This window comes from Acomys minous (assembly GCF_964271855.1).
Source record: "Acomys minous genome assembly, chromosome: 1".
In the NCBI taxonomy this organism is placed as follows: domain Eukaryota; kingdom Metazoa; phylum Chordata; class Mammalia; order Rodentia; family Muridae; genus Acomys; species Acomys minous.
Genome location: NC_140483.1, coordinates 69707 through 141795, shown reverse-complemented (window position 1 = coordinate 141795; position 72089 = coordinate 69707). Strand labels below are relative to the sequence as shown.

Sequence of the window (72089 nt, the reverse complement as noted above, 5' to 3'; positions counted from 1 at the left end):
TTGTATTTCTTCAGTGTCTGTTGTTATGTCTCCCTTTTCATTTCTGATTTTGTTGATTTCAATACTGTCTCTCTGCCTTTTAGTTAGTTTGGCTAACGGTCTGTCTATCTTGTTGATTTTCTTAAAGAACCAGCTCTTGGTTTTGTTGATTCTTTAGACTGATTTCTTAGTTTCTAATTTGTTAATTTCAGCCCTGAGTTTGATTATTTCCAGACGTCTACTCCTTTTGGGTGTTTTTCCTTCTTTTTTTTTTTCCCTAGGGCTTCCAGTTGTGTGGTTAAGATCCTTATGTGCAATGTTTCCAATTGCTTTTTAAAAGGCACTTAGTGCTATGAATTTTCCTATTGGCACTGCTTTCAATGTATCCCACAAGTTTGGGTATGTTGTTTCTTCATTTTCATTGAATTTCAGAAACTCCTTGATTTCTTTCTTTATTTCTTCCCTGACCCAGGTGTCATTTAGCAGAGAGTTGTTTAGTTTCCATGCTTGTTATTTCTGTTGTTGAATTACAGCCTAAGAACATGGTGATCTGATGGGATACAAGGTAATATTTCAATCCTCTTGAATCTGTTGAGGCCTGCTTTGTGACCTACGATGTGATCAATTTTGGAGAAGGTTCCATGGGGTACAGAGAAGAAAATATATTCTTTCTTGTTTGGGTGAAAGGTTCTATAGATATCTGTTAGATCCATTTGACCCATGGCATTGGTTAATGATGTTATTTCTCGGCTTAGTTTCTGTTTCAATGACTTATCCTTCAGTGAGAGTGGGGTGTTGAAGTCACCCACTATTATTGTGTGGGGATCGATGTGTGGTTTATGCTTTTTTAGCAGATCTTTTACAAATATGGATGCCCTTGTATTGGGAGCATAGATGTTCAGAATTGTGATGTCTTCTTGGTTGACTTTACCTTTGATGAGTATGAAGTGTCCTTCTGTATCCCTTTTGATTAATCTTGGTTGAAAGTCTATTTTGTTCGATATTAAAATGGCTATGCCTGCTTGCTTCTTGTGACCATTTGCTAGGAATATTTTTTCCAAACTTTTACCCTGAGGTAATGCCTATCATTATGGGTGGGATGTGTTTCTTGAATGCAGAAGAATGTTGGATCCTGTTTATGCACCCATTCAGTTAGTCTGTGTTTTTTTAGCGGAGAGTTGAGACCATTGATGTTGAGAGATATTAATGAACAGTGAATGTTAAGAGTCTTAATTTTGATGTTGGTTCCAGTCGAGAATTTGTGTAGTTGTGTTTTTGCCATGGTACAGTTATGTATTTCCTGAGTAGTTTTGGTTGTAGCTTGACCCTTTGGGATGGAGTTTCCCTTCTAATACTTTCTGTAAAGCTGGATTTGTGGATAGGTACTATTTGAAATTGTTTTTGTCACGGAATATTTTGTTTTCTCCATCAACGGTTATTGATAGTTTTGCTGGGTAAAGTAGTCTGGCCTGGCATCTGTGGTCTCTTAGGGTTTGCAGGATCTCTGTCCAGGCCCTTTTGGCTTTGATGGTCTCTGTTGAGAAGTCAGGTATAATTCTGATAGGTTTGCCATTAAATGTTATTTGGCCCTTTTCCCTTGCAGCTTTTAATATTTTTTCTTTGTTCTTTATGTTTTGTGTTTTGATTATTATGTGATGGGCAGTTTTTCTTTTCTGGTCCATTCTATTTGTTGCTCTGTAGGCCTCTTGTATGTTTATAGGCATCTCTTTCTTTAGATTGGGGGAATTTTCTTCTATGATTTTGTTGAGAATAGTTTCTGGGCCTTGTCGTCTGATATCTTCTTGTTCTTCAATGCCTATTATCCTCAGATTTCTTCTTTTCATGGTGTCCTTGATTTCTTAGATGTTTTGTGTCAGGAGTTTTCCAGATTTGGCATTTTCTTTAATGGTTGCTTCAAGATCTGTGATTGTATCTTCTAGACCTGAGATTCGTTCTTCCATCTCTTGGATTCTGTTAGAAAAGCTCACTTCTGTGTTGCTCACCTTCTTCTCTGAGGTCTCACATTCTCGTTTTTCTTCTGTCTGTGTGTTTATCATTGAATCCATTTTCATCTTCATATCTTGAACAGATTCTTTTTTATTTCTTTCATCTGGTTGTTTACATTTTCCTGAAAAATTTCCAGTTCCACTCTATGTGCTTCTTTTATGTCTCGCACCTGCTTGGCTGCATCTTCCTGCACCTGATTTAGAATTTTATTTGTTTCCTCCATTATCATCCTCATTACCAAGGATTTGAGGTCATTTTCTTGTGTTTCCGTTGTATTTGAGTTCTCTGGGTTGTTTCCTTTGGGATAGCTGGAAACTGGAGATGCCATATTGTTTTGGGGTTTTTTGCATATGCTTTTATGCTGTCCTTTAGACATCTTGCCATCTCTGTTTTTGTTGGGTAACTTCCAGAGTTGGGTGGAGGGAGTCTGATGATAGATTCACTTGTTTTCTCACAATTTCCGTAGGCTGTAAGCCCTGATACTTCACTGGTGTGGATGGCAGGAGGTTAGCCCTGTCGGTTTGGGCTCTGACAGCCAGTGATCCTCAGCTCCCCTTTGCTGTGGGTCCTGCAATCCTTCTGCATCTCTGAATGAGCGTTGGATCAGGCCAAGGTATCCACAGCCTTTTGGGTCCCCTGCCAAGTCCAGCCAGGGATACTTGGCCCAAACCACGCGTCGAGCTCAGCTAGATTCTCAGGGCCTGAACCGTCTGCCACAACAGAAGAACTGTGACTTCACTGAGCAAGTGCCTAGGGTGGAACTGAGCACTCCGCCCAGCTTGTGTCACAGCAGGAAAACTGCAGCTGCGCTGAGCTGTTGCCTAGGGTGGAAGTGAGCGCTCCACCCAGCCTGCGTCACAGCAGGAGAACTGCGACTGCGCTGAGCAAATGCCTAGGGTGGAAGTGAGCGCTCCACCCAGCCTGCATCACAGCAGAACTGCAACTGCGCTGAGCAATCGCCTAGGGTGGAACTGAGCGATCCGCCCAGCTTGTGTCACAGCAGGAAAACTGGGGCTGCGCTGAGCTGGAGCCTAGGGTGGAAGTGAGCACTCGGCCCAGCCTGTGTCACAGCAGGGGAGCTGTGCCTCAGGCAGAATTGCTTGCTGAGCTGAGCCAGCTTCTTCACAGCACAGCTCACTGAGCAAACCCAGGACTCTGGGGCTGAACTGTCTGCTGAGTCCAGTTTGGGTCTCAAGGCACGACGTGACCCAAATCCTGTCCAGACTCCCCTCTCCCACAGCAACTCCCACCGTCCACCACACCAATCGCCTCCACTGGAAGGCTCTGAGCTGCAAACCTCAGCCACCACCACTGGTGCCGCTGGAGCCTCTGGTGCCACTGGTAACACTGTTGTCTCTGCCGCTGCTGCTCTGATCCGAGAAAGTCTGCGCTTCTCCCGTATGCAGGGGCAAGCAGGTCCTCCGCACCCTGGTCCCTCTGAACCGTGGAGCACTTCTGCTGCCGTGTTGTGGGGACCTTGGTGTTCCTGGCTCACAAATCTGTGCAGTTCCCTGAATTGTTCACTGGAGCTTTCAAACACAGTCCACACTGCTTGCCGCCATCTTGGATCGCCCCTCCTTTTGATTTCTTATTGCTCTGGCTAGAACTTCAAGAACTATATTGAAGAGATACAGAGAAAGTGGGCAGTCTTGCCTGGTCCCTGATTTTAGAGGAATTTCCTTGAGTATCTCTCCATTTAATTTGATGTTGGCTATTGGCTTGCTGTATATATCCTTTATTGTATTTATGTATGTGCCTTGTATCACTGATCTCTCCAAAACTTTAAACATGAATGGGTGTCAGATTTTGACAAGTGCCTTTTCTGCATCTATAGAGATGATCATGTAGTTTTTTTTCCTTTCAGTTTGTTCATATGGTGGATTACATTGATGGATTTCTGCATATTGAGAAATCCCTGCATGTCTGGAATGAAACCTACCTGGTCATGATGAATGATATCTTTTATATACTCTTGTATTTGATTTGCAAGTATTTTTAAAACATTTTTATAACTTTTATTGAATGTCTATGATTTACACATCATGCACCAAAATCCCTCTCCTCAACCCAGTAAAATAAAACAAACAAAAAATCTTGTCTCAGAAGCTGTAGTGTATCATGCAGTATAGCTTTTTGTCCACATGTGTTTACCTTCAAATGTTCATTGCTATGAGTCATGGGTCTGGTTTGAGGCCTACACTATCATTACTGGATCCTCACTGGGACTGTTGTCAGTTATCCTGTTGTTGCTGTGTGTCAAGGAGATTCTTAATCTTTGATCTGTTGGTCTGTCCCCTTCATGTGTTTCAGCAGGTTATACATAGGGTGGATGTTGGGATGAGGTCCACTCAGAGCCCTGAATCAGGGCCAGTTCCCCTATCCTCAGGAAGGGTCCACTCTTCTGCTCCCATGTCATCATGGTAGGGCCAGGTCTCCTGCTTCCATGTCCTCAGGGAAGTGCCAGCTCACCCATCACAGCAGTGCTGGTTCAGCAGCTCTTGTGCCCTCAGGGCCATCTCTTCTGCTCCCATTCAATTCACCAGATTGTTGCTGGCCATCAAGGCTTGGATGGCCTCCTACTGCTGTGGGTATTGGATCTTGTGAGGGCATCAAGCAAATGGCAAGTGGAGGTCCCTCAAAGTCTTCATTGAGTTGCTCACAGAAACCATTGATGTTGGCCCAGCTCAGCTTCTTGTCCCAGGGAACTTGTGGCCCTGTTGATTCATGCCTCCTTAACCTCTGGTTCCACTACATGTTCCATCCACCATGGGTCCCCACCTCAGTGCTGCTCCTAGTATCCACCTCTGTATGATCCAGCTCTTGGCACTGAGCATGACCTCAGCCCATAAAAAAAGGATCATGAGGCCTGTGGTGTGGGCAGTGCAGTCCTCACTCAGGCTTGACTCAAACAGCATGCCATCCTCAAATGCCATCTCCTTGGCTCACAGTGCACAAGGCCACAACCTGTAAAGCAGCGGTGGCAGCAGTGGCAGCAGTGGCAGCGGCTTGGGGTCTGTGGGTGCATGGACATTCCACATGACAGGATTTCCTTCTTTCTGGAAAACACCAGCAGTGTGCTTAGGAGCTCTCAGTATGGACCTTTGGTGGTGGGGTAGTCACTGCTGTTCCACAGAGCAGATACAGTGTGCGATAGACGCCATCTTGGATAATCTCAGCTTAGGTATTTCTACTACATTGTGCTAAGCATTTCCTCCCAATTAGGCCACTCTCATGGGTGAATATTTCTGTTTAGCTCTGGGCCACAATCATCCTCAGAATGCATTGAGGACCTCATCTTTTGAACCCCATGGACCCATGCCCACCATGTGACCCATGTCCAACCCCAGTTTGCAAGTATTTTATTGAGTAGTTTTGCATAAATGTTCATAAGAGAAATTGGACTAACATTTTCTTTCTTTGTTGGGTCTTTGTGAGGTTTAGGTATCAAAGTGACTGTGGCCTCATAGAACAAGTTTGGTAATATCCCATTCATTTGTATCTTTTGGAGTAGCTTGAAGAATATTGGTGTTAGCTCTTCTTTGAAGGTGTGCTACAATTTGGTGCTGAAACCATTTGGCCCTGGGCTTTATTTGGATGGAATCTTTTAATGACTGCTTTATTTCTGTAGGAGAAATAGGACTACTTAATTTGTTTATCTGTTCTTGAATAAATTTTGGCCAGTGGAATCGATCAAGAAAACTGTTCATTTCCCTTAGATTTTCAAATTTTGTGGCATATTTGCCTTTGAAGTAAGATCTTATAATTCTTTGAGTTATTCAGTATCTGTTGTTATGTCTCCCTTTCGATTTTTGATTTTGTTAATTTGGGTAGTGTCTCTCTGCCTTTCAGTTTGTTTGGCTAATGGATTGTCTATCTTGTTGATTTTTGTCAAAGAACCAGCTCCTGGTTTTGTTGATTATTTGAATTGTTCTTTTTGTTTCTAATTTGTTGATTTCAGCCCTGAGTCTGATTATTTCCAAATGTCTTTTCCTTTTGGGTATTTCTGCTTCTTTTTTTCTAGGGCTTCAAGATGTGTCATTAAGTTGCTTATATGGGAGATTTCCAATTTCTTTAGGAAGGCACTTAGTGCTATGAATTTTCCTCTGAGCACTGCTTTCAGTGTGTTCCATAAATTTGTGAGTGTGTTCCATAAATTTAGGTACATTGTTCCTTCATTTTCATTGAATTTCAGGAAGTCCTTATTTTCTTCATTTCTTCCTGACCCAGGTGTCATTAAGTAGAGAGTCATTTGGTTTCCATGTGTGTATAGGCTTTTTGTTATTTCTGCTGTTGTTGAAGTCCAGCTTTAGACCATGGTGATTTGATAGAATACAAGGTATTATTTCAATCTTCTTGTATCTGTTGAGGCTTCTTTTATGACCTACTATATGATCAATTTTGGAGAAGGTTCCATGAGGTGCTGAGGAAAAGGTATTATTCTTTGTGTTTGGGTGAAAAGTTCTGTAAATATCTGTTATGTCTATTTGATTCATGACATTGGTTAGTGTCATTATTTCCTGATGTAGTTTGGTGAAAGTGGTGTGTAGAAGTCTCCCACTATTAATGTATGGGGATCAATGTGTGGTTTAAACTTTATTAATAGTACTTTTATAAATGTGGGTGCCCTTGTAGTGGGAGCACAGATGTTCAGAACTGTGATTTCATTTTGGTTGAATTTACCTTTGATGATTATGAAGTGTCCTTCCTAATATCTTTTTATTAAATTTGGTTGAAAGTCTATTTTATTAGATATTAAAATGGATACACCATCTTGCTTCTTTTGTCCGTTTGCTTTGAATACCATTTTACAGCCTTTTCCACTAGGTAATGTCTATCCTTGTCGCTGAGATGTGTTTTTGAATGCAGAAGAATGTTGGATCTTGTTTATGCATCGATTCAAATAGTCTGTGTCTTTTTACTGGAAAGTTGAGACCATTGATGTTGAGAAATATTAATGACCAGTGACTGTTAAGTCCCTTGATTTTGATGTTGGTTGTAGTAGAGTGCTTGTGTGGTTAGGTTTTTGTGATGGTGTAGTTATCTATTTCCCATGTAATTTTGGTTGTAGCTTGTCACTTTGGGCTCAAGTTTTCCTTCTAGTAAATTTTGCAAGGCCAGATTTGTGGATAGGTACTGTTTGAATTTGTTTTTATCATGGAATAACTTGATTTCTCCATCAATGGTTATAGAAAGTTTCTGGCCCGGCATCTGTGGTCTCTTAGGTTTTGCAGGACCTCTGTCCAGGCTCTTTTGGCTTTTGTGGTCTCTGCTGAGAAGATGGCTGTAATTTTGATAGGTTTGCCATCATATGGTAGTTGGCCCCTTTCCCTCTCTGCTTTTAATATTTTTCTTTGATCTGTATAATTTATGTTTTGATTATTATGTAGCGGGATGATTTTCTTTTCTTGTCTATTTTTTGATCTCCTGTAGGCCTCTTGTATGTTTATATGCATCTCCTTCTTTTAATTGGGGATTTTTCTTCTATGATTCTGTTGAAAATATTTTCTGGGCCTTGGAATCTGGCATCTTCTCATTCCTCAATGCCTATTATCCTCAGATTTCCTCTATTCATGGTGTCCTTGATGTCTTGGGTGTTTTGTGTCAGGAAAATTTCAGATTTACCATTTTTGATGGTTGTTTCAAGTTTTACTATTGTATCTTCTACTCCCAAGTTTTGTTCCTCCAACTCTTGAATTCTGTTAGAGAAGCTTACCTCAACATTGCTTGCTTTCTTCTCTAAGTACTCTCACTCCCATATTCCTTCTGTCTGTGCCTTTATCATTGTATATATTTTCATCTTCAGATCTTGAACTGTTTTATTGATTTGCCTCATCTGATTGTTTGTAATTTTTTAAATTGCTTCCAATTTCTCTTCATAGGCCTCTTTTATGTTTTCAGTCTGCTTGGCTATATCTTCCTGCATTTGTTTATGGATTTTATTCATTTCTTCCATTATTATCTTCATTACTAAGGATTTGAGGTCATTTTCTTGTATTTTAATTGTGTCTGAGTTCTAATGGTTGCTTTCTTTAGGGTAGCTAGGAGACTGTATATGTCATATTGTTTTGGTTTTTGTTATTTGCATTTTTATGATTGCCTTTAGTCATCTTGCTGTCTCTATTATTGGGAGGAAGCTTCTGGTGTCCTTCACTGGTCATTGAGAGTGGATTGTTGGTGAGTGATTATAGATCTAGGGTCCTTGTTTATGGTGACCAGAGAAATCTTCCTTGAAACAGGCAGGTGACATGGTTTCAACTCTACCTGGGTTCCTCATGGTATCAGCAGAGTTAGGTGTTTATGCTCTGCAGCTCTAGGATCAGTTAGGGGTAGGGTATGTTGAGCAGACTATCTTATCTTTGGCTGAGCTTTGAATACCCTGCACTTTGGCCTTGCTGTTTTGGGTCCTAGGCTCAGATCACCCTAGAGTGCCTGAACCCCTGCTGGCTTCTAGAAATTGTTTAGGTTTCTACCTGATCAAGCCAAGCAGTGGGGCCTAGGTTCCACCCACCATGGAGAAAGCAGCTACTGCCTCTGACTATTGTTGGTTGGCTAGATTTCTGCCCTATCCCATTCCAAGAGCATGGGAGGCCTTGCTGTGTTGTGGAGCCTGGCTAGGCCAGGTCAGTTCTACCCAATTGTACAAAAACAGTCTGCTGGCGCTAGTAGCTAGGTTTCTAACTGGTTAGTTTCAGAATGTGCAGCTGTGGCTGCTCAGTCCCCTCTTATTGCACATGAACTCCCTCTGTGTTGGGGTAGCTGGGTTGTTTTCTGCCTTATGTCTTCAGGCCTACCCAGCCTCTCCCAAGAGCATGAGAGGCTTTGCTGGGTTGTGGAACCTGGCTAGGCTAGTTCAGTTCTGCCCAATTGTCCAAGAGGTCCACTGAAGCAGTTCTCTAGGTTTCTGCCTGGTCCTGTTCAGATGCGCAAAAGTGGTGGCTCAGTTCTGCAGGGTTGGGAAGGCTCGTTAGTTTTTTGTCCTATCCCCTCAGGACTGCCCTGCCTGTCACAAGAGTGTGCCCTGGTGCCTTGGTGTGCTGTGGAGCCTGGGTAGGCTGGGTCAGTTCTGCCCAGTTGTACAGGACCAGCATGCTGGGTCAGATCACTAGGATTCTGGCCATTCCTCTTCAGACCATGCAGCTGTGGCTGGATAACTTGTCCATTGCTACTTGGGCCCCCATGTGACACCTGGGCTTTCTGTGGACTGGCACAGGTTGGCGTGGCATGGGTCTGAGGACAGATGCACTGGTTTTCCTCAGTTTTCCCAGGCCAGGAGCTCTAGTGCTTCAATGCCCAGAGTTCAGTTCCAGATATGGAGTTCCTGCAATAGAGTGCTGACGCAGATTGCAGGAAGGTCATGGTCCACACTTGGGGCACTGGGCCCCCATGCTCTGTTGGCCATTGGATGACTTGAGGCCAGACCTGCCTGTGGTCTGCACTGTGTGGACCACTCTCACCTAGTATTCTCCATGTCTTGTGGATCATGGCTCTGAGTCGGGTCCCTAGTCTCCTTCCTGTAGATCAGATACAGAGCATGTTTGACACCACCATCTTAGAATCTCTATTAATTATATTTGAAAGTGGGGTCGAAGCTTCTTGGTGTTGGAAGATTGTAATTCTAGGTGCTGATACCTGGTCTTGTTTTTGTTGTGTGGGTGTTTTATTCCTTGACTTACATTGCTCTCTGTGATTGTTAGGCGCCTGTGGTGGCTATGTTTTACCTGGTAAGAAATTCTTCTGGGAGTCTGATAGGTGTGGCTATTAGGGGTTTTGGGTAAAATGTGATTTTAAGTTTTTGGGTTGCAACATAGAAATGGGGATTGTATAGGAGGGCAGGGCAGAGAGGGTTCACCAGAAGTAGGAAAACTGGCTATTCTACCATGTCCATCATCATAGTCCCTGAGGAATATGGGCAGAGAGTGAGATGAGGCCCTCAACAGGTAGACTGATACCTGTAAGTAAGGCAGGGGGTTGGATATGAAAGAGAGCTGGGAGAGTGAGCATCTGAGCTCACCGACCTGCTTCACTGGCCTATTTTCTTCTCAGTCAGGCTTGGGAGGCTAGTTCTCAGGGAGAGCCATCTGGACTTGGGTCTGGGATAAGAGGATACATGTGGAGGGTTAGAGGAGATCTGTATTATCTTACATAAATGTGGGTAGAAAGGAGGTGGAGGCCTCAGTAGCTGATCTGTTACAGAGGTGGAAGTGAGATTGGGGCATTGGGTTTGGTGAAAAGGAGGGATCCCTGAGCATCCACAGTTAGACTATACTTTTGAGGCTGAGGGTTCACAGGCAATGCTGGCTGATGTTGGAGCCTGGGATAGTATAATGAATTGGAGGAAGAAAGGGTGGAAGTCTTAATAATATGTTTGAGTTGGTGGTCAGACTGCTGTATGTGTTCTGATATGGACCTGGGGAAGAGACTAGAGCATTGGACTTGGAAGAAGGCAGAGAGAAACAAATATATGTAGTAAGCCCATCTTCCTCCTTGGCCTGAGTGGCCTGTGGGCTACCAAACATTAATACATTAATATTATTTTAGAAACTGTCATGGAAAGTCTTGAAAATATTTCTCATGGTTTCCTTAATATTTTTAAAGCAAATAGTCTCAAATCTTAACAGTTCAGTGTATTGGAATGTTTGTACACTCTTGGTATAATAATTCACAAGGAATTCAAACACTTCCAGTAAATTGGACTATTTAATAAAAATGGAGATATAGACTGAAAGAAGACCCATTTTACAGTTACTATAGAATGAAGAGTTGTGTGAGACATGTCTCAATAAAGATCATAAGTCATAGGTAAACCAGAAGCTATAATTTCCAATTTGGCAATTTATATTGTCATGCTAGACTAAAACTAAATGGAAACACTGACAATATTGGGCCTTTTACTTGCATTCCTTAGTGATTGACAGACAGATTTGGGCCTAGGATCCCAGTCAAACAATGGCACCAGCCAAGGACAATACAGTCGGTAAATTTCAAACACCTACCCAGATCTAGCCAATGGTAAGAACATTCTCCACAGTTGAGGGGAGAGTGGGATATTACTTTCTCATGTACTCTGGTGCCTCACATTTGACCATGTCCCCTGAAGGGGGAGACCGGGTAGCACTCAGAGGAAGGACAGCAGGTTACCACGAAGAGACTTGATACCCTATGAGAATATACAGGGGGAGGTAATCCCCCTCAGGAACAGTCATAGGAGAAAGGAGAAAGGGAAAAATGGGAGGGAGGGAAGAATGGGAGGATACAAGGGATGGGAAAACCATTGAGATGTAACAAGAATAAATTAATAAAAAAATTAGCAATTACAAAACAATACAAAGTAGAGACATACCTTCAAAATTATGGAGATACTCAATATAACACAAAAGAACGTACCGGTTTTTATTTGTTAACTTGGGCTCTTTATGCATTATTATTAGCTATCAACTCTTCAGGGTTCTGTTACCTATTCATTTTCAGAACATCGCCCAGTCCCAGAGTTCTTCTCAGTGCTGCTTTTACTTCCTTGTTCCGTAAACTGTAGATGATGGGGTTCAGCATTGATGTCACTGCTGTATAGAAGAGGGCCAAGAGTTTGTCCATTCCTGGTGAGTGGCTAGACTTGGGCCTCAGGTAGGTAATAGATCCTGAGCCATAGAAGAGTGTAACTACAAGTAGGTGGGAGGAACAGGTGGAGAGAGCTTTATGGCGTCCCTCACGTGAAGGCATCACCAGCACTGCAACCAGAATTCTGACATAGGAAGAAATGATCAGTAAAAATGGGCTGGATATGCAGAGGACTGCTACCACAAATACTGCAACTTCGTTATGGTATGTATTTCCACAGGCAAGTGCCAGGACAGGTGGAAGGTCACAGAAGAAATGATCTATTTCACAGGGTCCACAGAAGTCCAGAGAGAAAATAAAATTGGTCTGTCCCAACCCCACTATGCATCCTATTCCCCATGAAACAATTGCCAAATGAGCACATACACCACGACTCATTCGGGTTGCATAGTGTAGTGGGGCACATATGGCCATGTAGCGGTCAAAGGCCATGGCTGCCAACAGGCAGCACTCAGTTATAGCAAATAATGTGAAGAAAAACATCTGTGTAGCACAACCCTCCCGAGAGATCTCCCGGGCTTCAGTCACAAGGCTTTGCAGCATCTTGGGTATGACAGAACAAGTGTAGCCCATCTCCAGGAGAGACAAGTTGGCTAGGAAGAAGTACATGGGGGAATGCAGGGATGGACTGGTGCAGATAGCAAGGGCTATGAGTGCATTTCCTTTCAGGGACACTAAGAACATGAGGAGGATGAGGGTGAACAGGAGGAAGCATTCTCCAGGGACCTCAGAGAACTTGGCAAATGCAAAGCGTTTGACAGACAAGCTGTTCTCCTGCCACAGAGAGCAATTGACACTCATGTCCTGGAAGAGAGAACAGCAAGTCATTAGAAGGATCCTTGAAGATGAGGGATATTAATCATTTTAATACTTTGAGAGGCTCAGTTAAGTTGAAAGAAAATCTTTACCTGTAGTCATAAAATCAAAGCTTAGAAACAAGGAGTAATCCTCACAGATTATCATATCTTATCTTTTCTCTGTTTACCACAACAGATGAATTTTCAAGTTGTACTGATCACTGTACCAAATGTACATGGATTTAAGCAAGAGTTGTATTTGTAGTACTTGCACTAACTAAGCTGAGGCAGAAGGTTTACTGTAGCCCCGAGTTCAGGCTCACATATAGAGTAAGATTCATCCGAGTAAAAGGAGAACATTAATTGTTTTCTAGTTCTTTCAACATTCTTATTGTTACCTAGTTATAAATGTAACATAGAAAAACTTATCTCTTACCTACTCATCTCTGTGCTTTCCTGTTTCCACTGATACTCTTCACCTATCCTCAGTGTATTGGGCCCAGAGTATTCTCTGATTGCTATTGTTAGAACTCAGATCCAGGTATTAAAGGATCATTTCCTCAGGTAAGATTTGTATTTTTTGTGAAAGGAAAATAAAACCAAATAACCATTAAATAAATAAATGATTACTGTAATACATAGAATTAAAGGCAAGGCACATCTTGATGTCTAGGGTGTAATGTGGTAATCAGAGAAGCTTCTTAAAATTCACAAGCTAAGACATTAGAAAGAAATAGGGTCACAGTACCATGACTTCTCCTTCCTCAACCCTCAACATGACAGGGGACATGAGATGGTCAGGTGCTGAACTCTTATTGGCTACACAGGGCATGAACATATGTGTATGTCTGCTCACAGGCACTTTACATTTACATTTGTAGACACTCTATTTTGGTGAAATTCACACCACCATCCAGTCTTTATTCCCATTCATTAATTTATCTCTAAACTATTTCTTAATATAGGTAATGGAAAAGCAAAAAAAATCATACATATATAAAAATGGTGCTGGAATCTTCTATCCCTGGGTGGGGGTGGTGGCATTTAGTTGTGTTTAATAAATTACTGCATCTATTATATTGGATGTGCACTTATTCATGCAGAAGTTCTAAAAATCTAAGAATAGAGAACAGGTGGGTTGACTTAAAGCTTTAATGAGCATGCAGCAGGAGGTTTGCCATGAATATGTGGACTCAACTCTTGTAAAAAATGTGCTGAAACACTGAATATTTGTGTTGATGCATCATACACTTATTTAAAGGTTTGAAAGCATTTCCCTTTACTACATTAAATTCAAATATCTATAGTCTCATGTGTTGTGTGTTACTGTGGAAAACAAAAGAAAACAAATATTCTCAACATAAATACCACACACCAAAAAACACAGACATGGGTATTTTTTAAACTGAAATGTTTTCTTAAACACCCTGTTTTTTTTAACACCTTGGTTTTTTAATATCCTGGTTTTTAGTAGTAATTTCTTTATTTATACGAACAGCTCTCCATTTAGAGAGTATGGTTTTGTCTCTCAGTTAAATTTTCAGAAACTCGGTTTTGAACACATACCCATAATGTTATATTTTCATCTCAAGATGTGGAATGAGAATGATTTTCTCAGAAAGAGTACCAAGATTCTTGAGAGAAAGAAACAAGTGTCAGAACACACTGATGTAGATAACCCATCTGCCCCTCACTTATTATATTTTATTGACCTAAATTTTGCATTGACTGTTTCCTTTTAAGCACTGCCTGGTGTCATCCTCCACATCACTCTGGCTGAGCTGTTTGAAATGGTTTCTTACCAATAACAAACTCTATTTTATACACAGACTTTTAGTGTTATAAAAGTCAAGTGTGAACTAAGCACTGACAAGGTTCTGAAGGTTCATATCACAAGGTATGTTTTTATTGGCGACTGTATATATCCAAGAGATGGTGCATGAGATGAGAGGACTTTAAAATCTTACTGTTTTCGCTTTGCATGAAACCTTACACAGCCTGGAGACCCAAGTCCAGCGTACCTCCTTGGCTCTGAATTGTGAATGCTGCAGGTGAAAATGTCCTTTTCCCTTGTGTCATGTGGTTAGAAATGTTCATTGTTGGGTTCAGTACTTTATCTGATCATTTAAGGCCACAGCACACTGTTGAACTATGTTTCTGAAACATTGCAGTGTCTGTGTGTGGAAACTCTCAGAGACTGTTCATCTTCACTATTATATGGTAATTGTTTCTATTATAACAATACACAGAATTTGTGTAGACTGATCAGGAAAAAATTATTAAGAGGCTCACCCATGACTTCCAGTTTCCCCACATTCACTTACCTATGAACACATATGCAGCTGATGGGAAATTTAGTTCAACCCATCAGAAACTGTGGGATCTCTTGACTAGAGTACAATGTATCACAGAGTATTACAGTGATAAGTGAATTCTGATTTACTAAGAAACAAGTGATTAACAACAACACAAAGATGTTTTCTGAGAAATAGTCTGCTTAAACTTTAATAGCCTCACAGTAGGAGATAGTCACTAATTAGAATAAAAGTAAGAATGGAAAATGTTTTGAGTATTTTGAGGCACCTACCTGCAATCACAGCACTTGAAGAGATAATTAGGTGGTTTTTACTTCTGATTATCCACTCCTGGCATTTTCTTTCTTACAACAAAAGTTGACACATACCATCATTATCCTCATTTTAAAATTGTACTGGAAAGCTTTTGTTACAGTCAGGAATCATGCCTGATGTCAAGAAGATGATGTGTGTCAGGAGAGAGCATCATGTCCTTCAAGGCAGTGTCCCAATCTCTCTCTCTCTCTCTCTCTCTCTCTCTCTCTCTCTCTCTCTCTCTCTCGTGCTCTCTTTCTGTCTCTGTCTCTCTCTCTCTCTGTGTCTTGTGTCTGTCTCTGTCTGTCTGTCTGTCTGTCTGTCTCTCTCTCTTTCTCTCTCTCTCTCTCTCTCTCTCTCTCTCTCTCTCTCTCTCTCTCTCTCTCTCTCTCTCTCACACACACACACACACACACACACACACACACACACACACACACTTTCTATACTATACCGAGGGCACATCTGCACTTTATCCTTTCCTGGGAAACAATGAGATATAAACCTATTATACTAAAGTTCTATGTGTTTTGTGTCTTTTTCTTCTTACCACCACCCCAGGAGACTCACACTCTCTTCTCACTGGTGAGTTTCAGGAGGCATCTCAGTGCACCCCAGAGAGTTCTTATGGATAGGACAATAGCTCTGTGCAGAGGAGCCACACTCTTCAGCAGCCTTTTCTCTTGAGAAATAGTTCTATCACAGAACACCTGAATAGTTCTATCCACAGGGAGTGCCCCAATAATGATTTTTCTTCTACATCAAAATTGTCACATTGAACGAAAGGTACAACATGTTGTCTCATAGAAAATAAGGCCTATAGAGCAGAGTATATGTTCATACCTAAGCACTGAGTTTTGAGTTAAGGTGCCAAATATTTATTTCCTTATCTTATTAGCAAAAGCTGAGTAAAGTTTTCAGTCTCATCATAGTGTGTTAACTGTGGATTTGATGTAGATGGTGTTTATTTACCTCTGTTACTAAGTTATTGGGTGTTTTGAAAAAATCATGAAAATATTTTGGATTGCATGAAATGAAATTTTCAACATCTGTAATAATTGTATGCTATTGATATCAGACACCTGTTGATAACTGAGAAAAATCAAGTAGTGTTTAAGTTGTTTTACTATTCTGCTCAACTCAGTCCCTAGTACCGTGTGGTACGTGATTGTGGTTGTTGTTACTTTGTCTTTGCTATCTTGGATGTTGGTTCAAGTTTTATTCTCATGCAATATCTGTTTGGCTTTACCAAAGGAGATAATGTTGACTTGAACTGAGTGACAGAAAGAGGGGATGTGGTCCATGTTCTGCTATCTTTTGGAAGAGTTTCAGGGTTACTGTTTATCCTTTATTAAATGATTGGCAGAATCCATGAATAAACTCACCTGTTGAAGAACTTTATTTCTGTGGTGAATGAGCACTGATTTAGTCCATGTAGGTGTTTTTGGTAAATTCAGACCTTTTCTCTACATTTAAATGGTTTAGTATCTTTTATTTCTCAGACTTAGTGCATTTTAAGACATATGGGAATTATTTGAAAACACAAAATAATGAAATAAAATTCTTTTATTATATCATAATAACACTAGAAATCAGTAGAAGGAGGGTTCTGAAATTACAAAACCATCTGGAATTGAAGAAGACAATTTGAAAGACTAGTGAATCATCAAAGGGATCAGGGAGGAAATTTGAAAGTTCCTAGAATCAAAATCAAATGAACACACAACTTTCAGAGCCTTTGGGATATAGCAAAGGTGGTTCTGAGAGGACATTCTGAGATGGACATTGCATAGGGAGAACTGATTTTGAATCAATCAGGGTCTTCTGCTGGGCTGGTAGGGAAGTGCTCCCCCACTGTGGTCCTAGTGGAGAAAATGTAAGAACAGTATCTTGCCAGTGGCTGGTTTGCCACATTTGAAGCCATCTCCACATGAGGTTCTTTGATGCTCATCATCTTCTCTGAGGTTGGCTGGCTGTTGCTAGGAGTTAACAGGACTTGTTGTTAAATAATCTTTAAAAAAATCTTTAAATGCCATATTGTGTAGGTGTCTGAAACCTTTGGAGAGACCTCTTCAAACAATTTTACCATATCTTCCTATGGAATTATATCTATCTGTTAAACCTATCATAAATGTCATTTTTTCTGTGACAGACAGATTTCTGCCTAAAAACGGGCAGGATTTGGGTCACGAGGTGCCTTGAGACTCAAACTGGCCTCGGCGGACAGTTCAGCCCCAGAGTCCCAGTGCTTACTTCCACCTGAGGTGCTAGCTCAGCTCAGTGAGCAGTTCTGCCCAAGACACTAGCTCAACTCAGCTTGCAGTTCTGGGGCACTGATGCAGGCTGAGGTCAGCATGCAGATTCGGCCCAGAGTCCCTAGCAGGACTTGCCGGGCAGATTCGGCCCAAAGGCTCTAGCTGAGCTTTGTACACAGGCTTGGCAGCCCTAAGACTCTGGCTGGACTCTATACAATTTAGGCCCAGAATCCCAGGCTGAATTCAGCGTGCAGTGTGGGTTCAGATTCCATGGCTGAGCTTGGTTCATAATTCTACCCCGGAGACTCAGGTGGAGATTGGCGTGCAGTTTGGGGCCAGAGTCCCTAACTGTGCTTGGCACATAGATTGGGCCCAGAAACTCTAGCTGCACTTTTGGCATGGTCCTGGCTCCAAGACTCTGGTAGGACTCAGTGCGCAGTTTGAATCCAGAATTCCGGGCTGAGCTTGATGTACAGTCCCAGCCTAAAAATTCTGGCTGGACTCTGCATTCATTTGGGGGCCAGAGTCCCTAGGGGAGCTCAGTGTGTGGGTTGGGCCCAGAGTCCCTAGCAGAGCTCAGCAGATGGTTCGGGCCCTGAGAATTTAGCTGAGCTTGGCGCGTGGTTTGGACCCAGTGTCCCTGGCTGGACTTGGCAGGGGACCCAGAAGGCTGTGGATACCTTGGCCTGACCCAATGCTCATTCAGAGACCCAGAATGATTGCAGGGGAGCTGAGGATCACTGGCTGTGAGAGTCCAAAACAACAGGGCTAGCCTCCTGACATCTACACCAGTGAAGCATCAGAGTTTCCAGCCTAGGGAATTCGTGAGAAAACAAGTGAATCTATCATCAGACTCCCTCTACCCAACTCTGGAAACTACCAAACAAAAACAAAGACGGCAAGATGTCTAAAGGACAGCGTAAAAGCATACGCAAAAAAAACCCAAAAAAAAAGGGTTTCTCCAGTTTCCATCTATCCCACAGAAAACGACCCAGAGAATTCAAACATAATGGAAATACAAGAAAATGACCTCAAAACCTTAGTAATGAGGATGATAATGGAGGAAACAAATAAAATCCATAATCAAATGCAGGAAGATGCAGCCAAACAGATGAGAGACATACAGGAAACACATAGGAATGAACTGGAAAATTTTCAGGAAAATGCAAATAACCAGATGAAAGAAATCAAGAAAACGGTTCAAGCTCTGAAGACCTATAGAGAGGCAATGGAAGAAACTCAGGAATATACAAACAATCAGATTTAAGAAATAAAAATTCAGTCCAAGATGTGACGATGATTATGGAATCAATGATAAACACACAGACAGAAGAAAAACGAGAATGTGAGACCTCAGAGAAGAAGGTGAGCAACACAGAAGTGAGCTTTTCTAATAGAATCCAAGAGATGGAAGAACAAATCTCAGGTCTAGAAGATACAATCACAGGTCTTGAAGCAACCATTAAAGAAAATGCCAAATCTGGAAAACTCCTGACACAAAACATTCAAGAAATCAAGGACACCATGAAAAGAAGAAATCTGAGGATAATAGGCATTGAATAACAAGAAGATATCAGACGACAAGGCCCAGAAACTATTCTCAACAAAATCATAGAAGAAAATTCCCCCAATCTAAAGAAAGAGATGCCTATAAACATACAAGAGGCCTACAGAGCAACAAATAGAATGGACCAGAAAAGAAAAACTGCCCATCACATAATAATCAAAACACAAAACATAAAGAACAAAGAAAAAATATTAAAAGCTGCAAGGGAAAAGGGCCAAATAACATTTAATGGCAAACCTATCAGAATTATACCTGACTTCTCAACAGAGACCATCAAAGCCAAAAGGGCCTGGACAGAGATCCTGCAAACCCTAAGAGACCACAGATGCCAGGCCAGACTACTTTACCCAGCAAAACTATCAATAACCGTTGATGGAGAAAACAAAATATTCCGTGACAAAAACAATTTCAAACAGTACCTATCCACAAATCCAGCTTTACAGAAAGTATTAGAAGGGAAACTCCATCCCAAAGGGTCAAGCTACAACCAAAACTACTCAGGAAATACATAACTGTACCATGGCAAAAACACAACTACACAAATTCTCGACTGGAACCAACATCAAAATTAAGACTCTTAACATTCACTGTTCATTAATATCTCTCAACATCAATGGTCTCAACTCTCCACTAAAAAAACACAGACTAACTGAATGGGTGCATAAACAGGATCCAACATTCTTCTGCATTCAAGAAACACATCCCACCCATAATGATAGGCATTACCTCAGGGTAAAAGTTTGGAAAAAATATTCCTAGCAAATGGTCACAAGAAGCAAGCAGGCATAGCCATTTTAATATCGAACAAAATAGACTTTCAACCAAGATTAATCAAAAGGGATACAGAAGGACACTTCATACTCATCAAAGGTAAAGTCAACCAAGAAGACATCACAATTCTGAACATCTATGCTCCCAATACAAGGGCATCCATATTTGTAAAAGATCTGCTAAAAAAGCATAAACCACACATCGATCCCCACACAATAATAGTGGGTGACTTCAACACCCCACTCTCACTGAAGGATAAGTCATTGAAACAGAAACTAAGCCGAGAAATAACATCATTAACCAATGCCATGGGTCAAATGGATCTAACAGATATCTATAGAACCTTTCACCCAAACAAGAAAGAATATATTTTCTTCTCTGTACCCCATGGAACCTTCTCCAAAATTGATCACATCGTAGGTCACAAAGCAGGCCTCAACAGATTCAAGAGGATTGAAATATTACCTTGTATCCCATCAGATCACCATGTTCTTAGGCTGTAATTCAACAACAGAAATAACAAGCATGGAAACTAAACAACTCTCTGCTAAATGACACCTGGGTCAGGGAAGAAATAAAGAAAGAAATCAAGGAGTTTCTGAAATTCAATGAAAATGAAGAAACAACATACCCAAACTTGTGGGATACATTGAAAGCAGTGCCAATAGGAAAATTCATAGCACTAAGTGCCTTTTAAAAAGCAATTGGAAACATTGCACATAAGGATCTTAACCACACAACTGGAAGCCCTAGGGAAAAAAAAAAAGAAGGAAAAACACCCAAAAGGAGTAGACGTCTGGAAATAATCAAACTCAGGGCTGAAATTAACAAATTAGAAACTAAGAAATCAGTCTAAAGAATCAACAAAACCAAGAGCTGGTTCTTTAAGAAAATCAACAAGATAGACAGACCGTTAGCCAAACTAACTAAAAGGCAGAGAGACAGTATTGAAATCAACAAAATCAGAAATGAAAAGGGAGACATAACAACAGACACTGAAGAAATACAAAGAATCATAAGATCCTACTTTGAAGGCATATATGCCACAAAATTTGAAAATCTAAGGGAAATGGAAGATTTTCTTGATCAATTTCACTTGCCAGAGTTGAGGGAAGAACAGATAAACAAGCTAAATAATCCCATTTCCCCTACAGAAATTGAAGCAATCATTGATAGTCTCCCAACCAAAAAAAGCCCAGGGCCAGATGGTTTCAGTGCAGAATTCTACCAGACCTTCAAGGGCGAGCTAATACCGATACTCTTCAAGCTACTCCAAAAGATAGAAATGAATGGCCCATCACCAAATTCATTCTATGAGGCCATAGTCACATTGATACCTAAACCTCACAAAGACTCAACAAAGAAAGAGAATTTCAGACCATTTTCTCTTAGGAACATCGATGCCAAAATACTAAATAAAATACTTGCAAAATGAATACAGGAACACATCAAAGATATCATTTATCATGACCAAGTAGGCTTCATTCCAGGCATGCAGGGATGGTTTAATATATGGAAATCCATCAAAGTAATCCAACATATAAACAACCTGAAGATAAAAAAAAACCACATGATCATCTCTTTAGATGCAGAGAAAGCATTAGATAAAATCTAACACCCATTCATGTTTAATGTTTTAGAGAGATCGGGGATACAAGGCACTTACCACAACATAATAAAGGCTATATACAGCAAGCCAATAGCCAAAATCAAAGTAAATGGTGAGATACTCAAGGAAATTCTTCTAAAATCGGGAACAAGGCAAGGCAGCCCACTCTCTCCATATCTCTTCAAAATAGTACTCGAAGTTCTAGCCAGAGCAAAAAGACAACAAAAGGAGATCAAGGGTATCCAAACGGGAAAGGAGAAAGTCAAGTTATCCCTATTTGCAGATGATATGATAGTGAACATAAGTGACCCTCAAAATTCCACCAGAGAACTCCTACAGCTGATAAACACCTTCAGCAAATTGGCTGGATACAAAATTAACTCAAAAAAGTCTGTAGCCTTCCTATACACAAATGACAAGCTTGCAGAGGAAGAAATTAGGAAAACCATACCCTTCACATTAGCCACAAGCAATATAAAATATTTAGGAGTTACTCTAAGCAAGTGAAGGACTTGTTTGAAAAAAATTTCAAAACTTTGAAGAAAGAGATTGAAGATGACATGAGAAGATGGAATGATCTTCCTTGCTCATGGATTGGGAGAATTAACATAGTAAAAATGGCCATCCTAACAAAAGCAATCTACAGATTCAATGCAATCCCTATCAAAATACCTATCCAATTTTTAAGGACATTGAAAGATCAATTCTCACCTTCATATGGAAAAACAAAAAAACCCGAATAGCTAAAACAATCTTGTACAATAAAAGGTGCTCCGGAGGAATCTCTATACCTGATCTCAAACTGTACTATACAGCAATAGTAATTAAAACAGCATGGTACTGGCACAGCAACAGGCCGGTTGATCAGTGGAATAGAATCAAAGACCCAGATATGAATCCACACACATACGGTCACTTGATTTTGACAAAGAAGCCAAATCCATTCAATGCAAAAAGAATAGCATCTTCAACAAATGTTGCTGGTCTAACTGTATGTCCATGTGTAAAAAAATGCAACTGGACCCATATTTGTCACCTTGTACAAAACTCAAATCCAAGTGGATTAAAGACCTCAAAATAAAACCAGAGACCCTAACTGACCTGAAAAAAGAAGTGGGGAAGAGCCTGGAACATATTGGCACAGGAGACAACTTCCTGAACAGAACAACAACAGCCCAGGCCTTAATGTCAACAATTAATAAATGGGACCTCATGAGGCTGAGAAGCTTCTATAAGTCAGGAGACACTGTCAAGAGAACAAAGCAACAGCCTACAGACTGGGAAAAGATCTTCACCAACCCTACATATGACAAAGGTCTAATATCCAAAATATATAAAGAGCTCAAGAAATTAAACACCACCAAACCAAATAACCCAATTGAGAAATGGGGCTTAGAAATAAACAGAGAATTCTCAACAGAGGAATATTAAATGGCTGAGAAACACTTAAAGAAATGCTCAACCTCCTTAGTCATCAGGGAAATGCAAATCAAAACAACTCTGAGATTCCATCTTACACCCATCAGAATGGCTAAGATCAAACATTCAAGTGACACCACATGCTGGCGAGGATGTGGGGAGAGAGGAATACTCCTTCATTGCTGGTGGGAATGCAAAATATAACCACTTTGGAAATCTATCTGGTGCTATCTCAGAAAACTGGTAGTAGGGCTTCTTCAAGACCCAGCTATTCCACTCCTTGGAATATACCCAGAAGATGCTCCAGCACACCACAAGAAAATTTGCTCAACCATGTTCATAGCAGCCTTACTCATAATAGCCAGAACCTGGAAACAGCCTAAGTGTCCCTCAGTAGAAGAATGGATAAAGACACTGTGGTACATATACACTATGGAATACTATTCAGCTATTAAAAACAAGGAATTCCCAAAATTTGTAGAGAAATGGATTGAACTAGAAATTATCATAATGAGTGAGTTAACCCAGAAGCAGAAAGACTCAAATGGTATATACTCACTTATATCTGCATATTAGCCCAAGAGGCATGTCCCATGAAAGGCTTCACTTACCAGGAAACTGAGACAGAGGGAAGGGCATCCTATTGGGACTCTAGATGAGAGAAGCATGGGAGAATAGCAAGGTAGAAGGATCCAGAGGGTCCTAGAAACATACAAGTAGAACATTATGATAGGCAGATTTGGGCGCAGGGGTCCCGCTCAAAGTAAGGCACCAGCCAAGGACGATGTAGGCGGTAAACTTTAAACCCCTACCCAGATGTAGCCAATGGGCAGAACATTCTCCACAGTTGAGGGGAGAGTGGGGTATGACTTTCACACAAACTCTGGTGCCTCATATTTGACTATGTCCCCTGGAGGGGGAGACCTGGTGGCACTCAGAGGAAGCATAGCAAGTTACCAAGAAGAGACTTGATGCCCTATAAGCATATACAGGGGGAAGAAATCCTCCTCAGGAACAGTCATAGGGGAGGGGAATAAGGGGAAAGTGGGAGGGAGGGAAGAATGGGAGGATACAAGGGATGAGATAATCATTGAGGTGTAACGAGAATAAATTAATACAAAATTTTAAAAAAAGTTGTTTTTAGGTCTAGATAGATGTTTTGAGTTGATAGAGTGAGATATGATAGATATTGATTTTCATTCAGAGTTTTAGACTCACCAAGACAGGAAAGATGTTTTCTTCATGTTTGCCAAATACAAGTAGCCAAATCACTAGAAATATAACATTTATATAATTCCTGATTTTTTCATGGTTCTTCCTGATGTATGTAGTTTATTTTATTGATGTGTAATGATGTAAATGTATATGTAAAAAAGAAATAAAAAGAACAGTATCTGAAGTTCACAAGGCTTGTGATGGTAAGGTTTGTGTCTAATGGTCTGAGGGAGCCCTGGCTGGGATAGATCCTTCTGGACTGACACTGTTCTTCAACAGTAATTAAATGTAGCTTTTATGTGGCCTCCTGTGGCATCAGTGTTTGAAGCAGCCAGTTTTGCCATGATGGGCATCCAGCTGGTTGCCTGGTTTCTGGTCTTTATCTTTCTTAGGGTTTCTATTACTAATATCAAACACCATGTTTATGAGCAACTTGGGGAAGAGGAGGTCCATTTTATCTCACAATTTTTACTCAATCCATCATCTAGGGAAATCAGAGAAGGAATTCAAAGCAGGGATCTGGAAGCAACAATTGGTGCAGGGTACATGGAGAAGTGCTGCTTACTGTCTTGCTCCATCATGGCTTGATCAGCCTGCTTTCTGAGAGAACTCAGGATTACTTGTCAAGGGTGACATCGCTCACAGTGTAATGGATCCTCCCACATTAATTACTAATCAACAAAATGCACAGCAGGTTTGCTCAAAGTTAATCTGGCAGGCATATTTTCTCAGTTGAGCTTCCCTCTTTCCAAATAACTGCAGTTCATGTCAAGTTGACATAAACTAGCCAGCATAGTTTTTCACTCAAGGAAACCAAGGCACCAGGAGCTATTATTTAATGAGTCAAAATCTCCCAGTGCCTTGTATCTTATTTAAAACCATGTTTGAATTAAAGACTTACTGCTGACTTTGGCCGTATTTAGTGGCACAGAGAGAGGTACAAGCCTTAAATATTGCAACATGAATATTTTTATTATTGTGAAATGGTCATCACATATCTCTCCTCTCCAATGCACACGCCTGTTTTCAGTTTGTTTTTACAGATGACAAGAAATGAACTGAGTCTTCTTTTTTAGGATCTTCTGAAAGTTATCAGTGAGAACATGATTATCTTCATTCATGTCCATGTTCTTCATGAAACATTCTGTTGTGTGTTTATTAGCAGATATTTATGACTGCTGCCACCAAGCCTTTGCCCTCTCTATTCTTAAATGCATGTTTCTGTGACGATGTCTCTCTATACCTAGTGTCTGGTTTATATAAGCTGTTATATGTATTACCTAAGAAAATGCTTTTAGGCAAATGATTTGGAAGAAAGGAGTCTCAAGCAACCCTAGCCTATGTTCTTTGCTTTGAGAATTTGAAAAAAGTACAATGATCTTTGTGAGTTTTTAAAAGCTCTATATGTGAGGCCTCTCCAACTTCCTGACCACAAAACCATTTATAAAAATTTAAAGAATGTAGATAAAACTGTCAAAATAACTGCTCTAATTTCTCTCCAACAGAATCCACATGTGAAAATCCACCCCTGTGACAATGGTTGGCATGTCATACATTCACCTGTATTTATACATGTGCTGCTCTGTGTTGATGTGTGTCTATAGTAGTCAATAATTTTGGTAATGGTGATGATTCTATGGGAGACAGGTGTTTAATCTTGACTTGTTCAGAGTGAGAGATTTATTCTCATTTTCTTAACAATCTTTTCCAGCATGTGGCTTTGACCTCCTGAGACTATCTCATATTAAACACCCACCTGTGCAGAAGCATTGATTGCAACTTAGTTTTCCAGAAGATTTTGCTCCTGGTCACTCTCATGCTAGATGATAATTGCCCTATTAGGAATATAGAGAGTCCCATGTCCCAGTTTGGGATGACATCATTTCCTGCTGCAGCAACACACTTCGGTGTCCTTTGGCTCTGGGCAAAGCACTCTCTTCTGATATTTGGCCCTCGAATGAAAGATTCATTTCCAGAACCTATTGTTTCTGGAAAGCATAATTTTCTCAGTCTATGAAAGTAAGTGGAAGGATAAGGGGACAAACATTTTAGAGTTGAGGAAAGAGTAACCACACATTTTTCTTTTCCTCATCTCTCTGTAGTAAAAGCTTTCTAGCTAAGAATAGAACATTATTTTCAACAACTACCAAGTCAGTTGTCTTTAAATGACTCAGGTAATAATTCATGTTCCCTTTAACATACTAAGCAATTTTTTTCTGGCAATATAGTAAATTCAATTTTAGTATAAGATTGGATGTCAAATAATTTTACAGTTACATTAAATTTGAAGAACATACATTTAACAGTAAGTAAAAGGAAATATGGAATTAGATCACTTTTATATTTGGACCAAATTTCCTATGACTTAGATTTCTTAATTCTTTCCAGTTTTACAATTTTTTGAAGAACTGAAAATGTGAAGTTCTTTCTGATTCAACAATAGTGTTGGCTATTCATGTGCTACTGAGGACACAGTCTATGCCTCTCTGTGTTGGTGTGCATGTACGGTAACTATTTATGTTCCCTTGACTTTGAATCATTGTATTTTCTGAAAAAATGTAGAGATTAAAAGCATTGCTTTCATATTAAATACTTACATTTAAAATGTGAGTAAATTAAAATAGCTTCTACATTGTCAACCAGGTTGAGTTACATAATTTGGACATGGTGACTATATCAGAGGAAAAACTGTAAAATACAATGCATAGTACCTACCATAACAAAACCTTATATTTCTGCGAAATTTAATTTTACTGCATTATAATGTTAATATATGGTTTGACATAATTTTTCAGGTCTAGAAACAGAAACTCACATGCCAACATCCTTAGTTATTTATGGGAACTCCAAGTCCTCCACCCTAATCTTATCGCTGCCCCTTTTACCTCCTTGTTCCTCAGTGTATAAATGAGAGGATTAAGAGTTGGGGTTACTACAGTGTAGAAAAGGGTGAGAAACTTGCCTCTTTCCTGAGCATAATGAGTCTTAGGCTGAATGTAAACACCCGTGACAGTACCATAAAAGAGAGAGACAACAAGAATGTGAGATGTGCAAGTGCCAAATGCTTTGTTTATGCCTGTTGTTGACGTTATCTTCACCTCTGAGAAACAAATGAATATTCAAATGCGATGTTAAGATTAAATTCCACTTACTAAATATTAATTAGTAGTCTAGCCAATTAGCAGATCCATAACAGACTATTCTCAGTCTTTGTTTCATTGAAAGTTCACAGACACCTTGTGATGCTCCATAAGGAGCCTCTCAGACTAAGATATGAATCATGTCCTTTGACTACCCTATGTCAGATGAATACCTTAAAAACTAAAAATCAAAAAGCCTGTATGTTAGTAAATTAATAAGTCTGACAACTTTATTATTAACACAAATTTTAAAAAGTATTTTATTGGTATGGGTGTTTTGCCTGCATATATGTCTATTCACCACATGTGTGTCTGGTGCTCACAGAGGCTACAACAGGGGAAGGATCCCTGGAACTGGAATTAATGATGATTGTGAACCTCCATGTGAACTTTGGGAATAGAACCCTGTTTCTCTAGAATAGCAGTCAATATTCTTAACTGCAGGGCCATCTGTCTAGTTCCTCCGACAATTGCTTAATGAGTCCTTTATGCTACATGCTCTAACAAGCTTTCCCACTCTTAAAATCTTTTAGTAACTGTTTCCAAATGAGAGGATCTTGTTTCTATATTTTAAGATAGTTTTAAGTGTTTGTTATGTTAGTTTCCTAATAACTATGAAAAACTTATATATGAAGAATGTATCAGTGTTTAAAATATAGTAATAAAACAGCAGATTATGAGTCAGCACTTCTTTACTCAATTTTTATTTTTAAGATATTTATTCAGATTACATCACGATATTATCCCCTCACTTGTATCTCTCCCAAACCTCTTTTATCATATTGCTCTCCAAAAGACCTGAGACAGAAAGGGACCTTCTCCTCCATCATATAATCACAGCCTGTCAGATCTCATCCAGATAGCCTGCTTCCCCTTCCTCTGAGTGCCACCAAGCCTCCCCAGTAAGGGCAAGTGGTCAAATACAGGGCACCAGAGTTCATGTCAGTGTCGGTCCTTGCCTTCCACACAGCCATGGAGAATGAGCCAGCACTTCTGACCTCCACAGAAAGTACCTGACACTAAGAGTATGATGTGCATAGATGCTGCACAGCGTCTGATTTGATTATATGAGGATAAGCACTACTAATTTTTGATGATATCTTAGGCTAAGGTAATATTTCTTGAGAATCTCTGGGTCATACGATAAATATGATTAAGAGCATTGTATCAATTATTCTGATCATAAAATAAGTATTTCCAAAAGTGTTGCTTATAAATATTACTGAATACTGTTTACTTAACATTATTATAATCACAGTTTTCAAACATGTGTGATCCGTTAGGTCTTTTTAAAGAGCAACTTTAGATTTAATCTCTACAAATCTCTCATAATTAATTTTACCCTACTCTCATATAAATATGTACTCATATTCTTCCTATATCTCTTGAGATGAACATGACTTACCATCCTGTATACTTAATTTTATTCTCTGTCTTCAGAATTTTTGGATGTTTTTAGTTATTTTTAGGATATATCATGGGACCACTCTCTAATTCAATACTGTTTGACATTCTTTTTAATTTTCTTTATTTTTCTCTTATAAAATACATCGTGATCACAACATCTTCTACTCCCAGTTCACACACACACACACACACACACACACACACACACACACACGCACACACACATCTACCCTCTCCCCCAGACACACTGTTCCTATGTTTTCTTTCATAAAAGAGCAAGTCTCCCTGTGATATAAACTGAACACACCATAACAAGATGCAATAAGACTAGTAATAAACCCTAATATCAAGGCTGGACAAGCAATCTAGTTGGAGGAAAAGGATCCCATGAGCAACAAAAGAGTCAGAGACCCCACTTTCACAGTTAGCAGTGAATAAAGAATGGATGGAATTAGAAACAATCACCCAGAGCAAGGCATTCCAGACCCAGGGATACAAACATAATAAGTACTCACCTATAAGTGGATATTAGATTTAAGTAAAGGGCAATCACACTACAATCCACAGACCCAGAAAAGTTAGATAAAGAGGAGAGGTGTAAGGATGCATGGATATCCCTGGAAGGGGAAATAGAATAACAGATTTTGTGGGTGCACCGAGGTGGGTAGGAATGGGAAAAAGGAGAGAGACTTTTGCTTTTGTTACTCAGTGATTTATCACTATTTCAACTTACAGAGGTATATTCTTCCAGGAGTGTTTAAAATCACTGAAAATTGCAGGCTGAGTTCCTGGTGGCATGCTGTCCATATGTCTGCTTTCAATTTAATATCAGCATATTATATTCACATTCAGTTTGATAACACACAGCATCTCATTTATATTTATAGTATTTTTTGACTTTGTAAATATTTGTTAAAAGTTTTGTTCATTTTGAAATCACCCTTCATTAAATGATATTTTATAAGAAAATAAATATTGAATGATCTCATGAATGAGATTAATCATATTTTAAACATGTTATGAGATGAAAAATAAGATCAAATGACTGACTAAAGCATTAATACTTCATTCAGGTAAGCAACATCTGAGGAATAAAGTGTTTATAGAAACTTGCATGCTTCTAAGTTTGGTTTCAGTGATAGACTGAGAAAGAAATAATTTACAAATTAAAGTCTAGTTGTTCCAAAAGCCACAAAAATAGATACAGCCAAAGCTTATATATATATTTTAAATGAAGCCGTCTTTCCTGTAAACTAATTAGACACTGCAGCCCACACTTTCCACCTTTCCTGAGATGCATCTCTATCAATACAGATGACTCTTTACTTACCTTATTTTGATAAACCCCCTTGTGTTGATTAAAAGTAATTATCAAGGAAGATACTTGATTTTTCCTTTTCAGAGAAGAGAAAGATTCTTGTATGCAAGCAAACATCTAATATTTGCTTCAGAACTATTGGGTTTTCAGTTTTGTACAAAGATGCCAAAATGAGGGAAAACTTCAGTTAGAAGATAATAATACCATAAAAGCTTTTAAGTTATAATCTTTCTTGGCTATTCCCAAGAGTCCTGTGCACTGTTTTTAACAAACAACTCATTTACCTTTTCCCTGAATGAGTAGATAGAGAAAGTTCCCTGGGAAAGAGCTCTCTGGGGGCATGCTTTTCATGTACAATTAGTTACCTGGTATATGAGGTTGGGAGACATTGCCTGCTGCAGTAGCTTGCATTTGAATTAAACTCATTCCATTTCCCAACACATTGAACATCCACTAAAAGGTATGCACTTAAAGATGAGTTTGCTTTAATCAGTTATTCTGATAAATTTAAATGAGTTTTTAATATGTTACCTTGTGGGAAAGATTAAGCTTTGTCACAGGTGGAAGCAGTCTTAGCAGGATTTACCCTTGGGGCACCCCACGAATACCTTGTGACAGACTGTTTGGAGCCTTCCTGGGCTTGGAATTCAGGAAACCGACCTGGGAACCCCACTGTGGCTATTGTTTTCCTAATTAACCCTCGAAGGGAGAAGGAGACCGCCCTTTGCTTGTGACTGGGAAGGTGGGACAAAGAAAAAACAACAGGTGAAGGTGAGCAGGGCGCGCGGAGAGAGGAAGGGACCGGACCAGCTCACGGGACAGAGACACCTAAGGACCCGTCCTGCGGAATGGATTCCAGAAGGTTTACTCTTCTGTCCCTTTAACCTTTTTTCCTTCTTGTGTAAGCTAGTTGGGTTATATAATAAAGTTTAATTGTTAATAAACAGAGCCAACATCTGGCGCCCAATGTGGGGCCCGATGGGTTCCATAGTCTCTAATGATATGAGGGAAGATTCAGTATTCCAAGGAATAGAAATGTTGTTTCAGGTTATTGGCAAAATTGCAACTGCTGTTGCAAAACTCTTTCCTGCATTATACTTAGAGGGAATTCTTTGTTTTCTCATTGTCCTTTTATTACAATATTTCATGCTTAGGAGGATTAGAAGACAGGCTAATGGCATAGAAAAGCCGGAAGGGTCAGTAAGTTCTATCCTTTTGGAAAAGATTGCAGATTTGACTGGACAGATGGAAAGGCTGAGGAATGAAAATGAAGGGATGGGAAAGCGGATAGAATTTTTGGCATTTGGTAGTGATGAAGGACAGAAAATAGAGAGACCAGAAAGCCAGAAAAACCAGGAAAAGTCAAAAGGCTCTATCCTTTTGGAAAGAATTACTGACTTGACTGAACAAATGGGCAAAATGCAGAGAAAACTGGAAGGGCTGGAAAAGCAGAAGGCACCTTTGGTTAAAAAGGGTGGAGAAGATCAGAAACCAGAGGCAAAGGAAGCCAGACCGGCCAAAAGGTCTTTGGAAGTAAATGTACCAGTGGAGGATACCTCCACAGTCACCCAGGCACCTTCAGCTTTTCCAGTCACTGTAAGACATGTACTCGAGCCAAATGGTGCTGAGGGTCATGATGAAATAGCCTGGTGTCCTGTAGACATGATGGATTTAAAACATTTTAAGGAATCCGTCGTCAGATATGGTATGCATTCTAACTTTGTTAAACAAATGTTAAACAGCTGGGCCTATCAGAATAGACTTGTTCCCCAAGATTGGAAAAATTTAGTTCAATCGGGTTAGCTACCTATGAGTTAAGTAACTTGTTTCAGATTTTACAAGGGGATTCAGATTTAATCTGTCCTAGTTGTTTAACTGCTGAAGCAGAAAAGGAGTTAATTCTGGTGGAACAAAAACTTCAAAAGGCATATGTGGATAGAATTGATCCTGAACTTGGTTGCATTTTGGTTATTTTGCCTTCAAAACATTCTCCTACTGGGCTTCTCATGCAAAGGGAAGACAGGATTATAGAATGGATATTTCTGGCAAATAAACAAGGCAAAAAATTGAAAACATATATAGAGAAAATTTCTGAATTGATTACAAAGGGAAGAATAAGGTTGCGTCAACTGTCAGGGATGGACCCAGTGAAAATTGTAGTGCCTCTTACTGATTCTGAGATTATGTCACTATGGGTAATTACATGTTCCTTATATAGTCAACTACCATTACCTGCTGGAATTAACCCTAGAGGTAACCAAAGGAATGAAATTTGGCAGATGGATGTGTTTCATTTTACAGAATTTGGAAAAATGAGATATGTGCATCATACCATTGATACATATTCAGGTTTTCAATGGGCAACTGCCTTAATTTCTGAAAGGGCTGACTGTGTGATTACTCATTTGCTGGAAATAATGGCATTTATGGGAATACCTGCACAAATTAAGACTGACAATGCTCCTGCATATGTGTCCCTTAAGATGAAAAACTTCTTTATGTATTATAATATAAAACATGTTACTGGTATACCTCACAACCCCACAGGACAAGCAGTTGTGGAAAGAGCTAATCGTACCTTAAAAGAAATGCTTATTAAACAAAAGGGAAGGGTAAAGACACCCAGGGATCGATTAAATAATGCTTTGTTGACTCTAAATTTTCTTAATGTGAATGATGAAGGGACGTCAGCTGGGGAGAGACATTGGATAATAGAAAAAACTGAGGAATTGGGGCAACCAATATTCTTCAAGGACTTGGAAAGTATGAAATGGAAACCTGCAGTAGTTTTGAGATGGGGTCGTGGGTATGTGTATGTTTCCACAGGGAGTGAAAATATATGGCTACCAACTAAACTTATAAAGATTAGATCTGACCATATAACAAGTGAATCTTAAGAGCTACCTGGTTCTTTACAGCTTGACATTGTTCCTTACAGCTTGGAGAACTAATGCCCTCTTCTGTCCTATTGGTGTATATACAGGTAGAGCCCTGTATTTGCAAAAAGCAGGACAATGCTGAAGACAGCAGGCAGCATGGGTGTTTTAACCACAAAAGCATGCCTCTGGCACCTCGAGTAAGATGCCTCAAATGATGTTCCCTTGAAAAATTATATATGTACTAACATACCTGTACTAATGATTTCTAAAGTCTGCTTACTTTCAGAGCAAAAAACAGGACAATTATGAAGATCGAACTTCTGCCTCTGGCACTACTGCTTCTTCCAGAAATTGCATGCATATTAACAATAAATTGGCTAGCCGAAAGGATCTATCCCAAAAGGACTGGACAAAAACAGCTAGCTTTTCCAGCGCTTGGCCAATATATTATTTTTCTTGGGTACCCGAAAAATATTTTTCTCTTAAACAGCATCAAGTAATTTTGAGAACACGACGCCCCCATTCCCAGTAGGTGGGATGGGTGTTTTTGGTGGGTTACCAATGCTCATCTTTGCCTAATGGGGTTATTTACAATTAATAAAAGTTCATTTGGGGATTTCTTTCTTCTATCTTTCTTTCTCTCTTACTTTCTATCCCTTTTAATATTAAGGAAAAGGGGGGAAGGAAGGGAGGATACAGGGTTGTAAAATAAAGGTAGATTATTGAATCTACTAACTTCAAAAATTCTATATTGGTAAGGGAGGATACAGGGTTATAGAATAAAAGGTAGATTATTGAATCTACTAACTTCAAAAATTCTACATTGGTATTGTAGATTGATGGAAATTTAAGACTTTTGATTGATGGAAATTTAAGACTTCTTTTGCTTCACATTGATATGAACTTAAATTGTATATTCCATTCATTTTTGCTTTATGTATTATATGTTATATGTTGACAAAATATTGTATATTGTATGTTAGAAATTTACGTTCTTTTTATTTGATGTATTATTCATATACCACTAATGTCTTATAAAAAACTGTTTGGAATCATTGGGGATAAAAGTTGGTATTTAGTTACGTAGAAATCCTATTAGATACTCACTTTGTTATAGAGCAGGTTTGTTTAATAGCTCGTATATGTCTTCAAAGGAATAGATTGATAACTGTAAGAATAGATAGATTTGCTCTTCAAACTCTTCAGAGATCCACAGAATATGGCATTTAATGATGAGGGCTTTCCTGACAGAGAGAGACATCCGCTCCTGGCCGCCTCTCCATTTGCATCATTGAAGATGGGGGCTTCAAGAGACGCTGGTGACAGAATGGTCACTAGACGAAAAAACTGCTCTACTACTGCTCTTATCTCTACTGCTGATGACAGGATGATTGTCTGCAATGATCAACAATGATGCTGGAAAGATGACTGTCCAGCTTTAAAGAGAATAGGTGGACCAGACCATCGGATTTCCTGCTTCAAAAAGCAGTTCATTGGATGTTTTGGGCTGATAAGGCTGAAGACTGATTGCCCCAATGAAGGAGAAAATTCGGTGACTATCCAGGCAGTCTGCTCTCTCTGTACTCTGCAACTTGGAAGTTGCCTGCCAGCATTTCCTTTATTAGATAGATTTTCCTTCTTGGGTCTCTGATGGGATTGAAGACTAGATAGCCACAGTGTTACTAGAAGCTTTAGTAGATTAATAATTGCAATTTCTCATGAAAGAAAAGGACTCTCTTTGGTAGGATAGTGGTATACTTTTCCTTAGGTTAACAAGTATAAAAGGACTTTGTTATGTCTTTTTGTATGTCCTGATGAGTATGTATATATGTATATATGTGTATATAGTTCTTAATTTTTTAAAAGAAAAAGGGGATGTGTGGGAAAGATTAAGCTTTGTCACAGGTGGAAGCAGTCTTAGCAGGATTTACCCTTGGGGCACCCCATGAATACCTTGTGACAGACTGTTTGGAGCCTTCCTGGGCTTGGAATTCAGGAAGCCGACCTGGGAACCCCACCGTGGCTATTGTTTTCCTAATTGACCCTCGAAGGGAGAAGGAGACCGCCCTTTGCTTGTGACTGGGAAGGTGGGACAAAGAAAAAACAACAGGTGAAGGCCAGCAGGGCACGCGGAGAGAGGAAGGGACCGGACCAGCTCGCAGGACAGAGACACCTAAGGACCCGTCCTGCAGAACGGATTCCAGAAGGTTTACTCTTCTGTCCCTTTAACCTTTTTTCCTTCTTGTGTAAGCTAGTTGGGTTGTATAATAAAGTTTAATTGTTAATAAACAGAGCCAACATTACCTTACTTAAAGAAATCATGTAAAATCATAGTATTTTAGTTATTTCTAGTGTAACAATAAATAGGAATAAATACTATGAAGATATTAATGCTAATGAGCAATGAAAAATACATTATCACTCTTTCCAGCCAGCGCCGAGCGATGGGCATCTCTCGGGACAGCTGGCACAAGCGCCGCAAGACCGGAGGTAAGAGAAAGCCCTACCACAAGAAGCGGAAGTGTAAGCTAGGCCGGCCTGCTGCCAACACCAAGATTGGCCCGCGTCGCACACACACAGTCCGAGTTCGAGGAGGCAATAAGAAGTACCGTGCCCTGAGACTGGATGTGGGCAACTTCTCCTGGGGCTCTGAGTGTTGTACTCATAAAACAAGAATCATTGATGTTGTCTACAATGCATCCAATAATGAGCTTGTGCACACCAAGACCCTGGTGAAGAACTGCTCATTGACAGCACCCCGCACCGACAGTGGTACGAGTCCCACTATGCACTGCCCCTGGGCCGCAGAGAAGGGCGCCAAGCTGACTCCTGAGGAGAAAGAGATTTTAAACAAAAAACGATCAAAGAAAATTCAGAAGAAATACGATGAGAGGAAAAAGAACCCCAAAATCAGCAGTGTTCTGGAGGAGCAGTTCCAGCAGGGCAAGCTTCTTGCCTGTATTGCCTCAAGACCAGGCCAGTGCGGCAGAGCGGACAGCTATGTGCTAGAGGGTAAGGAGCTGGAGTTCTACCTGAGGAAGATCAAAGCCCAGAAAGGCAAATAAATCATTCCTAGCTCATGTAATAAAGGTGTTTATTGTTCTATTAAAAAAAAAGAAAAGAAAAATACATTATCCACTCTAAATACTCTCAAAATACTAACTTCTTATTTATTGTTTTATTATGTGTGGAAAATGGGTACAGTTTGTGGTTGTTCTTGGATACACATATCAATGCCTTGGTGAGCATCATTTCACACCTAATTTCATCCTTGTCTGTTGCTGGGATTGCAGGAATATTAATTTGAGTACCCCATTGTAAAAGATTCTTTTCCCATAAATACGCAGGTATATCAGCTACACAGGGTCTCAATTTCCCTATTTGCCCTTCTGGCTCCACACATTTAATCCATAATATACTTTGTCTTATTTGAGATAATTTACCAATCCCTATAAACTGTGTATAAACATTCCAAGGTGGCCAATCTGGATTCCAAGGCTTTTGGTAAAGGATAGTGATGTCTGCCTCTGTATCTACCAAACCTTCTATTTCAACATCACTCATTTGCACCATTAATTTGGGTCTCTGATGCTTAATTATTTTTTTACAGAACACATATCTTCCAGTATTCCCAAGTGCACCTTTTCTTTCTATTGAATCAGCTTTGCCCTTAATGTATGGAAACAGCAACAGTTGAGCAGTTCTATCCCCTGCATCCCCCTTTTACATATGCCATGATTTCACTTTCTTCCTTGCAATCTCCATATACAGTACCTGGATGCACAATGAAGCCTTGAGAAGTTAATCTGTTTTCCCAATACTATTCTGATTGTCCCTGAAGGTAAATGGCCATAAAACCAGTCCTTATTTGGCAACATTCAACCTTTGGGGATTGTGTAAGAGGTTTATCTGAGGACAAACCCAAAGCTGTGCTGCCTTTTAATAGCATGCATTAGATCATAATTCCTAGTTTTGTTCTTCCTGCCTGCTTGTTACGTTCTGGCTGACCAATGAATGGCAGCTCATATTTTTTGCCTCAAAGCCTCGAGCTGACAGGTCCCTCCTTCATTTCCCAATGGCAAGAGATTACTTTATATATCTTTCTTGGGTTTCAGTCCCTAGACTAATGTTTCCTTTTCCACAGTGGCTAAAATACCCTGGAAGTCTTGGCATATCATTACCATTACAGCCAGAGTCTCCTTGTTCTCTTCTGCTAATACCCTTTTCTCCAGAGTTAGCACACTTGCTATTTTGATCTCTAGAGCTTTTAATCCACAATTTACTTGTAAATGTCCAATTTCACTGCATATAAAGCACCAATGTTTTTGATATCTGAGACCTCTGAATATGGCTTGTCCTTTGATATTAGCATGATGCTCTTGAGAACCAAGGTCAGTTGTGTCTCTTATCCATTCATCTACAGAGGATGCTTCTGCTTTTAAATGTCCAATACTCTCAGACATTCACTATATTTATTTCCAAATGCCAAGCTCTGTATAAAATCTGGTCTGACATCAGGCTGTGATATGGCTGTATTTAAAGCTGATGCTAATCTCTTTAAGAAGTATGTGAAAGTTTCTCCAGGGCCTTATTTTACCTTAGCAAATGAAGTACACCTCTTCCTTGATCTTCAACCATCTTCCAAGCTCTTCAAGATGAAATGCAACATTGTTCTATCACAAAGTTGTTAGTTTTTATTTGTTCTTTTTTAAATTTAAATTTATTTTTATTATTAATTTATTCATATTACATCTAATTTGTTAGCCCATCCCTTGTATCATCCCATTCCTCCCTCCATCCTGCTTCCCTCTACTCCTCTCCCCTATGTCTGTGACTGAGGGGGCTCTCCTCCCCCTGTATATGCTCATAGGGTATCAAGTCTCTTCTTGGTGACCTGTTATTCTTCCTCTGAGTGCCACCAGACCTCTCCATCAAGAAGACGTTTTCAGAAATGGGGCGCCAGAGTTTGTATTAAAGTCAGACCCCCCTCTCCACTCAATGGTCCTGTCCATCAGCTAGATCTGGGTAGGGGTTTGAAGTTTACTGCCTATATTGTCCTTGGCTGGTGCCATAGGTTGAGCATGACCCCAGAACCCTGATCCTCCTGTCATAATGTTCTTATGGTAGGTTTCTAGGACCCTCTGAATCCTTCTATTTTCCCATTCTCCCATGCTTTTCTCACCTAAGGTCCCAATAGTATGTCCTCCCCTCTGATCTACTTTCCTGGTAAGTAAAGTCTTTCATAGGACATGCCCTTTGGGCTAGTGTCTCGATATAAGTGAATATATACCATTTGTCTCTTTTGGCTTCTGGGTGAACTCACTCATTATGATAATTTCTAGTTCAATTCATTTGTCCATAAATTTCAGAAATTCCTTCTTTTAATTAGCTGAATAATATTCCATAGTATAAATATACAACAGTTTCTTTATCCATTCTTCTACTGATGGACACTTAGGCTGTTTCCATGTTCTGATTATTATGAATAAGGCTGCTATGAACATGGTTTAGCATACATCCCTGTTGTGTGGTAGAGCATTTTCTGGGTATATTCCAAGGAGTGGAATAGCTGGATCTTAAGGAAGCCCTATTCCCATTTTTCTAAGAAAGCTACAGATAGATTTCCAGAGTTGTTGTAGTAGTTTGTATTCCCACCAGCAATGAAGGAGTGTTCCTCTCTTTCCACATCCTTGCCAGTATGTGGTGTCACTTGAGTTTTTGATCTTAGCTATTCTGATGGTGTAAAATGGAATCTCAGTGTCGTTTTGATTTGTATTTCTCTGATGACTAAGGATGTGGAGAATTTCTTTAAGTGCTTCTCATCCATTTGATATTCCTCTGTTGAGAATTCTCTGTGTAGTTCTGAGCCCCATTTCTCAATTGAGTTATTTGGTTTGGTGGTGTTTAATTTCTTGAGCTCTTTATATATTTTGGATATTAGACCTTTGTTAGATGTAGGGTTGGTGAAGATCTTTTCCCAGTCTGTAGGCTGTCGCTTTGTTATCTTGACAGTGTCTCCTGCTTTACAGAAGCTTCTCAGCCTCATGAGGTCCCATTTATTAATTGTTGACATTAATGTCTGGGCTGTTGGTGTTCTGTTCAGGAAGTTGTCTCCTGTGCCAATATGTTCCAGGCTCTTCCCCACTTTTTCCTCTAACCGATTTAATGTCTGTGGTTTTACGTTAAGGTCTTTAATCCACCTGGACTTGAGTTTTGTGCATGGTGACAAATAGCGGTCTAATTACATTTTTCTACATGTAGACATCCAGTTAGACCAGCACCATTTGTTGAAGATGGTATCGTTTTTCCATTGAATAGATTTAGCTTCTTTGTCAAAAATCAAGTGAACAAAAGTGTGTGGACTCATCTCTGGGTCTTCAATTCGATTCCATTGATCCTCTAGCCTATTGCTGTGCCAGTACCATGCTGTTTTAGTTGCTGTTGCTCTACAGTATAGCTTGAGATGGGGTATGGGGATTCCTCCGGAGGATCTTTTATTGTATAGGCTTGGTTTTGCTATTCTAGGCTTTTGTTTCTCCATATGAAGTTGAGAATTGATCTTTCAATATCTTCAAAATATTTTGTAGGTTATTGATAGGGATTGCATTAAATTTGTAAATTGCTTTGGTAAGATGGCCATTTTTACTATGTTAATTATTCCTATCCACAAATAAGGTAGATCCCTCCATCTTCTGATGTCATCTTCAATCTCTTTCTTCAGAGATTTGAAGTTTTTTTCAAATAAGTCCTTTACTTGATTGGTTAGAGTTACTCCTAGATATTTTATATTGCTCTTGGCTTTTGTGAAGGGTGTAGTTTTCCTAATTTCTTCCTCTGCCTGTATGTCACTTGTATATAGGAAAGCTACTGACTTTTTTGAGTTAATTTTGTATCCAGCCAATTTGCTGAAGATGTTTATCATCTGTAGGAGTTTGCTGGTGGAGTTTTGGGGGTCACTTATATACACTATCATGTCATCTGCAAATAGGGATAATTTGACTTCTTCCTTTCCCATTTGGATCCCCTTGATCTCCTTTTGATTTCTTTTTTTCTCCTTTATTAATTTAGTCTTCTTACATCTCAATGGTTATCCCATCCCTTGTATCCTCCCATTCTTCCCTCCCTCCCATTTTCCCCTTATTCCCCTCCCCTATGACTGTTCCTGAGGGGGATTACCTCCCCCATATATGTTCATAGGGTATCAAGTCTCTTCTTGGTAACCTGCTGTCCTTCCTCTGAGTGCCACCAGGTCTACCCCTCCAGGGGACATGGTCAAATATGAGGCACCAGAGTTACTGTGAAAGTCATACCCCACTCTCCCCTCAACTGTGGAGAATGTTCTGCCCATTGGCTACATCTGGGTAGGGGTTTAAGGTTTACCGCCTACATTGTCCAAGGCTGGTGCCTTACTTTGAGCGGGACCCCTATGCCCAAATCTGCCTATCATAATGTTCTACTTGTAGGCTTCTAGGACCCTCTGGATCCTTCCACTTTGCCATTCTCCCATGCTTCTCTCATCTAGAGTCCCACTAGAATGTCCTCCCCTCTGTCTCAGTTTCCTGGTAAGTGAAGGCTTTCATGGGACATGCCCCTTGGGCTAATATGCAGATATAAGTGAGTATATACCATTTGAGTCTTTCTGCTTCTGGGTTAACTCACTCATTATGATCATTTCTAGCTCAATCCATTTATCCACAAATTTCGGGAATTCCTTGTTTTTAATAGCTGAATAGTATTCCATAGTGTATATGTACCACAGTTTCTTTATCCATTCTTCAACTGAGGGACACTTAGGCTGTTTCCATGTTCTGGCTATTATGAATAAGGCTGCTATGAACATGGTTGAGCAAATTTTCTTGTTGTGTGCTGGAGCATCTTCTGGGTATATTCCAAGGAGTGGAATAGCTGGGTCTTGAAGAAGCCCTACTACCAGTTCTCTGAGATAGCACCAGATAGATTTCCAAAGTGGTTGTATTTTGCATTCCCACCAGCAATGAAGGAGTGTTCCTCTCTCCCCACATCCTCGCCAGCATGTGGTGTCACTTGAATGTTTGATCTTAGCCATTCTGATGGGTGTAAGATGGAATCTCAGAGTTGTTTTGATTTGCATTTCCCTGATGACTAAGGAGGTTGAGCATTTCTTTAAGTGTTTCTCAGCCATTTGATATTCCTCTGTTGAGAATTCTCTGTTTATTTCTAAGCCCCATTTCTCAATTGGGTTATTTGGTTTGGTGGTGTTTAATTTCTTGAGCTCTTTATATATTTTGGATATTAGACCTTTGTCATATGTAGGGTTGGTGAAGATCTTTTCCCAGTCTGTAGGCTGTTGCTTTGTTCTCTTGACAGTGTCTCCTGCTTTACAGAAGCTTCTCAGCCTCATGAGGTCCCATTTATTAATTGTTGACATTAATGTCTGGGCTGTTGATGTTCTGTTCAGGAAGTTGTCTCCTGTGCCAATATGTTCCAGGCTCTTCCCCACTTTTTCTTCTAAGTGACTTAGTGTCTCTGGTTTTATGTTGAGGTCTTTAATCCACTTGGATTTGAGTTTTGTACAAGGTTACAAATATGGGTCCAGTTGCATTTTTTTATACATAGACATCCAGTTAGACCAGCACCATTTGTTGAAGATGCTATCCCTTTTCCATCGAATGGATTTGGCTTCTTTGTCGAAAATCAAGTGACCGTATGTGTGTGGATTCATATCTGGGTCTTTGATTCTATTCCACTGATCAACCAGCCTGTTGCTGTGCCAGTACCATGCTGTTTTAATTACTATTGCTTTACAGTACAGTTTGAGATCAGGTATGAAGAATCCTCTGGAGCACCTTTTATTGTACAAGATTGTTTTAACTATTCTGGGTTTTTTGTTTTTCCATATGAAGTTCAGAATTGAACTTTTAATGTCTTTAAAAAATTGTATAGGTATTTTGATAGGGATTGCATTGAATCTGTAGATTCCTTTTGGTAGGATGGCCATTTTTTTATGTTAATTCTCCCGATCCATGAGCAAGGAAGATCATTCCATCTTCTCATGTCATCTTCAATCTCTTTCTTTAGAGTTTTGAAATTTTTTTCAAACAAGTCCTTCACTTGCTTAGTTAGAGTAACTCCTAAGTACTTTATATTGCTTGTGACTAATGTGAAGGGTGTAGTTTTCCTCATTTCTTCTTCTGCAAGCTTGTCATTTGTGTATAGGAAGGCTACAGACTTTTTTGAGTTAATTTTGTATCCAGCCAATTTGCTGAAGGTGTTTATCAGCTGTAGGAGTTCTCTGGTGGAATTTTGAGGGTCACTTATGTTCACTATCATATCATCTGCAAATAGGGATAACTTGACTTTCTCCTTTCCCATTTGGATACCCTTAATCTGCTTTTGTTGTCTTTTTGCTCTGGCTAGAACTTCGAGTACTATATTGAAGAGATATGGAGAGGGTGGGCAGCCTTGCCTTGTTCCTTTTTTTAGAGGAATTTCCTTGAGTATCTCACCATTTACTTTGATTTTGGCTATTGGCTTCCTATATATAGCCTTTATTATGTTCAGGAAAGTGCCTTGTATTCACGATCTCTCTAAAACATTAAACATGAATGGGTGTTGGATTTTATCAAATGCTTTCTCTGCATCTAAAGAGATGATCATGTGGTTTTTTATTTTCAGTTTGGTTATATGGTGGATTACATTGATGGATTTCCATATATTAAACCATCCCTGCATGCCTGGAATGAAGCCTACTTGGTCATGATGAATGATATCTTTGATGTGTTCTCATGTTCGTTTTGCAAGTATTTTATTTAGTATTTTTGCATCTATGTTCATAAGAGAAATTGGTCTGAAATTCTCTTTCTTTGCTAAGTCTTTGTGAGGTTTAGGTATCAATGTGACTATGGCCTCATAGAATGAATTCGGTGATATTCCATCCATTTCTATCTTTTGGAGTAGCTTGAAGAGTATCGGTATTAGCTCGCCCTTGAAGGTCTGGTAGAATTCTGCACTGAAACCATCTGGCCCTGGGCTTTTTTTGGTTGGGAGACTATCAATGATTGCTTCAATTTCTGTAGGGGAAATGGGATTATTTAGCTTGTTTATCTGTTCTTCCCTCAACTCTGGCAAGTGAAATTGATCAAGAAAATCTTCCATTTCCCTTAGATTTTCAAATTTTGTGGCATATATGCCTTCAAAGTAGGATCTTATGATTCTTTGTATTTCTTCAGTGTCTGTTGTTATGTCTCCCTTTTCATTTCTGATTTTGTTGATTTCAATACTGTCTCTCTGCCTTTTAGTTAGTTTGGCTAACGGTCTGTCTATCTTGTTGATTTTCTTAAAGAACCAGCTCTTGGTTTTGTTGATTCTTTGGACTGTTTTCTTAGTTTCTAATTTGTTAATTTCAGCCCTGAGTTTGATTATTTCCAGACGTCTACTCCTTTTGGGTGTTTCTGCTTCCAGTTGTGCGGTTAAGATGCTTATGTGTGATGTTTACAATTTCTCTTTAAAGGCACTTAGTGCTATGAATTTTCCTCTTAGCACTGTTTTCAATGTATCCCACAAGTTTGCGTATGTTGTTCCTTCATTTTCATTGAATTTCAGAAACTCCTTGATTTCTTTCTTTATTTCTTCCATGACCCAGGTGTCATTTAGCAGAGAGTTGTTTAGTTTCCACATACTTGTAGGCTTTTTGTTATTTCTGTTGTTGTTGAATTGCAGCCTAAGCCCATGGTGATCTGATAGGATACAAGGTATTATTTCAATCCTCTTGTATCTGTTGAAGCCTGCTTTGTGACCTACGATGTGATCAATTTTGGAGAAGGTTCCATGGGTTACAGAGAAGAAGGTATATTCTTTCTTGTTTGGTTGAAAGATTCTATAGATATCTGTTAGATCCATTTGACCCATGGCATTGGTTAATGATGTTATTTCTCGGCTTAGTTTCTGTTTCAATGACTTATCCTTCAGTGAGAGTGGGATGTTGAAGTCTCCCACTATTATTGTGTGGGGATCGATGTGTGGTTTATGCTTTTTTAGCAGATCTTTTACAAATATGGATGCCCTTGTATTGGGAGCATAGATGTTCAGAATTGTGATGTCTTCTTGGTTGACTTTACCTTTGATGAGTATGAAGTGTCCTTCTGTATCCCTTTTGATTAATCTTGGTTGAAAGTCTATTTTGTTCGATATTAAAATGGCTATGCCTGCTTGCTTCTTGTGACCATTTGCTAGGAATATTTTTTTCCAACCTTTTACCCTGAGGTAATGCCTATCATTATGGGTGAGATGTGTTTCTTGAATGCAGAAGAATGTTGGATCCTGTTTATGCACCCATTCAGTTAGTCTGTGTCTTTTTATTGGAGAGTTGAGACCATTGATGTTGAGAGATATTAATGAACAGTGAATGGTAAGAATCTTAATTTTGATGTTGGTTCCAGTCGAGCATTTGTGTAGTTGTGTTTTTGCCATGGTACAGTTATATATTTCCTGAGTAGTTTTAGTTATAGCTTGATCCTTTGGGAAGGGGTTTTCCTTCTAATAAAGCTGGATTTGTGGATAGGTACTGTTTGAATTTGTTTTTGTCATGGAATGTTTTGTTTTCTCCATCAACGGTTATTGATAGTTTTGCTGGGTAAAGTAGTCTGGCCTGGCATCTGTGGTCTCTTAGGGTTTGCAGGATCTCTGTCCAGGCCCTTTTGGCTTTGATGGTCTCTGTTGAGAAGTCAGGTATAATTCTGATAGGTTTGCCATTAAATGTTATTTGGCCCTTTTCCCTTGCAGCTTTTAATATTTTTTCTTTGTTCTTTATGTTTTGTGTTTTGATTATTATGTGACGGGCAGTTTTCTTTTCTGTTCAATTCTATTTGTTGCTCTGTAGGCCTCTTGTATGTTTATAGGCATCTCTTTCTTTAGATTGGGGAAAATTTCTTCTATGATTTTGTTGAGAATAGTTTCTGGGCCTTGGAGTCTGATGTCTTCTCTTTCTTTAATGCCTATTATCCTCAGATTCCTTCTTTTCATGGTGTCCTTGATTTCTTGGATGTTTTGTGTCCGGAGTTTTCCAGATTTGGCATTTTCTTTAATGGTTGCTTCAAGACCTGTGATTGTAACTTCTAGTCCTGAGATTCGTTCTTCCATCTCTTGGATTCTGTTAGAAAATCTCACCTCGGGGTCCCTGCCTTCTTCTCTGAGATCTCACGTTCTCATTTTTCTTCTGTCTGTGTGTCTATCATTGAATCCATTTTCATCTTCAGATCTTCGACTGATTTTTTTTATTTCTTTAATCTGATTGTTTGTATATTCCTGAGTTTCTTCCATTGCCTCTCTATAGGTCTTCAGAGCTTGAACCGTTTTCTTGATTTCTTTCATCTGGTTATTTGCATTTTCCTGAAAATTTTCCAGTTCATTCCTATGTGTTTCCTGTATGTCTCTCATCTGTTTGGCTGCATCTTCCTGCATTTGATTATGGATTTTATTTGTTTCCTCCATTATCATCCTCATTACTAAGGATTTGAGGTCATTTTCTTGTATTTCCATTATGTTTGAATTCTCTGGGTCGTTTTCTGTGGGATAGATGGAAACTGGAGAAACCCTGTTGTTTGGGTGTTTTTTGCGTATGCTTTTACACTGTCCTTTAGACACCTTGCCATCTTTGTTTTTGTTTGGTAGTTTCCAGAGTTGGGTGTAGGGAATCTGATGATAGATTCACTTGTTTTCTTGTGATTTCCCTAGGCTGAAACTCTGATGCTTCACTGGTGTAGGTGGCAGGAGGCTAGCCCTGTTGTTTTGGACTCTCACAGCCAGTGATCCTCAGCTCCCCTGTACTGTGGGTCCTGCAATCATTCTGGGTCTCTGAATGAGCATTGGGTCAGGCCAAGGTATCCACAGCCTTCTGGGTCGCCTGCCAAATCCAGCCAGGCACACTGGGCCCAAACCACGTGCCGAGCTCACCTAAATTCTCAGGGTCTGAACCATTTGCTGAGCTCAGCTAGGGACTCTGGGCCCAACCCACACACTGAGCTCCCCTAGGGACTCTGGCCCCCAAATGCATGCAGAGTCCAGCCAGAATTTTTAGGCTGGGACTGCACATCAAGCTCAGCTAGGGGCTTTTGGCCCAAAGTGTGTGCTATAGTCAGTTATAGACTCAGGGCCCGAACCATCTGCCAAGCTCAGCCAGGAATTCTGGATTCAAACTGCGCACTGCATCCAACCCGAGTCTTAGAGCCAGGACTGTGCCAAAAGTGCAGCTAGAGTTTCTGGGCCCAATCTATCTGCCAAGCACAGTTAGAGACTCTGGCCCCAAACTGCTCGCCGAACTCCACCTAAGTCTCCGGGGCAGAATTGTGCACCGAGCTCAGCCAGGAAATCTGAACCCACACTGCACGCTGCATTCCGCCTGGGACTCTGGGCCTAAACTGCATAGAGAGTCCAGCCAGAGTCTTAGGGCTGCCAAGGATGTGCGCAAAGCTCAGCTAGAGTCTTTGGGCCGAATCTGCCCGGCAAGTCCTGCTAGGGACTCTGGGCCGAATCTGCATGCTGACCTCAGCCTGCATCAGTGTCCCAGAACTGCATGCTGAGCTGAGCTAGTGTCTTGGGCAGAACTGCTCACTGAGCTGAGCTAGCACCTCAGGTGGAACTGAGTGCTCCACCCAGCCTGCGACACAGCAGGGGAGCTGTGGCTGAGCTAATCTACCACCTCAGGCAGAATTGCTTGCTGAACTGACCCAGCGTCTCCACAGCACTGCGCACTGAGCTGAACCCGGGACTCTGCCGCTGAACTGTCTGCTGAGTCCAGTTTGGGTCTCAAGGCACCTTGTGACCCAAATCCTGCCCCTATTTTAGGCAGAAATCTGTCTGTCACAGAAACAATGACATTTATGATAGGTTTAACAGATAGATATAATTCCATAGGAAGATATGGTAAAATTGTTTGAAGAGGTCTCTCCAAAGGTTTCAGACACCTACACAATATGGCATTTAAAGATTTTTTTTTAAGATTATTTAACAACAAGTCCTGTTAACTCCTAGCAACAGCCAGCCAACCTCAGAGAAGATGATGAGCATCAAAGAACCTCATGTGGAGATGGCTTCAAATGTGGCAAACCAGCCACTGGCAAGATACTGTTCTTACATTTTCTCCACTAGGACCACAGTGGGGGAGCACTTCCCTACCAGCCCAGCAGAAGACCCTGATTGATTCAAAATCAGTTCTCCCTATGCAATGTCCATCTCAGAATGTCCTCTCAGAACCACCTTTGCTATATCCCAAAGGCTCTGAAAGTTGTGTGTTCATTTGATTTTGATTCTAGGAACTTTCAAATTTCCTCCCTGATCCCTTTGATGATTCACTAGTCTTTCAAATTGTCTTCTTCAATTCCAGATGGTTTTGTAATTTCAGAACCCTCCTTCTACTGATTTCTAGTGTTATTATGATATAATAAAAGAATTTTATTTCATTATTTTGTGTTTTCAAATAATTCCCATATGTCTTAAAATGCACTAAGTCTGAGAAATAAAAGATACTAAACCATTTAAATGTAGAGAAAAGGTCTGAATTTACCTAAAACACCTACATGGACTAAATCAGTGTTCATTCACCACAGAAATAAAGTCCTTCAACAGATGAGTTTATTCATGGATTCTGCCAATCATTTAATAAAGGATAAACAGTAACCCTGAAACTCTTCCAAAAGATAGCAGAACATGGACCACATCCCCTCTTTCTGTCACTCAGTTCAAGTCAACATTATCTCCTTTGGTAAAGCCAAACAGACATTGCATGAGAATAAAACTTGAACCAACATCCAAGATAGCAAAGATAAAGTAACAACCACCACAATCACCTACCACACGGTACTAGGGGCTGAGTTGAGCAGAATAGTAAAACAACTTAAACACTACTTGATTTTTCTCAGTTATCAACAGGTGTCTGATATCAATAGCATACAATTATTACAGATGATGAAAATTTCATTTCATGCAATCCAAAATATTTTCATGATTTTTTCAAAACACCCAATAACTTAGTAACAGAGGTAAATAAACACCATCTACATCAAATCCACAGTTAACACACTATGATGAGACTGAAAACTTTACTCAGCTTTTGCTAATAAGATAAGGAAATAAATATTTGGCACCTTAACTCAAAACTCAGAGTGCTTAGGCATGAACATCTGCTCTGCTCTATATGACTTATTTTCAGGGAGACAACAAGTTGTATCTTTGTGATCAATGTGACAATTTTGATGTAGAAGAAAAATCATTAGGTTATTGGAGCACTCCCTGTGGATAGAACTATTCAGGTGTTCTGTGATAGAACTATTTCTCAGGAGAAAGGGCTGCTGAAGAGTGTGGCTCCTCTGCACAGAGCTATTGTCCTATCCATAAGAACTCTCTGGGGTGCACTGAGATGCCTCCTGAAACTCACCAGTGAGAAGAGAGTGTGAGTCTCCTGGGGTGAGGGTAAGAAGAATAAGACACAAAACACATAAAATTTTAGTACAATAGGTTTATATCTCATTGTTTCCCAGGAAAGGATAAAGTGCAGATGTGCCCTCGGTATAGTAAAGAAAGTGAGAGAGAGAAGAGAGAGAGAGAGAAAGAGAGAGAGAGAGACAGAGGCAGAGACACAGAGACACAGAGAGAAAGAGACAGACAGACAGACACAAGACACAGAGAAAGAGAGAGAGAGATACAGAAAGAGAGAGATTGAGACACTGCCTTGAAGGACATGATGCTCTCTCCTGAGACACACAATTTTCTTGACATCAGCCATGGTTTCTGACTGTAACAAAAGCTTTCCAGAACAATGTAAAGATGAGGATGATGATGGTATGTGTCAACTTTTGTTGTAAGGAAGAGAAAGCCAGGAGTGGATAATCAGAAGTAAAAACCACCTAATTATCTCTTCAAGTGCTGTGATTGCAGGTAGGTGCCACAAAATACTCAAAACATTTTCCATTCTTACTTTTATTCTAATTAGTGATTATCTCCTACTGTGAGGCTATTAAAGTTTAAGCAGACTATTTCTCAGAAAACATCTTTGTGTTGTTGTTAATCACTTGTTTCTTAGTAAATTAGAATTCACTTGTCACTGTAATACTCATAGTATGTGATACTTTGTACACTAGTCAAGAGATCCCACAGTTCCTAATGGGTTGAACGAAATTTCCAATCAGCTGCATAAGTGGTCATAGGTAAGTGAATGTGGGGAAACTGTAAGTCATGGGTGAGCCTCTTAGTAATTTTTTTCCTGACCAATCTACACAAATTCTGTGTGTTGTTATAATAGAAATAGTCACCATATAATAGTGAAGATGAACATTCTCTGAGAATTTTCACACAGAGACACTGCAATGTTTCAGAAACATAGTTCAACAGTGTGCTGTGACCTTAATGATCAGATAAAGCACTGAACCCAACAATGAACATTTCTAACCACATGACACAAGGGAAAAGGACATTTTCACCTGCAGCATTCACAATTCAGAGCCAAGGAGGTACGCTGGACTTGGGTCTCCAGGCTGTGTAAGGTTTCATGCAAAGCGAAAACAGTAAGATTTTAAAGTCCTCTCATCTCATGCACCATCTCTTGGATATATACAGTCGCCAATAAAACATACCATGTGATATGAACCTTCAGAACCTTGTCAGTGCTTAGTTCACACTTGACTTTTATAACACTAAATGTCTGTGTATAAAATAGAGTTGGTTATTAGTAAGAAACCATTTCAAACAGCTCAGCCAGAGTGATGTGGAGGATGACATCAGGCAGTGCTTAAAAGGAAAAAGTCAATGCAAAATTTAGGTCAATAAAATATAATAAGTGAGGGGCAGATGGGTTATCTACATCAGTGTGTTCTGACACTTGTTTCTTTCTCTCAAGAATCTTGGTACTCTTTCTGAGAAAATCATTCTCATTCCACATCTTGAGATGAAAATATAACATTATGGGTATGTGTTCAAAACCGAGTTTCTGAAAATTTAACTGAGAGACAAAACCATACTCTCTAAATGGAGAGCTGTTCGTATAAATAAAGAAATTACTACTAAAAACCAGGATATTAAAAAACCAAGGTGTTAAAAAAAACAGGGTGTTTAAGAAAACATTTCAGTTTAAAAAATACCCATGTCTGTGTTGTTTTTTTGGTGTGTGGTATTTACTTTTAGAGAGTGTTTGTTTTCTTTTGTTTTCCACAGTAACACACAACACATGAGACTATAGATATTTGAATTTAATGTAGTAAAGGGAAATGCTTGCAATCCTTTAAATAAGTGTATGATGCATCAACACAAATATTCAGTGCTTCAGCATATTTTTTACAAGTGTTGAGTCCACATAATCACGGCAAACCTCCTGCTTCATGCTCATTAAAGCTTTAAGTCAACCCACCTGTTCTCTATTCTTAGATTTTTAGAACTTCTGCATGAATAAGTGCACATCCAATATAATAGATGCAGTAATTTATTAAACACAACTAAATGCCACCACCCCCACCCAGGGATAGAAGATTCCAGCACCATTTTTATATATGTATGATTTTTTTTTGCTTTTCCATTACCTATATTAAGAAATAGTTTAGAGATAAATTAATGAATGGGAATAAAGACTGGATGGTGGTGTGAATTTCACCAAAATAGAGTGTCTACAAATGTAAATGTAAAGTGCCTGTGAGCAGACATACACATATGTTCATGCCCTGTGTAGCCAATAAGAGTTCAGCACCTGACCATCTCATGTCCCCTGTCATGTTGAGGGTTGAGGAAGGAGAAGTCACGGTACTGTGACCCTATTTCTTTCTCATATCTTAGCTTGTGAATTTTAAGCTTCTCTGATTACCACATTACACCCTAGACATCAAGATGTGCCTTGCCTTTAATTCTATGTATTACAGTAATCATTTATTTATTTAATGGTTATTTGGTTTTATTTTCCTTTCACAAAAAATACAAATCTTACCTGAGGAAATGATCCTTTAATACCTGGATCTGAGTTCTAACAATAGCAATCAGAGAATACTCTGGGCCCAATACACTGAGGATAGGTGAAGAGTATCAGTGGAAACAGGAAAGCACAGAGATGAGTAGGTAAGAGATAAGTTTTTCTATGTTACATTTATAACTAGGTAACAATAAGAATGTTGAAAGAACTAGAAAACAATTAATGTTCTCCTTTTACTCGGATGAATCTTACTCTATATGTGAGCCTGAACTCGGGGCTACAGTAAACCTTCTGCCTCAGCTTAGTTAGTGCAAGTACTACAAATACAACTCTTGCTTAAATCCATGTACATTTGGTACAGTGATCAGTACAACTTGAAAATTCATCTGTTGTGGTAAACAGAGAAAAGATAAGATATGATAATCTGTGAGGATTACTCCTTGTTTCTAAGCTTTGATTTTATGACTACAGGTAAAGATTTTCTTTCAACTTAACTGAGCCTCTCAAAGTATTAAAATGATTAATATCCCTCATCTTCAAGGATCCTTCTAATGACTTGCTGTTCTCTCTTCCAGGACATGAGTGTCAATTGCTCTCTGTGGCAGGAGAACAGCTTGTCTGTCAAACGCTTTGCATTTGCCAAGTTCTCTGAGGTCCCTGGAGAATGCTTCCTCCTGTTCACCCTCATCCTCCTCATGTTCTTAGTGTCCCTGAAAGGAAATGCACTCATAGCCCTTGCTATCTGCACCAGTCCATCCCTGCATTCCCCCATGTACTTCTTCCTAGCCAACTTGTCTCTCCTGGAGATGGGCTACACTTGTTCTGTCATACCCAAGATGCTGCAAAGCCTTGTGACTGAGGTGCGGGGGATCTCTCGGGAGGGTTGTGCTACACAGATGTTTTTCTTCTTATTCTTTGGTATAACCGAGTGCTGCCTGTTGGCAGCCATGGCCTTTGACCGCTACATGGCCATATGCGCCCCACTACACTATGCAACCCGAATGAGTCGTGGTGTATGTGCTCATTTGGCAATTGTTTCATGGGGAATAGGATGCATAGTGGGGTTGGGACAGACCAATTTTATTTTCTCTCTGGACTTCTGTGGACCCTGTGAAATAGATCATTTCTTCTGTGACCTTCCACCTGTCCTGGCACTTGCCTGTGGAAATACATACCATAACGAAGTTGCAGTATTTGTGGTAGCAGTCCTCTGCATATCCAGCCCATTTTTACTGATCATTTCTTCCTATGTCAGAATTCTGGTTGCAGTGCTGGTGATGCCTTCACGTGAGGGACGCCATAAAGCTCTCTCCACCTGTTCCTCCCACCTACTTGTAGTTACACTCTTCTATGGCTCAGGATCTATCACCTACTTGAGGCCCAAGTCTAGCCACTCACCAGGAATGGACAAACTCTTGGCCCTCTTCTATACAGCAGTGACATCCATGCTGAACCCCATCATCTACAGTTTACGGAACAAGGAAGTAAAAGCAGCACTGAGAAGAACTCTGGGACTGGGCGATGTTCTGAAAATGAATAGGTAACAGAACCCTGAAGAGTTGATAGCTAATAATAATGCATAAAAAGTCCAAGTTAACAAAAACCAGTACGTTCTTTTGTGTTATATTGAGTATCTCCATAATTTTGAAGGTGTGTCTCTACTTTGTATTGTTTTGTAATTGCTAATTTTTTTAAATTAATTTATTCTTGTTACATCTCAATGGTTATCCCATCCCTTGTATCCTCCCATTCTTCCCTCCCTCCCATTTTTCCCTTACTCCCTTGTCCTATGACTGTTCCTGAGGGGGATTACCTCCCCCTGTATATGCTCATAAGGTATCAAGTCTCTTCTTGGTAACATGCTATCCTTCCTCTGAGTGCCACCAGGTCTCCCCCTCCAGGGGACATGGTCAAACGTGAGGCACCAGAGTACGTGATAAAGTCATATCCCACTCTCCACTCAACTGTGGAAAATGTTCTGGGTAGGGGTTTGAAGTTTACCGACTGTATTGTCCTTGGCTGGTGCCTTAGTTTGAGCAGGACCCCTGGGCCCAAATCTGCCTATCAGACACTAAGGAATGCAAGTAAAGGCCCAATATTGTAGAGTGTTTCCATTTAGTTTTAGTCTAGCATGACAATATAAATTGCCAAATTGGAAATTATAGCCCCTGGTTTACCTATGACATATGATCTTTATTAAGACATGTCTCACACAACTCTTTATTCTATAGTAACTGTAAAACGGGTCTTCTTTCAGTCCACATCTCCATTTTTATTAAATAGTCCAATTTATTGGAAGTTTTTGAATTCCTTGTGAATTATTATACCAAGAGTGTACAAACATTCCAATACACTGAACTGTTAAGATTTGAGACTATTTGCTTTAAAAATATTAAGGAAACCATGAGAAATATTTTCAAGACTTTCCATGACAGTTTCTAAAATAATATTAATGTATTAATGTTTGGTAGCCCACAGGCCACTCAGGCCAAGGAGGAAGATGGGCTTACTACATATATTTGTTTCTCTCTGCCTTCTTCCAAGTCCAATGCTCTAGTCTCTTCCCCAGGTCCATATCAGAACACATACAGCAGTCTGACCACCAACTCAAACATATTATTAAGACTTCCACCCTTTCTTCCTCCAATTCATTATACTATCCCAGGCTCCAACATCAGCCAGCATTGCCTGTGAACCCTCAGCCTCAAAAGTATAGTCTAACTGTGGATGCTCAGGGATCCCTCCTTTTCACCAAACCCAATGCCCCAATCTCACTTCCACCTCTGTAACAGATCAGCTACTGAGGCCTCCACCTCCTTTCTACCCACATTTATGTAAGATAATACAGATCTCCTCTAACCCTCCACATGTATCCTCTTATCCCAGACCCAAGTCCAGATGGCTCTCCCTGAGAACTAGCCTCCCAAGCCTGACTGAGAAGAAAATAGGCCAGTGAAGCAGGTCGGTGAGCTCAGATGCTCACTCTCCCAGCTCTCTTTCATATCCAGCCCCCTGCCTTACTTACAGGTATCAGTCTACCTGTTGAGGGCCTCATCTCATTCTCTGCCCATATTCCTCAGGGACTATGAGGATGGACATGGTAGAATAGCCAGTTTTCCTACTTCTGGTGAACCCTCTCTGCCCTGCCCTCCTATACAATCCCCATTTCTATGTTGCAACCCAAAAACTTAAAATCACATTTTACCCAAAACCCCTAATAGCCACACCTATCAGACTCCCAGAAGAATTTCTTACCAGGTAAAACATAGCCACCACAGGCTCCTAACAATCACAGAGAGCAATGTAAGTCAAGGAATAAAACACCCACACAACAAAAACAAGACCAGGTATCAGCACCTAGAATTACAATCTTCCAAAACCAAGAAGCTTCGACCCCACTTTCAAATATAATTAATAGAGATTCCAAGATGGTGGTGTCAAACATGCTCTGTATCTGATCTACAGGAAGGAGACTAGGGACCCGACTCAGAGCCATGATCCACAAGACATGGAGAACACTAGGTGAGAGTGGTCCACACAGTGCAGACCACAGGCAGGTCTGGCCTCAGGTCATCCAATGGCCAACAGAGCATGGGGGCCCAGTGCCCTGAGTCTGGACCAGAACTTTCCTGCAAACTGCGTCAGCACTCTATTGCAGGAACTCCATATCTGGAACTGAACTCTGGGCATTGAAGCACTAGAGCTCCTGGCCTGGGAAAACTGAGGAAAACCAGTGCATCTGTCCTCAGACCCATGCCACGCCAACCTGTGCCAGTCCACAGAAAGCCCAGGTGTCACATGGGGGCCCAAGTAGCAATGGACAAGTTATCCAGCCACAGCTGCATGGTCTGAAGAAGAATGGCCGGAAGCCTAGTGATCTGACCCAGCATGCTGGTCCTGCACAATTGGGCAGAACTGACCCAGCCTACCCAGGCTCCACAGCACACCAAGGCACCAGGGCACACTCTTGTGACAGGCAGGGCAGGCCTGAAGGGATAGGACAAAAAACTAATGAGCCTTCCCAACCCTGCAGAACTGAGCCACCACTTTTGCGCATCTGAACAGGACCAGGCAGAAACCTAGAGGACTGCTTCAGTGGACTTCTTGGACAATTGGGCAGAACTGACCCAGCCTAACCAGGTTCCACAACCCAGCAAAGCCTCTCATGCTCTTGGGAGAGGCTGGGTAGGCCTGAAGACATAAGGCAGAAAACAACCCAGCTACCCCAATACAGAGGGAGTTCATGTGCAATAAGAGGGGACTGAGCAGCCACAGCTGCACATTCTGAAACTAACCAGTTAGAAACCTAGCTACAAGCCCCAGCAGACTGTTCTTGTACAATTGGGCAGAACTGACCTGGCCTAGCCAGGCTCCACAACACAGCAAGGCCTCCCATGCTCTTAGAAGAGGCTGGGAAGCCCTAAGGGGATAGGGCAGAAATCTAGCCAACCAACAACAGTCAGAGGCAGTAGCTGCTTTCTCCATGGTGGGTGGAACCTAGGCCCCACTGCCTGGCTGGATCAGGCAGAAACTTAAACAACTTCTAGAAGCCAGCAGGCGTTCAGGCACTCTATGGTGATCTGAGCCTAGGACCCAAAGCACCATGAAGGGGACAGACCAACAGATCAAAGATTAAGAATCTCCTTGACACACAGCAACAACAGGATAACTGACAACAGTCCCAGTGAGGATCCAGTAATGATAGTGTAGGCCTCAAACCAGACCCATGACTCATAGCAATGAACATCTGAAGGTAAACACATGTGGACAAAAAGCTATACTGCATGATACACTACAGCTTCTGAGACAAGATTTTTTGTTTGTTTTATTTTACTGGGTTGAGAAGAGGGATTTGGGTGCATGATGTGTAAATCATAGACATTCAATGATACAAGAACATATCAAAGATATCATTCACCATGACCTGGTAGGTTTCATTCCAGACATGCAGTGATGACTCAATATGCAGAAATCCATCAATGTAATCCACCATATGAACAAACTGAAAGGAAAAAAACTACATGATCATCTCCTTAGATGCAGAATAGGCATTTGACAAAATCTGACAGCCATTCATGTTTAAAGTTTGGAGAGATCAGTGATACAAGGCATATACCTAAACACAATAAAAGCTATATACACCAAGCCAAAAGCCAACATCAAATTAAATGGAGAGATACTCAAGGAAATTCCTCTAAAATCAAGGACCAGGCAAGACTGCCTACTTTCTCCGTATCTCTTCAAAGGAGATCAAGGAGGTCCAAATGGGAAAGAAGGAAGTCAAATTATCCCTATTTGCAGATAATATGATAGTGTACATAAATGACCCCTAAAATTCCACCAGAGAACTCCTACAGATGATAAACATCTTCAGCTAATGGGCTGGATACAAAATTAATTCAAAGAAGTCAGTAGCCTTCCTATATACAAATGATAAACATGCAGAGGAAGAAATTAGGAAAACTAAACCCTTCACAATAGCCACAAGCAATATCAAATATCTAGGAGTAACTTTAACCAAGCAAGTAAAGGACTTGATTGAAAAAAAAAACTTTAAATCTCTGAAGAAAGAGATTGAACATGACATCAGAAGATAGAGGGATCTTCCTTGTTCATGGATTGGGAGAATTAACATAGTAAAAGTGGCCATTTTACCTAAAGCAATTTACAGATTCAATGTAATCCCTATCAAAATACCTACAAAATATTTTAAAGACATTGAAAGATCAATTCTCAACTTCATATGGAAAAACAAAACCCCAGAATAGCTAAAAACAATCCTACACAATAAAAAATCCTCCAGAGGAATCTCCATACCTGATCTCAAGCTGTACTATAGAGCAACAGTAATTAAAACAGCATGGTACTGGCACAGTAATAGGCTGGTTGATCAATGGAATCGAACCGAAGACCCAGAAATGAATCCACACACATATGGTCACTTGATTTTTGACAAAGAAGCCAAATCTATTCAAGTTGGAATATACCCAGAAAATGCTCCACCACACAACAGGGACATATGTTCAACCATGTTCATAGTTGCCTTATTCATAATAGCCAGAACATGGAAACAGCCTAAGTGTCCCTCAGTAGAAGAATGGACAAAGAAACTGTGGTACATTTACACTATGGAATACTACTTAGATATTAAAATCAAGGAATTCCCAAAATTTGTGGACAAATGGGTTGAACTAGAAATGATCATAATGAGTGAGTTCACCCAGAAGCAGAAAGAATCAAATGGTATATACTCTCTTATATCTAGGCACTGGCCCAAGGGGCATGTCCCATGAAAGTCTTCACTTACTAGAAAAGTGGGTTAGAGGGGAGGACATCCTATTGGGACTTTAGGTGAGAGAAGCATGGGAGAATGGGGATATAGAAGGATCCAGAGGGTTCTAGAAACCTACAAGAAGAACATTATGACAGGCAGATCTGGGCCCAGGGGTTCTGCTCAAACTATGGCACCAGCCAAGAACAATATGGGCAGTAAATTTGAACCCCTACCCAGATCTAGCTGATGGACAAGACATTCTCCACCATTGAATGGAGAGTGGGGTCTGACTTCCATGCAAACTCTGGTGCCCCATTTTTTACTCTGTCCCCTTGATGGGGAGGCCTGGTGGCACTCAGAGGAAGGATAGCAGGTTACCAAAAAGAGACTTGATATCCTATGAGCATATACAGGGGGAGGAGGCCCCCCTCAGTCACAGACATAGGGGAGAGGAGTAGGGGGAAGCAGGAGGGAGTGAGGAATGGTATGATAAAAGGATGGGCTAAAAATTTAGATGTAATATGAATAAATTAAAAAAACATTTAAAAAACTAAAAAAAAGAAGCCAGATCTATTCAATGGAAAAAGGATAGCATATTCAACAAATGGTTCTGGTCTAACTGGATTTCTACATGTAGAAAAATGCAATTAGACCCATATTTGTCACCATGCACAAAACTCAAGTTCACATGGATTAAAGACCTTAACATAAAACCAGATACACTAAATCAGTTAGAAGAAAAAGTAGGGAAGAGCCTGGAACATATTGGCACAGGAGACAACTTCCTGAACAGAACAACAACAGCCCAGGCCTTAAGGTCAATAATTAATAAATTGGGCTTTATGAGGCTGAGAAGCTTCTGTAAGGCAGAAGACACTGTCACCAGAACAAAGTGACATCCTAAAGACTGAGAAAAGATCTTCACCAACCCTACATCTAATACCCAAAATATATAAAGAACTCAAGAAATTAAACACCACCAAACCAAATAACCCAATTGGGAAATGGGGCTCAGAACTAAACAGACAATTCTAAACAGAGGAATATCAAATGGCTGAGAAACACTTAAAGAAATGCTCAATGTCTTTAGTCATCAGAGAAATGCAAATCAAAATGACTCTGAGATTCTATCTTACACCCATTAGAATGGCCAAGGACAAAAATTCAAGTGACACCACATGCTGGTGAGAATGTGGAGAAAGAGAAACACTCTTTCATTGCTAGTGGGAATGCAAACTTGTACAACCACTTTGGAAATCTATCTGGTGCTTTCTCAGAAAACTGGGAATAGGGCTTCTTCATGTCCCAGCTATTCCAATCCTTGGAGTATACCCAGAAGATGCTCCAGCACATAACAGGGACACATGCTCAACCATGTTCATAGCTGCCTTATTCATACTAGCCAGAGCCTGGAAACAGTCTAAAAGCCCCTCAGTAGAAGAATGGATAAAGAAACTGTGGTACATTTACACTATGGAATACTACTCAGTTATTAAAACAAGGAAATCCCAAAATTTGTGGACAAATGGATGGGACTAGAGATGGTCATACTGAGTGAATTAACCCAGAAGCAGAAAGACCCGCATGGTATATGCTCACTTATAATTGGACACTAGCACAAAAGGCACATCCCATAAAAGTCTTCACTTACCAGGAGATTGGGATAGATGTGAGGACGGTAAGAGAAATATAGGAGATGGGGAAATAGAAGGACACATAGGGTCCTAGAAACCTACAAAAAGAACATCATGATGAGTGGATCAGGGCCCAGGGGGCTCTGCTCAAACTATTGCACTAATCAAGGACAATACAATAGTAAACATCAAACTCCTTCTCTGATGTAGCCAATGGGTAGGACATTCTCCACAGTTATGTGGAGAGCAGGGACTGACTTTGACATGAACTCTGGTGCTCCATATTTGACCATGTCCCCTTGGTGGGGAAGCCTGATGGCACTCAAAGAAAGAATAAGCATGATACCAAAATGAGACTTGATAGCCTATGATCATATAGTAGGGGAGGAGATCCCCCTCAATCATAGACCTAGGGTTAGGGGAATAGGGTAAAAGAGGGAGGGAGGGAGGAATGGGAGGATACAAGTGATGGGATGGCAATTGAGTTGCAATCTGAATAAATTAATAAAACAAAATTTAAAAGAAAAAATATGGTTGCCAACAAAACATAAAGATTAGATCTGACCAGGAAAGACCTTGAATGCATTCATATAGCAAGGAAATAATAAAGGATATATGGTCCTTATAACATGACATTCTTTCTTACAACTTGGATATTACAGCTCAAACAGATGTACAACATTGATAGCTTACACCTGCTCAAAAATAGGGCAGATGTTTATCTTTAATTTGTACACCTTGAATATATATATATATATATATATATATATATATATATATATATATATATATATTTATACTAATACTTGTGAAAGTTTGCTTATTTTCAGAGCAAAAAGACCCAGATAACTATAAGGCAAAACAAAGATGCTAAATTTTTCTGATGTATATCTATCAAACTCAGGTATCCATAGATATGTGGATTTATGTCTGTGTCTTTAATTCAGTTCCATTGATTAACATTTTTTATGCCAATATCATGCTAGTTTTATTATTATAGCTTTGTAGTACAACTTGAAATCAGGGATGGTGACATCTCCAGCAGTTTTATAGTTCTCCTGGGATTTTTGTGTTTCCATATCAAGCTGAACATTGCCCTTTCACAATTTATGAATAATTGTGTTGAAATTCTGATGGGAATTGCATTGAATTCATAGATTGCTTTTGGTAGGATTACCATTATTACTAAATAAATCCTACCAATTCATGAGCATGGGAGATCTTTGCATATTTTTATATATTCAGTTTATTTCTTCAGTGACTTGATGTTTCTATCAAACAAGTCTTTCACTTGCTGCTTAGAGATACCCTAAGATATTTATTATTTCATTCTATTGTGAAAGGTGTTGTTTTCCTAATTTCTTTTTCAGATTTTTTGGATTACTCTTTAATATATTTTATTTTGTCTTACAAAACAATACTATTTAGTATACTTGAGTCATAGGATATGGAAAAATTGAACTGATATTGGTTTGTACGGTTAGTCTTGACTACATAGCTTTCATAGTAGTGGAAGATTCTATTTACAATATTAGGGAAAGCCAAAATCTACAATAATAAATGGCATTTCAAGATATGCTCACAAGTGCAATATGGTATTGATGTTATAAGGAATAAATAAGGACTTTCTGCTTGGACTCAAAACCTACTGCATAATACAGAACTCATGCCCACTGTTAACTGGGCCAAAACCCACAACTTGCTGGGTCGTAGGCTCTGGTGGAGAATCTAATACTCTTATTATGCTAAATGGACCGTAGGCTCTGGTGGAGCATCTAATACTATTATTATGCTAAATGGACCTAGTTTTTAACTGCACCCTAAGTTCTTATCTTTATGCCCACAGATTAATGTTTTTCTCGGCCTTCATTACAGACATTTCTTTTGTACTAGGTGATTATCAATAAAGAGAACCAAAATTGGTGAGAGAGAGGGGGGAGGGAGAATATGAGACTTCGGAATACTCAGAAGTAGAATATATCACACTACATATCCCAAGGCTCAGAGAATCATCACAGAAGAGGAAGCAGAAAGACTGTAGGAGCCAGAAGTACTGGACCTCTGCATCAACACAGTTTGCTGTAAATGAAAGGGCTGTGGCACACATGAACTCACAATAGGTATAAATACATGCATATAACCTACACAACATCAAACTATCCAAAATTCCATAACGGACAGGGAAGGGACTCACGAAGCACCACCCCTATCTGAAAAAGCTATTGGCAATGGATAGGTGCTAGGGGAGATGGAGAAAGTTTTCATCAGGCATGCAGCCTGCATATACAGATGGCACTCCATGGACTTGGTTTAAAAAAGAAAAGAGAGTTAGAAAGTTTAGGGAAAATGGAGGAAGGATAGAGGAAGATTTGGAGGGGATTGGATTGAATGATGGGTAGATTTGATAAAAATATATGCATGGGTGTAATACATAGGATGTAATTAAATAAGTAAATTAAATAATATATGAATAACTATGATGTGATGTGTTAGTGGAGGAAGAAAAAAAATAGGGAGAGTATAGCTTCAAGGGTTTCAAAATTAAATCATTAAATACTATGAGGTTATTTCAAGTATTACTTGAATTCTCCGGGTTTATAATATCACTTTTACTTTTGTTTTTTATATTAACTTTATGATTTCATTTTATGATTGCAACAGAAATCAATGTGAACTATTCTAAGAATGAATGAGCAAAGGTACTTAATAAATCCTTACATAAGCTCCAAAGACCCATTTATTCATATATTATTTAATTTACTTATTTAATTACATCCTATGTAACACTTATATAAAGTGTTCTGTGAGTTTGAATGAGTTTGCTTTAAAGCATGTCTAAAAACAGAAGAAATCTTCCAACTTCTGTTTAGTATCTGCTAATTGTACATAAGAAACATTTCCACTGAGAGCACCATCCCAAGGAACATTCTGTGCTAATACACCTGGGAGAGGGATAAATGAATGGCCTGGTTGAAAACAATAGTTCAGGGGTTTGAGGATGCATATAGTGAGCATACAGCAGCACACTCACAAACTGCGATTGATACTTTCTACTACTGGCTGCCTGGTGTAGGTTTATGGCACTTATATCAACTATAAATGTAAGCTCTGAAATTCATACTTGGCTATGTAACTGGGACAACAGTTTCTCTGTTCTCTAAAGTCTGAAAGATTTAAATAAATTTCTTCATAATTCCACTCCAGCAGAAACTGTAAAAATAAAGTAAGTTAAATGACATGTTGCTTTAAAAGGCCACGAGGTCTCAGGGAAGGTATAAACATCTATGGATACTTGTGTCTATTATATACATAAATGACATACAATATTTCATGACAGGAAACTTTCTGTAAAATTAAAAATAATCCAATAGTTTTAGAAACATCTAGTTTCCCCCTTTGATTTTTTTCCTTAGTCTCTTTATCTTAAAATTATATAGACTTAAACAAATAGTGTTTTTGATATATACTAAATATTTGCATGAAATGTAAAGTCTCCGTTTAATTATTTAAGTGTATTATAGGTATCAGTTTTGAGTTAATAGTCAATGATTCTGTGATACATTCTCAATATGTTTCATTTATAAGTTCTGGCATCAGAAACAAATGACTTGTGTGCTGGGTCTTTACATCTGTATACATCTAATATGTATCCTAAGTTAAATTAAATTAAATACCATGTAATGAGAATGAAGTATGACTGGGAGACATGAATGAACAGGTGAGCAGCTGTTCACAGGTCCCAAGATGAATGTAGCCTATATCTCATTAGAGGGACTAATTTTTGTGAAAAAAATAGGACTCTGTAGAGCTATGGGATAGAAAATTACTTAAAGCAAAAGATATAAAATAGAAAGAATGGAAAGCAAAATTAAATAAATATGAGCATGAAATGAAAAGTATAGGGCCTTATAATTAAAAAATACAGGTGTACCTTAGAATAAATCACAATGTCACGTGTATCTGTGTGATTGTTAAACAAATATCAGGGGAAATGAAATGGCATAGATTATTCATGCATTAATCAAGTCAAAACTAAACTCAATAATGTAAAATATAAACAAAATCTGTATAATACAAATTAAATTAAGATATCAATGGCATGGTGGAGAGATCTCCTCTCTTATATTACATTATTGTAAATTCTGGAAGTATTTGTAGTATTAAATTACCCTTTAAAATCTTGAAGAATAATCATGGCTGAAAAGATTAAAATGTGAGTATAAATTCTAAATGAATAGACAATACAGATCTTACACTGCAATTGATAGCATGTGAAAACTGCAGTTTTTAGAAATTTGATTTAAACATGAAATTTTTTGTGTGGGGTGTGTGTGTGTGTGTGTGTGTGTGTGTGTGTGTGTGTGTGGAAAACAGAGGCCAATCTCTACTGTTGTTCCTTAGAAGTCATATACTTCGCTTTATAAGATAAGGTCTCTGACCTGGGCTCACTAAATAGGCTAGGCTGGCTGGCCAGAGCATCTCAGGGATGTGTCCTTTTCTACCACCCCAATGCTGGGATTGTAAGTACACACCACCATACCCAGCATTTTACACAGGTTCTGAGAATTGAGCTCGAGTCCTCATCATGCCTGCATGACAATCACTGACTGAGCTATCTACATTGTAATTTATGTCATAGTCCATTTTCAATTGTAAAAGAAATTAGGTATGAAAGCAGAATGAATTCCTGAATTCATATTGCTTCAAAATAGGATCATGAATAGTGTCATCTAAATGAAGTATATAGGTGCCAAGCTCATTCAGGAAACTCACCTAGGCTACTGATGATGTTATTTCACAATTTTAAATAATTTTCTTAAGGTTTTGCTATAAAGAACATTACAAATATTGAAACCAAGTGGCCTAGGAACACAGTGTGTTGGGACCCAGATTTAAAAATTAAACTCTTGTTTGTGTATTGATCCTGTCTTTCAGATATGAAGCATATTTCATAACATGCTAAATCTCCTATGGGATGTGAAAATTCAAGCAAAAAGTTTATAGAGTATTGAAGTGACAAAATAATTTACTAATTCATATACTAAAATTACTAAAAATTTTATTTACTAATCAGTTAGTGGATTTCTATTACCAGATCACATTCTTAGGGTAACAAAAGACAGTTTTTACATTATGTTTTTTATGAAATTGTCAAAACTGACTTTCCAACACAAATCTATTGATAACTAAAATATGAATGCTTTCCTTCGGTTGTGCACTAACCCATCAGAACCATGAAAAGTAACAGGACTCCAACTGATTACTAATGACCCTGTGTACTGAAGACTCCAATAAACTTTTAACTTCATTAATTCATTTTGCATCCATCTCCAAATGAAATTTGAGATTTCATTTTAGATAGTTAACTATTCATTATTATAGTCTACTAATAATTACAGAGTCTTAAATTTTAAAATAATGTCTTAAATGACATAGAAAGATGTTGAAACTATAAATTCCTAGTTTCAAGAGTCCATAGAAAACACATGCTGGTTCTCAAATTTTCTTGGTGCTTACTTGAAAAGTTTATGATTTTCCTCATGCCAGTTAACTACAGTTAAGAATGCATTTGAAGTGTGATGAAATATTCACTGGGAACTGAATGAACTCCTTCATTAAAGTATATTAACTTGTAAATTTCACATTTCATTATGGCATTCCATATAATCTACTTTGTTTGTATCCATCTTCTTTGTTACTTTTTTCTACCTGTTCCTTCTCGCTCCTCTATGACTGGTTCTCTTTTCTGCCATATGCTCTTTTACTTTAATTTACATATTAATCATATAGTGTTTTGATCTATGATGCTGCCTTATATAACTTAACACAAAGATTTTCATCACCATGCATTTCCTGTAATGTTATAACTTTATTTTTCTCTGTTACTGAGTAAAAAATTGTTTATAAATTTTCTATTCTCTTTTATTGGTGCATATTTTTGCTTTTGCTATGTGAGTTTCTGTCACTATTATGACTGTATTATGACATTTCTATTGCTATTCTTTTTGCTTAGAAATGTTTTGGCTATACAGAAGATTTTATTTTCTGCATGAATTTGGAGACTGCTGATTCTATTCCTGTGAAAAATGTCATTGGAAGTTAATGGGTATTGTATTGAAATTGTATATTGGTTTTGGTGATATGCCACTTAAATAACATAAGTTCTGCTGATCCCCAAAACAGGAAAAATTTCTACCTTTTGTTGTACTCTAAAGTTTCCTTCTTTACTGCTTGTCATTTCTATTGTAAAAGTATTTAATTTCTTTGATGAAACATGTATCTAGGTATTCTTTGAAGCTATAGTGAATGTTCTTGTCTTCCTTGCTTCCTTTTTTTTTTTCTTTTCAGTGAATTTGCTGGTTTTTTTAATAGAAAGTCTAATGTAGAGAGGTGGCACACAGATATGGTATCCCACCTTTAGTTGCAGTTTGGAGGTGGAATTCCCAAAAAAAGCTGACTAGGGATAGTAGCCATATTGACTAGCTCTACGTTTGGTTGAGAGGTCACCCCTCAGGGAGAAAGACCAAAGAATGATCAAGAACGAGCTGCTACATCAGCCCTTTTCTTCCACCCTCACCTCTGCACATACACATACACACATACACATCTACATACATACACATCTACACACATACACATCTACACACATACACACATACACATCTACACACACTTGAACATCTATGCATACATAGAAGGGAATGGAAAAAGGTAAAGGAAAAGTTGATGTTTTCTGTACATTCATCTTGCATTCTCCTACATTTTTAGTGTTTAAATGTAAGAATTTTCTGGTATAATCTTTAGAGTTTTTTTTTAATTTTTTATTAATTTATTCTTGTTACATCTCAATGGTTATCCCATCCCTTGTATCCTCCCATTCTTCCCTCCCTCCCATTTCCCCTTACTCCCCTCCCCTATGATTGTGACTGAGGGGGATTACCTCCCCCTGTATATGTTCATAGGGTATCAAGTCTCTTCTTGGTAACCTGCTGTCCTTCCTCTGAGTGCCACCAAGTCTCCCCCTCCAAGGGACATGGTCAAAGGTGAGGCACCAGAATTCGTGTGAAAGTCAGTCCCCACTCTCCACTCAACTGTGGAGAATGTTCGGTCCATTGTCTAGATCTGGGTAGGGGTTTAAGGTTTACCGTCTGTATCATCCTTGGCTGGTGTCTTAGTTTAAGCAGGACCCCTGGGCCCAAATCTGCCTTTCATAATGTTCTACTTGTAGGTTTCTAGGACCCTCTGGATCCTTCTACTTTGCCATTCTCCCATGCTTCTCTCATCTAGAGTCCCAATAGAATGTATAAAGAAACTGTGGTACATATACACTATGGAATACTACTCAGCTATTAAAAACAAGGAATTTCAGAAATTTGTGAACAAATGGATTGAGCTAGAAATTATCATAATGAGTGAGTTAACCCAGAAGCAGAAAGACTCAAATGGTATATACTCACTTATATCTGCATACTAGCCCAAGGGGCATGTCCCATGAAAGTCTTTAGAGGTTTTTAATTATGGGATTCCATTATATGAAAAACAGTTTGATTATTTTCTCTTTCCTACTTTTGTGCTTTTTATTACCTTCCCTTCTTTACTTATTCAGCCAAGATTTCAAACACAATATTCAAAGTAACAGAGAAAAGTCTTCTCTTATATTATGGGTGATGCTTTAAATTTTTCTCAGTTTAGTCTAACGTTATCTGCATATTTTCCACATTATAGATTTTATTGAGTTGATGTAAAGTACTAATATTTTTGGTATCTTTCATACTTGTATTACTAAGCGACATTATGCTTTTGTAAAAATATTTGTATGCGTTTATTGAGATAACTTTGTGATTTCTGCTCTTAATTTTTTCAAAGATTTGTTTATTATTATGTATACAGTATTCTGCCTGCATGTACATCTGTATCAGATCATATTATAGGTGGTTGTGAGCCACCATGTGGTTGCTGGGAACCAAACTTAGGACCTCCAGAAAATCAGTCAGTACACTTAACCTCTAAGCCATCTCCCCAGCCCCCTTTGCTCTTTATTTTTGCTTTTATGTCGTATTATAGTTATTGATTTATATGTTGAGCCACATTAGGTTTCCTACAATGAATCCTACTTGATCATGATGCTTATTTTTTTTCTTTTTTCTTTGTTCTGTGCCTGTTTGAGTACAGAACGTCACATGAGGGGTGCTGTACTAACCCTTCTTTTCTCCTTAAATACATCAAAGAACACTGAAAATGGTTTGTCTTTTAAGATCTATAAGAATTGTTCAATAAATCAATTCAGTCTTGATCTTTGTTATGTTGGGAGATATACTGTTTTACACTCATTCTTTTATTGGCCATTTTAGTTTTTTATTTTGAACCTTGCTTAGCTTTATATAATTTCTTCTAGATTTCTCCAATTTATAGGAGAGTACATATTCCTCAAATTATTGCCTAAAAGTGCTCTGATTTTGAGTGATATCTATTATAACACTACCTTATCTGTTTGTAACAATTTGTGTCTTCAGTCTTCTTTTGATTAGTTTGGCCAGGTTTTTGACAGTGTAGTACATATTTTCAACAAGTCAACTCTATTTTATTGACACTTTATTTTCTTCTCTCATTTTCCAAGAATTTCTGCCCTAGTTTTTATTATCCCTTTCCTTCTAATAATTTTTGATATTAGTATTTCTTAAACTGTTGATGTACCTTAATGAGTAATTTATTTGGAACACATTTGTTGTTTAAATGCAAACCATCAGCAGCTATAATCTCATAACAGCTTTCATTCTGTCCTTCTCTTTAATGCTATGTTGCATTTGTATTTTACTGTAACTTTGTAAAAATAATTTATGTCTTAAATTCTTCAGTGATAACACTCATCATTTAAGATATGTTTTCCCCTAAGGGCAACATTAAGTTTAACACAACATCAAGGTTGAAAGCAGCAACAAGAAGTTATTGTGTCATAAATGAGACTAGGGACCTCTGCCTCTACTCTAAAAAAAGTGGAAACATATTTAAAGTAGAAGATATATGGAACTCTTCCTAAATAAAGAGTAACTGAGTTTTCCACTTATGGGAGATGTTTTTTAGTAAAGATATGTTGTTTAATCACCATGTTTTAACATAATTTTGTTGATCTATATTATATTCCATTGTAATCTGATGATATACATGATGTTAATTCAATTATTTTTATTTATTTTTTCCAAAATATATATTATTTTATTAATTTGTTCTTGTTACATCTCAATGGTTATCCCATCCCTTGTATCCTCCCATTCTTCCCTCCTCCCATTTTTCCCTTATTCCCCTCCCCTATGACAGTTCCCGAGGGGGATTACCTCCCCCTTTATATGCTCATAGGGTATCAAGTCTCTTCTTGGTAACCTGCTGTCCTTCCTCTGAGTGCCACCAGGTCATCCCCTCCAGGGAAAATGGTCAAAGGCGAGGCACCAGAGTATGTGAGAAAGTAATATCCTACTCTCCACTCTACTCTGGAGAGTGTTCTGTCCATTGGCTAGATCTGGGTAGGGGTTTAAGGTTTACTGCCTACATTGTCCTTGGCTGGTGCCTTAGTTTGAGCGGGACCCCTGAGCCCAAATCTGCCTATCATAATGTTCTACTTGTAGGTTTCTAGGACCCTCTGGAGCCTTCTACTTTGCCATTCTCCCATGCTTGTCTCATCTAGAGTCCCAGAGTCCCAATAGGATGTCCTCCCCTCTGTCCCAGTTTCCTGGTAATTGAAGGCTTTCATGTGACATGCCCCTTGGGCTAATATGCAGATATAAGTGAGTATATACCATTTGAGTCTTTCTGCTTCTGGATTAATTCACTCAGTATGATCATTTCTAGTTCCATTCATTTGTCCACAAATTTCGGGATTTCCTTGTTTTCAATAGCTGACTAGTATTCCATAGTGTAAATGTACCATAGTTTCTTTATCCATTCTTCTATGGAGGGGCAATTAAGCTGTTTCCAGGTTCTGGCTATTATGAATAAGGCCGCTAGGAACATGGTTGAGCATGTGTCCCTGTTGTGTGCTGGAGCATCTTCTGGGTATATTCCAAGGAATGGAATAGCTGGGTCTTGAAAATGCCCTATTCCCAGTTTTCTGAGATAGTGCCAGATAGATTTCCAAAGTGGTTGTACTAGTTTGTATTCCCACCAGCAATAAAGGAGTGTTCCTCTTTCTCCACATCCTTGCCAGTATGTGCTGTCACTTGAGTTTTTGATCTTAGCCATTCTGATGGGTGTAAGATGGAATCTCAGAGTTGTTTTGATTTGCATTTCCCGGATGACTAAAGATGCTGAGCATTTCTTTAAGTGTTTCTCGGCCATTTGATATTCCTCCACTGAGAATTCTCTGTTTAGTTCTGAGCCTCATTTCTCAGTTGGGTTATTGGGTTTGGTGGTGCTTAATTTCTTGAGTTCTTTATATATTTTGGACATTAGACTTTTGTCAGATGTAGGGTTGGTGAAGACCTTTTCCCAGTCTGTCGGCTATTGCTTTGTTCTGTTGACAGTGTCTTCTGTTTTACAGAAGCGTCTCAGAACTAAGGCTATTTTAAAATGTAAGTGTGTCTGTGTCTTGATTGAATGCTAGTGGGTTAGAAAATGCCACCATAATAATTATTATAGGCCTAATAATAAGCATTTTAAGGCCATACTGGTAAATTAACAAGTACTGGCTTCATGGTCAGAAATTCCTTTAGTGATTAGCATGGATATTTTTGTACTTATGAAAAATAGCTTTTCTCGATACAGTAATCTAATTTGGCAGATATTTTCTTTTTCTTTTTTATTTTTTTGTTTTTTTGAGACAGGGTTTCTCTGTGTAGCCTTGGCTGTCCTGAACTCGCTTTATAGACCAGGCTGGCCTCGAACTCATAGCGATCCTCCTGCCTCTGCCTCCCAAGTGCTGGGATTAAAGGCATGCGCCACCACGCCCAGCTGATATTTTCATTAAAGAATGAAGTATGTCATTTTATAATCTTTTGGCCTTTAGCATTTGCGTTGTTAAAGCTAGAGTTAGTATTTTAAATTTTTTTACTTTATGTGTATGGGTATTTTGTCTGCATGTAGGTGCTAGAGATTGAACTCAGACCCCCTGGAGGCACAGTCAGCAATCTGAACCACTGAGCCACCACTCTAGCCTAGTATTTTAAATTTTTATTATTAATATATGTATATAGATATATGTTTATGTGAGGCAGTGGGGGTATGTGCACACAAGTACAGAAATGGGCATTAGATTCTCTGAAGCTGGAGATACAGGTAGTTGTGTGCCACTCAAAATGGGTACTGGGAACCCAAATTGGTTCTTCTAGAAGAACAGTAAGCACTCTTGAATACTGACCAATCTCTCCAGATCCCAACAATAACAAAAACTACTGTTATTATTATGGATTTGTCTTTATACATGACTGTCACTTCTCTCAGTTTTCAATAATTTTTAATATATATATGTATATATATTGTTTTAAATTGACATGGAACTTCCAAATATAGGATAAATCGAAGGAGAATGACTATAATCCATGAAAGTTACCTAAAAGAATTCATCAATGAAAGCCACCCAGAAGAGTTCATTCTACTTGGTTTTGCAAACCATCCTTGGCTGGAACTCCCTCTCTTCATTACTCTTCTGGTAACATAACCCCACAGCCATGATGGGAAACATGGCCATCATTCTGGTGTCCACCTTAGACCCTCGTCTCCACAGCCCCATGTATTTCTTCCTCACCAACCTCTCCTTCCTGGACATGTGCTACACCACAAGCATTGTGCCTCAGATGCTGTTTAACCTAGGAAGCTCCAGAAAGACCATCAGCTACATTGGATGTGTTGTTCAACTCTATGTTTTCCACATAATGGGAGGCACAGAATGTCTGCTTTTGGCAATTATGTCCTTTGATCGTTATGTGGCCATCTGCAGACCTCTCCACTACACCCTCATCATGAATCAGCGAGTCTGCATCTTGTTAGTGTCTATTATGTGGCTGATTGGAGTGATCTTTGCTTTTTCAGAGGCTACACTTACGTTACAATTGCCACTGTGTGGCGTTCATAAACTGGATCATTTATTGTGTGAAATTCCAGTTCTCATAAAAACTGCCTGTGGTGAAAAGGAGGCTAATGAGCTGGCACTTTCTGTGGTGTGCATTTTTATACTGGCTGTTCCTCTGTGCCTAATTCTTGCTTCTTATGTCAATATTGGATGTGCAGTAGTTAGAATTAAATCTTCTGAAGGAAGAAGAAAGGCCTTTGGGACATGTTCTTCTCATCTCATTGTAGTTTCCTTATTTTATGGTCCAGCCATTAGCATGTACCTTCAGCCTTCTTCATCCATCACAAGGGACCAACCCAAGTTCATGGCTCTCTTTTATGCAGTGATAACTCCTACACTGAATCCCTTCATCTACACCCTGCGGAACAAGGATGTAAAGGGGGCCTTAAGAAAGCTGTCAAGAAGCATTTTCAGTTCAAAATAGATGTTCATTGATAACAAATAAAATAACTTAATGATTGTAGTAATTTTATATTGGTTTCTCTAATAATGCTAATATAGTCCATGTCCACAGACTATATATATCCTTCTTGGCAAATTTGTCTCAATTCTAGTGTTTTTATAATCAAGATGGATGCTATTTAGCCAATATGTACCAATTTGGGCACCTATTTGTGAAAATGCAGGAAAAAAGCCAAATTTTCCCTGATTGATTCACATTACATTGATAACTTCATTAAGTAATACAAGAAAATAATAAATTAGAACTATTTAGGTATAAGTCAATTATTGCAACATCATACTGAATAAAATAGCATCAACATAAAAAAATAGCATCAACAAGTTTCCAGTCAGTGTTACCTGCAAACCATTTCTTTACTCCTGGACTATGATTCATGTCTCTGGAGAATATAACTTCATAATGGTCTTAGGGAAAAATACCATGTGCTTAATTATGACTTTATCAAAACTCAATGTATGTTTATTCTGTTTCTAAAGAGCATTGTGAATTTTATTTATGAATTAGGATGAATTGTATTATATTTAAATAAAGATTTCTCGTGATATATTAAAATGTACAAAGAGACAAAAACTATTGGTACATGTTTATTTTTTCTTTTAAGTATAGCTAGTATGAATCTTAAACAAATGAATTTTTTAAAAAGTGATAATACTAATGAAGCGCCATTTGGAAATAATTCTGAGAATAAACTGAGACATTTACATGTGCCTTTGAAATTTATCAGGACTCAATATGAGAAAAATTATTTTTCTAATGTGAAAGCAAGTGAGATACATCAATAAACAATGAGTATGTTTTGATGAAGCATATTTCAGATGCAAGTAATATTCAAAATATCTTCCATTACAAATTGAAATTTCTACAGTATAGTTGTCAAATGTATACCCCAACTTAAAACTATCACATAAAATTCATTGCAATTCATGAAATAAAATGTAGTAATTTGATGTTGAAATTTTGTTATTTGATAAGGCATTGTTGAGTGAGCATGCATAAACTGTTTGTTAATTAGAGCTGAGCAGGAAAAAGATAGAAAGTGAGATGGGGGGAAGGGAAGGGAATTAGAGAAGGGAACTATAACCCTCAGGCTCATTTCCCAGTGACCTGCTTTCTCCTTCTAGGCCTCATCTCCCAAAGTTCAACTTTCTAA

The 72089-nt window shown here is 39.1% G+C and overlaps 2 protein-coding genes and 2 pseudogenes across 4 annotated transcripts; 3 read left to right on the top strand and 1 right to left on the bottom strand.

The window, feature by feature from the left end:
* Positions 1–11436: 11436 nt before the first annotated feature.
* Positions 11437–12429, bottom strand: LOC311604428 (olfactory receptor 10C1-like; the record flags this gene model as incomplete). The annotated part of the gene is made up of 1 exon (XM_084794342.1): positions 11437–12429. The coding sequence occupies one exon, from the start codon at positions 12427–12429 to the stop codon at positions 11437–11439; it is 993 nt and encodes a 330-aa protein (XP_084650468.1).
* Positions 12430–35014: 22585 nt separating this feature from the next.
* Positions 35015–35695, top strand: LOC311604558 (small ribosomal subunit protein eS8-like; annotated as a pseudogene). Its single transcript has one exon. The product of its transcript is annotated as a small ribosomal subunit protein eS8-like (transcript).
* Positions 35696–51061: 15366 nt separating this feature from the next.
* LOC311604415 (olfactory receptor 10C1-like) lies at positions 51062–52054 on the top strand (the record flags this gene model as incomplete). The annotated part of the gene is made up of 1 exon (XM_084794320.1): positions 51062–52054. The coding sequence occupies one exon, from the start codon at positions 51062–51064 to the stop codon at positions 52052–52054; it is 993 nt and encodes a 330-aa protein (XP_084650446.1).
* A 17879-nt stretch (positions 52055–69933) lies between these two features.
* Positions 69934–70900, top strand: LOC311609419 (olfactory receptor 2B11-like; annotated as a pseudogene). The gene has a single exon. The product of its transcript is annotated as an olfactory receptor 2B11-like (transcript).
* The last annotated feature ends 1189 nt before the right edge of the window (positions 70901–72089 follow it).